Consider the following 72,089-nt stretch of genomic DNA (forward strand, 5'->3'; position numbering starts at 1 on the left):
GACTTCATCTATTCAAATGTCTTCAAATGTTAATTAAAGTCATTCCTCTTAAATGATTACTCTCTTGTATCTCTCTCTCTCTCTTTCTCTCTCTCTCTATCTATCTATTTACATAATTTATATACAAAGACAGAGAGGGACAGACAGAGAGAGAGATAGATGGAGAGAGAGAGAGAGAGATAGGTATATGTGTACACGCACTGTCCTACTTTAACTGGGGGGGGGGGCGGTGGAGGGTTCGACAAATCCCTCAAATCCGAATTATTGATGTTTTCCTTTAAAAAAACCTGTTTTTTGTGTAATGGTATAGGAAAAATGCATTAAAAAAATACATTTTTATGTATCATTCATGGAATCAGACTCGTCTGTTGTCTTGGCAGAAATGCATCAATTTTGTTGTTGTTTACTATTTTTCCTCAACATCACGAGTAAATATGGAATATATTGATCAAAGTTGGTTTGATGTCGGAAGATGTGAGGCTGTACTGCAGGTGGCCTTCAATAAGTTGTTTTTCACATAATATTGACCTGGTGAACACACTATAGCTTAACAGGTTGCCTCTTGAAATGTTTTAAAACACGTGTGCGTGGTTTCATAGGAGAGGATGATTACCAGTAGCCTTTTTCGATGTCGTCTCATGTGAAACATAGCAATGATTTTCTTCACAGATAGCGTGCCAATTATTCTGCACTTACATTCCAACCCACCTCCACCTTTAAACATCCGTCGGCCTTGTGGGGTAGAGCGGGATCTTAACATCTCTCCTGAAGCGAGACTTTCCTTTTCTTTTCTCCACCAAAAATACGCTTACCAGGAAATATGGCAAACAAAGCAATTTTTTTCTTCAAAAGATAGCGTGCCAATTAATCTGCACTTTCACGGTTGGTGCTCTATACAAGACATTCCAACCCACCTCCACGTTGAGACATCCGTAGACCTTGTGGGGTAGAGCGGGATCTTAACATCTCTCCTGAAATGAGACTTCCCATTTATTTTATTTTCTGAACTAACAAATACGTTTAGCAGGAAATATATTTGTATTCACACATGCTGTTTACATTTCTCGTCACATGCTTATTAACTTTGAAATCTTAATATAAACATTGTGCCTATGGGAAACAAAGCAATGCGTTTTTTCTTTAAAACATAGCGTGCCAATTATTCTGCATTTTTACACACGGTTTTTGCTCTACAGTGCGTATCAAGAAAAGGTAATCAAATTTCGAGGGCTACTATTTTATAATTGTCGGCTATGGAGAGCGCAATGTTGGTTGTGAGGAAAGGGAACTCTTCCCCTTTCCATTGATACCTAGTTATGTTGACAAATGTCAGGCATGACTAAGCACATGAACTTTAAAGACAACAATGACAAATTGCACATTTTCAAAGTTTGCGTGTTACTCTAAAAGAGCAATGCATATATCACTGCATGGATGAGATCTGTCAATGGAGGTGGTCGAATCATCAGGCCAGCCTGCATGACTGCAGGTTCGTGTTTAGGGTTTCTTCTTACCATTTATGGTTCACAGCTTTTAACATGCCCACGTTGTTGAAAATTTGGTCCTTCCCATAAAGGCTAAACCATTATCCATTTTTCTCTCTGCACATTTAAGGACTGTGTGGGTTAACCTCTCTGGGAGTGATTTAAGTTGTCCAACAGGTGACTATCTTAAAGTTTATAAACCATAAAAAGTTTAGGATGAACCCAAACACACAAACCCTAAACGCAAACCTGCATTCGTACAGGCTGGCCTATTTGGCCACTTTCATTGACAGATCTCATCCATGCAGTGAGACATGCATTGTTCCTTCACAATAACACGCAAACTTGTAAAAAGTGCAATTCGTCATTGTTGTCTTTAAAGTTCATGTGCCCGGTAATGTATGACATTTAATTGTCAACGTGCTTAGTTTCCAATGGAAGGAGGAAGGGTTTCCCTTTCTGCACAGCTAGCACTGTGCTCTCATAGCTGATAATTATGATATCGTTTCCTCTTCCAGCAAACCAATTCTGTTATTCTATATTCCAGCCTATCTGCCCTAGTGCACTTTCAAGCACTTGCACGCACATTCACCACCATCACACATAAGAGTTTATTTTCCCTTGTTATCTTCGCAGCAGAATTTGTATTGTATTGCATTGTATTGTTACGAATCTAATACGTCCCTACCTTCTCCTCAGGCCGGCCATCGTTTCAAGCTATGCTTACAATGGCGCGCCCTCTGCATAATCGCTTCTTAATTATAATTGTTGTTGTAATCCCCGCTGCATAGACATGCATACTGTATATTATATCATTAATTTCCTTTTATATCTTTGTGTATGCAAGTCAAACGACTCTGTTTTGAATTTACTTTGTATATTTCCGACATGTTCATGATTATGTGCCTTATGTATATATTGATTTACTGATTGATTTATTGATTTGCAGAAAATAAAGTATCTATTAAACATTAAACAAATAATAGTCCTCAAAAGTTGGATTACCTTTTTTTTCTTTTTGATACGCACTGTATACAAGACTTTACAACCCACCTCCACCTTGAGACATCCGTAGGCCTTGTGGGGTAGAGCGGGATCTTAACATCTCTCCAGAAGCGAGACTTCCCTGTTTTTTTTTCTTTTCTCTACCAACAAATAAGTTTAGCAGGAAACATAGAAGGATTCGCACGTACTGTTTACATTTGCTATCACATGCTTTTAACATTGTTATTTTCACATACACCTTATGCCTGCGAAAGAATCACCCAAAACTTTTCAACACAATACATTTTTAACAGAAGCCATTTGATTTATAAATAATTTACTCGACAAAGTGATTTATACTTATCAAAATCCACGTACTCGAAAAGGTTTCGCTAAAGTTACAAGTATGTTTCCAAGACTGCAAACAGTCAGAATTCATCTCTTGAAATATCTTGAGACGTAACTTAAAGTCATTCCTCTTGATTGAATACTAGTACACTTTTGGATATCTATATACTAAATGTATCAATCTTTCAATGTTGTTATTTTCCTCAACAACACGAATCAATGTATTGATCAAAGTAGGTGTGATGTCGGGAAATGTGAGGGTGTATTGCACGTGGCCTTCAATATGTTTTTCACATTATATTGACCTGTTGAACAGACTGTAACTCACCAGGATGCCTCTTGAAATGCTTAAAAAATTGTGCTTGATTTCACAGTAGATGATGATTGTCAGTAGCCTTTTTTATTTCGTCTCGTGTGAAACAAAGCAATGTTTTCTTCAATAGATAGCGTGCCAATTAATCTGCACTTCCGGCTGGTGCTCTATACAAGACATTCCAAACCACCTCCACCTTGAGACATACGTAGGCGTTTTGGTGTAGAGGGGGATCTTAACATCTTTGATGAAGCGAGACTACCCTTTTCTGTAATTTTCTCAAGTTTACCAGGAAACATAGGAGGATTCGCACATACTGTTTACATTTGCTATCACATGCTTTTAACATTGTTATTTTCACATACACATTTTGCCTGCGAAAAAAATAATCCAAACCATTTAAACATAATACATGTTCAAAAGAAAGCATTTGGTTGATAAATAACTCGACAGGGTGATTTATACTTGTCCCCGTCCACGTACTCGAAAAGTTTTCGGTAAAGTAACAAGTATGTTTACAAGGCTGCAAACAGAGAATGATTTGCCCTTAACAAATCAGACTTCATCTCGTGAAATATCTCTCAACGTAAATTAAAGTCATTCCTCTTAAATGAATACCAGTACACTTCTGGATATCTATAAGCCAAATGCATCAATCTTGCAATGTTGTTGTTTACTTCTTTCTTCAACATCATGAGTAAAATATAGAATGTATAATATATCAAAGTTGGTGTGATGCCGGAAAATGTGAGGGTGTATTTTAGGTGGCCTTCAATTTGTTTTTCACATTATATTGACATGTTTAACAGATTGTAACTCACCAGGATGCCTCTTGAAATACTTTGGAAAAAAAAATGTGCTTGGTTTAATATGAGAGGATAATTATCAGTAGCCTTTTCCATTTCATCTCGTGTGAAACAAAACAATGTTTTCCGTTTTTTTTTTTTCTTCAAAAGATAGGGTGCCAATTATTCTGCACTTACGGTTGGTGCTGTATACAATACATTCCGACCCACCTTCACCTTGAGACATTCGTAGGCATTGTGGTGTAGAGGGGGATCTTAACATCTTTTCAGAAGCGAGACTTCCCTGTTTTTTTTTCTTTTCTCTACCAACAAATAAGTTTAGCAGGAAACATAGAAGGATTCGCACATACTGTTTACATTTGCTATCACATGCTTTTAACATTGTTATTTTCACATACACCTTATGCCTGCGAAAGAATCACCCAAAACTTTTCAACACAATACATTTTTAACAGAAGCCATTTGATATATAAATAATTTACTCGACAAAGTGATTTATACTTATCAAAGTCCACGTACTCGAAAAGGTTTCGCTAAAGTTACAAGTATGTTTCCAAGACTGCAAACAGTCAGAATTCATCTCTTGAAATATCTTGAGACGTAACTTTAAAGTCATTCCTCTTGATTGAATACTAATACACTTTTGGATATCTATATACTAAATGTATCAATCTTTCAATGTTGTTGTTTTCCTCGACAACACGAATCAATGTATTGATCAAAGTAGGTGTGATGTCGGGAATTGTGAGGGTGTATTGCATGTGGCCTTCAATATGTTTTTCTTATTATATTGGCCTGTTGAACAGACTGTAACTCACCAGGATGCCTCTTGAAATGCTTAAACAATTGTGCTTGATTTCACAGTAGATGATGATTGTCAGTAGCCTTTTTTATTTCGTCTCGTGTGAAACAAAGCAATGTCTTCTTCAAAAGATAGCGTGCCAATTAATCTGCTCTTCCGGTTGGTTGGTGCTCTATACAAGACATTCCAAACCACCTCCACCTTGAGACATCCGTAGGCGTTGTGGTGTAGAGGGGGATCTTAACATCTTTTATGAAGCGAGACTACCCTTTTTTTGTCATTTTCTCAAGTTTACCAGGAAACATAGGAGGATTCGCACATACTGTTTACATTTGCTGTCACATGCTTTTAACATTGTTATTTTCACATACACATTTTGCCTGCGAAAAAAATAATCCAAACCATTTAAACACAATACATGTTCAAAAGAAAGCATTTGGTTGATAAGTTACTAGACATGGTGATTCATACTTGTCCCCGTCTACGTACTCGAAAAGTTTTCGGTAAAGTAACAAGTATGTTTACAAGGCTGCAAACAGAGAATGATTTGCCCTTAACAAATCAGACTTCATCTCGTGAAATATCTCTCAACGTAAATTAAAGTCATTCCTCTTAAATGAATACCAGTACACTTCTGGATATCTATAAGCCAAATGCATCAATCTTGCAATGTTGTTGTTTACTTCTTTCCTCAACATCATGAGTAAAATATAGAATGTATAGTATATCAAAGTTGGTGTGATGCCGGAATATGTGAGGTTGTATTTTAGGTGGCCTTCAATTTGTTTTTCACATTATATTGACATGTTTAACAGATTGTAACTCACCAGGATGCCTCTTGAAATACTTTGGAAAAAAATGTGCTCGGTTTAATATGAGAGGATGATTATCAGTAGCCTTTTCGATTTCATCTCGTGTGAAACAAAACAATGTTCTCCTTTTTTTTTCTTCAAAAGATAGGGTGCCAATTATTCTGCACTTGCGGTTGGTGCTGTATACAATACATTCCGACCCACCTTCACCTTGAGACATTCGTAGGCATTGTGGTGTAGAGGGGGATCTTAACATCTTTTCAGAAGCGAGACTTCCCTGGTTTTTTTTTTCTTTTCTCTACCAACAAATAAGTTTAACAGGAAACATAGAAGGATTCGCACATACTGTTTACATTTGCTATCACATGCTTTTAACATTGTTATTTTCACATACACCTTATGCCTGCGAAAGAATCACCTAAAACTTTTCAACACAATACATTTTTAACAGAAGCCATTTGATTTATAAATAATTTACTCGACAAAGTGATTTATACTTATCAAAATCCACGTACTCGAAAAGGTTTCGCTAAAGTTACAAGTATGTTTCCAAGACTGCAAACAGTCAGAATTCATCTCTTGAAATATCTTGAGACGTAACTTTAAAGTCATTCCTCTTGATTGAATACTAGTACACCTTTGGATGTCTATATGCCAAATGTATCAATCTTTCAATGTTGTTGTTTGCTTTTTTTCCTCAACAACACCAATACATATGAAATGTATTGATCAAAGTAGGTGTGATGTCGGGAAATGTGAGGGTGTATTGCACGTGGCCTTCAATATGTTTTTCACATTATTTTGACCTGTTGAACAGACTGTAACTCACCAGGATGCCTCTTGAAATGCTTAAAAAATTGTGCTTGATTTCACAGTAGATGATGATTGTCAGTAGCCTTTTTTATTTCGTCTCGTGTGAAACAAAGCAATGTTTTCTTCAAAAGATAGCGTGCCAATTAATCTGCTCTTCCGGTTGGTCGGTGCTCTATACAAGACATTCCAAACCACCTCCACCTTGAGACATCCGTAGGCGTTGTGGTGTAGAGGGGGATCTTAACATCTTTTATGAAGCGAGACTACCCTTTTCTGTCTTTTTCTCAAGTTTAGCAGGAAACATAGGAGGATTCGCACATACTGTTTACATTTGCTATCACATGCTTTTAACAATGTTATTTTCACATACACCTTATGCCTGCGAAAGAATCACCCAAAACCTTTCAACACAATACATTTTTAAAAGAAGCCATTTAATTTATAAATAATTTACTCGACAAAGTGATTTATACTTATCAAAATCCACGTACTCGAAAAGGTTTCGCTAAAGTTACAAGTATGTTTCCAAGACTGCAAACAGTCTGAATTCATCTCTTGAAATAACTTGAGACGTAACTTTAAAGTCATTCCTCTTGAGTGAATACTAGTACACTTTTGGATATCTATATACTAAATGTATCAATCTTTCAATGTTGTTGTTTTCCTCAACAACACGAATCAATGTATTGATCAAAGTAGGTGTGATGTCGGGAAATGTGAGGGTGTATTGCACGTGGCCTTCAATATGTTTTTCACATTATATTGACCTAATGAACAGACTGTAACTCACCAGGATGCCTCTTGAAATGCTTAAAAAATTGTGCTTGATTTCACAGTAGATGATGATTGTCAGTAGCCTTTTTTATTTCGTCTCGTGTGAAACAAAGCAATGTTTTCTTCAAAAGATAGCGTTCCAATTAATCTGCACTTACGCTTGGTGCTCTATACAAGACATTCCAAACCACCTCCACCTTGAGACATCCGTATGAGTTGTGGTGTAGAGGGGGGATCTTAACATCTTTTATGAAGCGAGACTACCCATTTCTGTCATTTTCTCAAGTTTACCAGGAAACATAGGAGGATTCGCACATACTGTTTACATTTGCTATCACATGCTTTTAACATTGTTATTTTCACATACACATTTTGCCTGCGAAAAAAATAATCCAAACCATTTAAACATAATACATGTTCAAAAGAAAGCATTTGGTTGATAAATTACTCGACAGGGTGATTTATACTTGTCCCCGTCCACGTACTCGAAAAGTTTTCGGTAAAGTAACAAGTATGTTTACAAGGCTGCAAACAGAGAATGATTTGCCCTTAACAAATCGGACTTCATCTCGTGAAATATCTCTCAGCGTAAATTAAAGTCATTCCTCTTAAATGAATACCAGTACACTTCTGGATATCTATAAGCCAAATGCATCAATCTTGCAATGTTGTTGTTTACTTCTTTCCTCAACATCATGAGTAAATTATAGAATGTATAGTATATCAAAGTTGGTGTGATGCCGGAATGTGTGAGGTTGTATTTTAGGTGGCCTTCAATTTGTTTTTCACATTATATTGACATGTTTAACAGATTGTAACTCACCAGGATGCCTCTTGAAATACTTTGGAAAAAAATGTGCTCGGTTTAATATGAGAGGATGATTATCAGTGGCCTTTTCGATTTCATCTCGTGTGAAACAAAACAATGTTCTCCTTTTTTTTTTCTTCAAAAGATAGGGTGCCAATTATTCTGCACTTACGGTTGGTGCTGTATACAATACATTCCGACCCACCTTCACCTTGAGACATTCGTAGGCATTGTGGTGTAGAGGGGGATCTTAACATCTTTTCAGAAGCGAGACTTCCCTGGTTTTTTTTTCTTTTCTCTACCAACAAATAAGTTTAGCAGAAAACATAGAAGGATTCGCACATACTGTTTACATTTGCTATCACATGCTTTTAACATTGTTATTTTCACATACACCTTATGCCTGCGAAAGAATCACCTAAAACTTTTCAACACAATACATTTTTAACAGAAGCCATTTGATTTGTAAATAATTTACTCGACAAAGTGATTTATACTTATCAAAATCCACGTACTCGAAAAGGTTTCGCTAAAGTTACAAGTATGTTTCCAAGACTGCAAACAGTCAGAATTCATCTCTTGAAATATCTTGAGACGTAACTTTAAAGTCATTCCTCTTGATTGAATACTAGTACACCTTTGGATGTCTATATGCCAAATGTATCAATCTTTCAATGTTGTTGTTTGCTTTTTTTCCTCAACAACACCAATACATATGAAATGTATTGATCAAAGTAGGTGTGATGTCGGGAAATGTGAGGGTGTATTGCACGTGGCCTTCAATATGTTTTTCACATTATTTTGACCTGTTGAACAGACTGTAACTCACCAGGATGCCTCTTGAAATGCTTAAAAAATTGTGCTTGATTTCACAGTAGATGATGATTGTCAGTAGCCTTTTTTATTTCGTCTCGTGTGAAACAAAGCAATGTTTTCTTCAAAAGATAGCGTGCCAATTAATCTGCTCTTCCGGTTGGTCGGTGCTCTATACAAGACATTCCAAACCACCTCCACCTTGAGACATCCGTAGGCGTTGTGGTGTAGAGGGGGATCTTAACATCTTTTATGAAGCGAGACTACCCTTTTCTGTCATTTTCTCAAGTTTGGCAGGAAACATAGGAGGATTCGCACATACTGTTTACATTTGCTATCACATGCTTTTTACATTGTTATTTTCACGTACACATTTTGCCTGCGAAAAAAATAATCCAAACCATTTAAACACAGTACATGTTCAAAAGAAACCATTTGCTTTTTATATAATTTATTCGACAGAGTGATTGATACTTATCACCGTCCACGTACTAGAATAGTTTTAACTTAAGATACATAATACATGACTACACAAGCAGTGGAATGTTTTGCCCAATAACAATTCATGCTACATCTCTTCACATGTCTTCAAACGTCAATTAAAGTCATTCCTCTTATGGTTACTCTCTTCGAAATCTATAAATTTAGATGTATCAATCTTGCAATGTTATCGTTTACTATTTTTCCTAAACATCACGAATACATATGGAATGTATTGATCAAAGTAGGTGTGATGTCGGGAAATGTGAGGCTGTACTGCTGGTGGCCTTCAATATGTTTTTCACATTATATTGACCTAATGAACAGACTGTAACTCACCAGGATGCCTCTTGAAATGCTTAAAAAATTGTGCTTGATTTCACAGTAGATGATGATTGTCAGTAGCCTTTTTTATTTCGTCTCGTGTGAAACAAAGCAATGTTTTCTTCAAAAGATAGCGTTCCAATTAATCTGCACTTACGCTTGGTGCTCTATACAAGACATTCCAAACCACCTCCACCTTGAGACATCCGTATGAGTTGTGGTGTAGAGGGGGGATCTTAACATCTTTTATGAAGCGAGACTACCCATTTCTGTCATTTTCTCAAGTTTACCAGGAAACATAGGAGGATTCGCACATACTGTTTACATTTGCTATCACATGCTTTTAACATTGTTATTTTCACATACACATTTTGCCTGCGAAAAAAATAATCCAAACCATTTAAACACAATACATGTTCAAAAGAAAGCATTTGGTTGATAAATTACTCGACAGGGTGATTTATACTTGTCCCCGTCCACGTACTCGAAAAGTTTTCGGTAAAGTAACAAGTATGTTTACAAGGCTGCAAACAGAGAATGATTTGCCCTTAACAAATCAGACTTCATCTCGTGAAATATCTCTCAACGTAAATTAAAGTCATTCCTCTTAAATGAATACCAGTACACTTCTGGATATCTATAAGCCAAATGCATCAATCTTGCAATGTTGTTGTTTACTTCTTTCCTCAACATCATGAGTAAATTATAGAATGTATAGTATATCAAAGTTGGTGTGATGCCGGAATATGTGAGGTTGTATTTTAGGTGGCCTTCAATTTGTTTTTCACATTATATTGACATGTTTAACAGATTGTAACTCACCAGGATGCCTCTTGAAATACTTTGGAAAAAAATGTGCTCGGTTTAATATGAGAGGATGATTATCAGTGGACTTTTCGATTTCATCTCGTGTGAAACAAAACAATGTTCTCCTCTTTTTTTTTTCTTCAAAAGATAGGGTGCCAATTATTCTGCACTTACGGTTGGTGCTGTATACAATACATTCCGACCCACCTTCACCTTGAGACATTCGTAGGCATTGTGGTGTAGAGGGGGATCTTAACATCTTTTCAGAAGCGAGACTTCCCTGGTTTTTTTCTTTCTTTTCTCTATCAACAAATAAGTTTAGCAGGAAACATAGAAGGATTCGCACATACTGTTTACATTTGCTATCACATGCTTTTAACCTTGTTATTTTCACATACACCTTATGCCTGCGAAAGAATCACCTAAAACTTTTCAACACAATACATTTTTAACAGAAGCCATTTGATTTATAAATAATTTACTCGACAAAGTGATTTATACTTATCAAAATCCACGTACTCGAAAAGGTTTCGCTAAAGTTACAAGTATGTTTCCAAGACTGCAAACAGTCAGAATTCATCTCTTGAAATAACTTGAGACGTAACTTTAAAGTCATTCCTCTTGATTGAATACTAGTACACCTTTGGATATCTATATACTAAATGTATCAATCTTTCAATGTTGTTGTTTTCCTCAACAACACGAATCAATGTATTGATCAAAGTAGGTGTGATGTCGGGAAATGTGAGGGTGTATTGCACGTGGCCTTCAATATGTTTTTCACATTATTTTGACCTGTTGAACAGACTGTAACTCACCAGGATGCCTCTTGAAATGCTTAAAAAATTGTGCTTGATTTCACAGTAGATGATGATTGTCAGTAGCCTTTTTTATTTCGTCTCGTGTGAAACAAAGCAATGTTTTCTTCAAAAGATAGCGTGCCAATTAATCTGCTCTTCCGGTTGGTCGGTGCTCTATACAAGACATTCCAAACCACCTCCACCTTGAGACATCCGTAGGCGTTGTGGTGTAGAGGGGGATCTTAACATCTTTTATGAAGCGAGACTACCCTTTTCTGTCATTTTCTCAAGTTTAGCAGGAAACATAGGAGGATTCGCACATACTGTTTACATTTGCTATCACATGCTTTTAACATTGTTATTTTCACGTACACATTTTGCCTGCGAAAAAAATAATCCAAACCATTTAAACACAGTACATGTTCAAAAGAAACCATTTGCTTTTTACATAATTTATTCGACAGAGTGATTGATACTTATCACCGTCCACGTACTAGAATAGTTTTAACTTAAGATACATAATACATGACTACACAAGCAGTGGAATGTTTTGCCCAATAACAATTCATGCTACATCTCTTCACATGTCTTCAAACGTCAATTAAAGTCATTCCTCTTATGGTTACTCTCTTCGAAATCTATGAATTTAGATGTATCAATCTTGCAATGTTATCGTTTACTATTTTTCCTAAACATCACGAATACATATGGAATGTATTGATCAAAGTAGGTGTGATGTCGGGAAATGTGAGGCTGTACTGCTGGTGGCCTTCAATATGTTTTTCACATTATATTGACCTGTTGAATAGACTGTAACTCATCAGTATGACTCTTGATATTTGTTTGTAAAACTTGAGGTTGAATTCACATGAGAGGGTGATTATCAGTAGCCTTTTCGATATCGGCTCGTGTGAAACAAAGCAATCTTGTTTTCTTCAAAACAGAGCGTGCCAATTAATCTGCTTTGCGGTTGGTGCTCTTTACATGTCGAACATTCAAACACATTTCCACCTTGAGCCATCCGTAGGCGTTATGGTGTAGAGCGGGATCTTACGTCCCTCATGAAGCGAGACTTCTTTTTTCTTTTCTTTTCTTTTTTTTCTTTTCTTTTCTTTTCTTTTCTTTTCTTTTCTTTTCCCCCACTAACAAATGAGTTTAGCAGGAATAGAACAAAAAGAAGGAAATACAAGGATTCGCACATACTGTTTACATTTCCCATCACATGCTTTTAACATCGTAATTTTTATGTACTCATTTTGCCTGCGAAAATAAAAATCCAGAACTTTCCAAACACGATCCACATGTTCAAAAGAAACCATTTGGTTTATTAATAATTTACTCGACAGAGTGATTGATACTTATAACCGTCCACGTATACTGGAATAGTTTTCACTTCATATGTCTTCAAACGTAATTTAAGGTCATTCCTCTTAAATGGTTACTCTCTTTGAAATCTATAAATCTTGCAATGTTCTTGTTTACTATTTTTGCTAAACATTACGAGTACATAAGGAGTGCATTGATCAAAGAAGGTGTGATGTCGGGAAATGTGAGGGTGTATTGAAGGTGGCCTTCAATATGTTTTTCTTATTATATTGGCCTGTTGAATAGATTGTAACTCACCAGCATGACTCTTGAGGGTTTTTTTTTTTTTTTTTGGGGGGGGGGGGGGGGTAAAACTTGTGGTTGAATTCACATGAGAGGATGATTATCAGTAGCCGTTTTGATATACGTATACCTGAATAGTTTTCATTTAAGATACATAAATATTCATATGACCACAAGCAGTATAATAATTTGCCCCAAACAAGCAGGCTACCTCTCTCGAAATGTCTTTAAACGTAAGTTAAAGACATTCCTCTTGAATGATTACTCTCTTGAATATATATATATATATATATATATATATATATATATATATATGTTGATAAGGTAGTCCACGTGTTGGCAAGATAAAAAGATAAGTAACATAGCTGCAACAAAGTTCATGCTGTATTCACCAACACTTGATCAACACTTGAGAAAGGGTGGCGAGACGCTCGAAAATTTGTGTGAAGAAATAAACCGTTGGTGAATACAGCATGAACTTTGTTGCAGCTTTGTTACTTATATATATATATATATATATATATATATATATATATATATACATTATATATATATATATATATATATACTATATTTTTGAAGATTTTGAACTAAGGCCTCTATTATAAAGTATACAAAATAATACCTTTTAAATGATATATTGGTCACTACATATAAAGGTAAATTTTTGAAGTTATGATCAAAAGAAGCATTTTTAAAAATCATTTTCTTTAGTTTCCTTGACCTTTAATCGCAAATATCTCCATTTGGCAAATATGAACTTATAGGTTTTTGCAAACAAACTCTTCATATGTTTGTGTGTGTGTCGTAAATATACCGTAAATATAACTGTACACGCACTGTCCTTTAAGGGGGAAGGAGGGATGGAGGGTCTGCAAGAAAATTTAACGTAATATAGGTGTTACTAATAGAGTAAAATTTTCCATTCCTCAACATTCCTTGTTTACATTGTCTTCATCTTTTATATTACCTTACTTAAATTTTTGAATTTTGGTATGGAGAAATAAGCATCAATCATTATTGGATAGGGTTCTACTGTTACAAAAGAAGGCTCTTCGCATTATTTGTAATACCATTCCATATTCTCATACAGATCCTTTGTTCTTTCATTATAAGGTTCTGAAAATTAAAGCTATATTTTTATTACAAATAGGGCAGTTTCATGTACACTTATAATAATAATTGCCTCCCGTTAATTTTTAAAGGGGATGGCTAGTAACTGATCAGTGGGAATAAGTGGGAAAGCTGGAGGATGATTGTTCCAATCCTTCTTGGATTCATTTAAGAGTACATTATATATCTATTGTCATGTGAAAATTATTTGCTTCAGAATGGTCTCACATTCAAGTAATGTGCAGTTTAATGTTTCCAGGTTAGCGTGCCTGTACAGTGACTGGGCATTAATCTGCCCATTACTTTCCCTCCCAGTTTCCCGCACTCTTTGTAGTTGTAAGCTTTTCACTCCCTTATTTCTCCCTTTCCCTCAGAAGTACCCACTTGATACAAGCATAGTCTTCTGAGTTGGTGCCTCCACTTTTTTTTCGCAGAGTGTATATAGAGTGTATGTATCTTTTTTGTACTGATCATGTAGACATGAACATGTTGTTAAACCTGTCTGGTTATGTATATTTTGTTTTAATACTCTCATGTCAAACTCATAATATTAATTCTTGTACATTCTGTTGGAAAAAAAAAGTAAACATGAAGTTTGAATTGAATTGAATTGAGGGTCCGACAGATCACTCAAATCCGAGTTATTTATGTTTTCCTGAGGACATGGTTACGTGCACTTCAAAATTCCATGTTCAATTTTCCTAGAGTACACCTAAATAGGGCGGGCGGAATTTAGGTGTTTCCCCAAATCTGCGGCCATGAAATGCTTGGACTATGGCTTGCCTGCATTATTTGTGTGTGTGTGCAAAACCAACTCAGTCATCGAGAAGGTTTTCGCAATGTCAGGAACCTTGTCTAAGTGGCTTTATTATGCATAATGTTTAGATGTGTTAGTAACTACATTATTTCGTATTAACAATTTCGTGCATACAGCGTATGATGGGAAGCCCGTCTCCTTGCCTACTTTTTGCATAATCTAAATGGGAAGTAAATTTTTCACAAGACCATGATAATACAAAACCAATTGATAAGTAGTTATATTGCACTAGTTGTGCTACAATACAGAAATCGTTTAGTAGTTGGCCTGCCAGGATTTTTCTTTTTTAACAGTGAAAGTATTTGTTTTGTTCAGTTCATAATCATTTCCGATCTACGCATTGATGCTATACGAAATTACATTTCCTTGGAAACCTTCAATTCCTATTTCTTATAGGTGTCCTTTATGTTTATCCCTTTGTTCTCTTACAGGATTAATGTCAGCATAAATGACAATTAAGAATGACCCCCCCCCCGTGACAGCTCAAGCCAGACCGTAATAGGTAGCAATAATCTGTATTTCTTATATAATCATTTTGTTATCGCAGCCTGAATAAAATTCCCTGACCTTACTATAATACTCTTAGAAAGGCATATGAACTGTACGCCTTTGTTGTCTTAACATGAAAAACAGACATTTTATTATTGTATGTAAGTCGTGGGACAGCTATAGCTCGTACTACTTGCCCTTTCCAGCCACCAGGTCCTTAAAAGGGGGAGGGGAGCCTACATCCTTTCAAAGTCATGAAGCTCCTCTATAAAAAAAAGTAATGCTTTCAGAAGAATCTGAACTAAACACTTCTGATAACACCTATAAGAGATGCCAACTGTTACTGCAACTTTATTGGTGGACAATCTTTCCCCTGAATATTCCAACAGGTTCTAGGAACAGTACCCCCTGGAAAACCACCCTCCGGATAACTACCACCCGGATAATTACCCCCCAGGACAATTCCCCCCTAGGGCAACTACCCCCCGACAACTACCCTCCAAGGGCAATTACCCTCCAGGGTAATTACCCCCTAGGACAACTACCCCCCGGACAACTACCCTCCTAGGGCAATCACCCCCCAGGGCAATTCCCCCTTAGGAAAACTACCCCCTGGATAACTACCCCCCGGAAAACTACCCCCTGGGTAACTACCCCCCGGAGAACTACCCCTGGATAACTACCCCCCGGAGAACTACCCCCTGGGTAACTACCCCCCGATAACTACCCCCCGGATAACTACCCCCGGATAATTACCCCTCGGATAATTACCCCCCGGATAATTACCCCCCGGATAATTACCCTCCGGATAACTACCCCCCCCCCCGATAATTACCACCAGGATAATTATCCCCAGGTTAATTACCCCCTCCTCTGATAACTAGACCCCAGATAACTTCCACCCGATAACTACACCCTCCGATAACTTCCCGAGGATGATTACCCCGGATAAGCAAGCCTACAACTCCCCCTCCCCTATAACTATCTAGACGAAAATTACCCCCAGGACAGTGCACCACGCCAATTACCCCCTGGGTAACTACCTCCCGGGTCATTGCCCCCCCCCCAATCTTACCTTTAATAAAAAGAATATCATTACTACAGGAAACGAAGTTCTTTGTATTATTTGCCAGGAATCACGGAGATGCCATACTGATACATCATTTTATGAAAACAACATCTTAAAGATTTACGATTTGTATCGTTTGCACTTAGGACAATTTATGTAAAAGCTTAATTTCTCCCTCTGTATTTTGACTCTATGTTCATAAAAAACGAAGCTGTCCCTTCATATCCTACCCGGTAATCCAGTAAATGTCAATGCCTTTAACCAAACTATTTTCGCTAAATCTGTATTTTCTTTTACTGTTCCGAAATTTCGGATTTCTCTTGATAGTATAGTATAAAAGAAGTTTTAAGTTTGAATGCCTTTACCATTGAACTAAAGACATTTTGAAGAAATGTTACACTTCAGAATGAGTTAAACTTTTTGCAATATTTTTTTAACCACAATTGTCTATCGTTTACCACAACTCCATGTAACACTTCTTTATTTTGAGGAGCTTATATCTCATGCCTCACGTGCCCTGGTTTTGACCCATCATCTTCCTCTTCCCTCTCGCTTTTCTCTGTCCACCGTGAAGGTAGTCTATTCCTGTCATTCATAACTCACCTTTCCTCTTTCTCTCATTACAAGGGATTTATCTCGTGTGTGTTAATGTGCAGTGCACTCCCGTTAAAACGAAATGCTCAGGACCGGCAGTTTTGTTTTGTTTTTTTTTTCGTTGTAACGAAATTTCGTTGTAACCGAACAAATATAATATGCAATGTATAACGAAAAGAAGGAAACCACGCATAAAAAAAAAAAAAAAATCTGTTTGTTGAATCCTCATCATACGCTTGAAAGCTATGTGAAATGGGAGAATACCTTTTTAATTTCGTTTAAATATTACATTTTAAAAAGAGCATAAAGTTGTTTGTGTTGTCACACATGTGTAGAAAATGACGGTGTAGGATTTGGTTACAGTTCGCTATTCCAAAGGTTCTTTTCTTACTGAAGTACGTTACTCCGAAGACTCCTTATTCCGAAGTTTCGCCATTCCGCGGGGATTCCGATGGTTTGTTTATGTGAAGGTTCGCATTTCCGCAGAATCATTATTCCGAAAGTTCATAATTTAGATCAAAATAATATATTGTTCATTTTCCGAAGGTTCGTTGATCTGAAAATGAAATGAGGTTCGTCATTCTGAAGGTTTATAAATCAAAAAAAAGAAAAAGGTTCACTAGTCAGAAAGTCCGTTGTTCCGAAGGCTTTTTCATCCGAAAATGAAATAAGGTTCGTTATTCCAAAGAAATTTTTATAATGAAAAAAAAAATGAGAAAGGATAGTTATTTCAAAAATTTATTTATCTTAAGACGATTATAAAGATTGCAATTCTTAAGTTTTGTTAGTGTACTCTCCTTTTTCCACCATGGATTAACGATACTTTTTGTAATGTTCCGATTAACGAACGTTTTGAATTCCTATCATTTTCGGACTAACGAACCGTATAAGAATAAGAATAAGGACCATATTTTATTATCGAATTAACGAACCTTTGGAATAACGCCAAAATGTGCTTAATAACAATCCCTCTTTCATTTCCGAACTAACGGACATTTAGTTGTATCAGAATCTGCGTGTTTTGTATTAAAGGACTTCGGAACAATGAAACAAACCTTATCTGAATTCAAATTATTTTATTACAACAACGCAAGTTCCCCTCGGAAACTGTGCGTGATACACGGAGTGAACATTCAATGATGCGTTCGCTCATGCAGAGACGCTTTAATAATGCTTGTTCCGCTACGCATTTTCGAATGCGATCCGCATTTCGTTATAACGGAGCGCATTTCTTTTGTTTTTCTTTGTCAGTGGCGCTCAGAAAAGACTTCGTGATAACGAAAATTTTGTTATAACCGTCTGCCTTATAAGCGAATTTTGTATCATAGACTTTAATGGCGATAATTTTGGGACCAGGAAGTTTTGCTTCGTTATAACGAAATTTCGTTATAACCGTGTTCGTTGTAACGGGAGTGCACTGTATCTTTATTTGTGTACTTCGTCTCTGTCTTAATTTGCTTTCTTTGCATCGCTTCATCAATATTGTAACTATTGTTGCGTTTCCAACAAGAGTCAATGAATCAATCACACCAACATAAAATCATTGCATTTACAGAGAGCACATTTATTGGCGTCTTGACTTCAGGAGGACCAAATTCAGACTGACTCCCAAACAGGAGTTTTAGCTTGGCATCATTGCCAGCCAAGTATACAAACAATTAACCAGATTGGCTACTTCCATCATAGAAGCTTGGGATTAAATGAGAAACTAATACAGGTACAATCGGGCAATAGGGTGGAAGTTGGAGGGAGGCGTGGCTACAACAATTGGACAAAGAGACATAAAGTTGAGACTATTACAAAGGGGTGACATCAAACGTCTAGCTACTAGGGGAGGACAAAGGATAGGTTCTTGTATGGTCAGTATAGTAGATGAGAAAAGGGCTACAATTACTGCTTTATTCTAGGCACCAACACTAAGCTTATACGTGTGTGTCTTGGTTCAATTGAAACATAGGGGCTAACTAAGCCCTCCACTTTATGACTTTAGGACGAAGGATATTCAATCTGTACAAGATATATGTGTGGGAGAATACTGATAAGAATTAGGACATTGACCCTGACTATGAAGTGTAACCAGTATGCAGGACAAGTTACTGACCTTAACACTACTCCCCCCTTTGAAAAGATGTATTGTCCTCAATACACAACCTACCACATGGTGAATGTAGCAGTACGGATACGTGACATGGAAAGACAGAGAGAGAGAAGACACTTGACAGAAAGAGAAGAGAGAAACAGAATCAGGAGGTGTAACAGAATGATAGTGAAGATTTTGTACAAGGTGTTAGAGAGGTTGTCACATTTATCCAAACTATAATTAATAAATAATCCTAATATTTTGTAACTCCCAAATAGTGAACCCATCACAAAACACTCAAAAAATATATTACAACTGACAGCGATGTATAATCATGTACATGTGCAAAAAGTAATGACACGAACAAACGGCATGTAACAGAAATAACAACCCAAATTTACAGTGTTTACATTTTTTCACTCTACGTTCATCTATCAACAAATAGCACTTACCTTTAATCTTACATTACACAATTACACTATAACATGCACATTGAAAATCAAAATAAAGACATTGGTTATTGAAGCTTCGACAATCTAAGTTTTGTAGAAAGAATGAAACATTGCAGAAGAAAAGATAACGAAGAAGTAAGACAATATGTAAGAGAAGAAAGAGAAGAACGGACAGTATCCTCATTCGAGGTAAAATATTAAACGGAAGAGATGCTACGTTGTAAACACATTGAGATCGAGAGTAAAACGACATGTACAGTGTACATACAATGGTCGGCATTGACAAGAAAATTAAAGGTTAACCACGAACAGGAGTTAAGAACAGAATACTGTAGGATATTAATTCATTTTAGAACCTTTTGCAACATAAGAGCATGGGTACTACACCAATTCCTGTTCATAATGCATGGGTGTAAACATTCTGGTCTCTGAGTGTAATGAAATAAAATAGAAAACTAGAGTGAGGAATGGAATAAACAGAGACAACAAACCCTGATGTGAAACTTGGATCCTTTGTAAATTAAATACCAGCATCAACTGAACAATTCATCACAGTGTAAAACCTAAATTGGGTGACAAGTGGTGACGCAAATTTTGATACCCTTAGTCTACTTCAACATTCTATGAAACAACTACATGCAAAACTCTACAGGAATTTCTCTGCGGCCCGGATATATCCGGCTAAGGCATCTTTGTATAGATGCAGGGCAGATCGTTCCTTAGCCTCAACACAAGTTTGTACACTCTACAAACCTTGGAGCTTAACCTCTACAACACTGGCATGTATTATTTGTACACAACTAGTCAACTCAACTAAAGGGGTACTGTAATTGCATTCACTTGACATATCCAACTAAATTCTCTCACACATGTATAAAAGTTCACCTAATCACTGGTATGCCAAGCCAGGAAAGATAACATGCTGTCATAATTTTCCATACGGTTTATTGGTACAACTGTATCTATGAAATGATATTTTTAACTACCAGCGACCCTGCGGAGAAATCCTCTTGTTATGTTTTCGATAAACTGTAGCTTTATTCACATACGTGTGCTATTACAAGTTGGATCATTGCTGCCTGAAAATTTCAGCTAAGGCAACTTTGTATAGTTGCAGGGCAATTCACCAGTAAAAACACCCATATACGAACAACAATGCACATTACTGAATTATCTCTATAATTCTTTAAATCTAGGCACCTTTACTCATTATCTATTTGACAACCCCCATCAGGGTTTCAATTTCATCTGTCGTCTTCATTTTCGTGCCAATGATAAAATTTCATCACACATTTCTCATTGGGTGTGCATTCTCTATAGAATATCGAAACAAAACACATTACTTGCAAGATTTAGTTGTGGAACTAACTGAATTTCACGAATGTCTTCTAACAATGAAATTTATTACAAGTTAAAAAACCAAAGACCATGTGTAGTTATGAAAAACGTACCGGGAAGAAGGAGAAACACTAATTTGTCAATCACTGCACTCATGTTGTGGTGTGGTCAAAGTCTCTTCGTTGTCATGGTGATATTGTATGTGCCGGGTTGATCTACCAAACGATGTGCTTCCCGTCCAGCCAAGATGTCTCAACGGTCGTGCTCTTACTCATGGAGAACAGCAATCCGCTCACGTTCCTGCCAGCGTTTGTCATGCTCATCCAGCCAGGTCCATGGTAGTTTGGCTTTAAAGTTGTCATCATCAGTCCTGTCGTCATCCGTGTCATCTTGCCTCCAGTGTCATCTCCACGAGGAAAGTCCCCGCCCTGGATCATGACGAGATGGAACTTGCTACCTTGGTATCCGCATACTTTCAAATGAATTGCAAGTGCAGCAAAGTTCTTTGTTGGCTTTGGCATCGATTTCAGAAGCAAATCAGAAACATTTTTCCTCACTTCCTTGTCGCTGCTCACGGGGTAAAAGAAACCATTTTCAGTGATCACTGTGTCTACCGATGATTCGATCCCCCTTTTGACATCTGATGATGTAACAAAGTAGACCAGAGCTACTGATGCCAACAACAGAAGAGTAAGGACCTTCATTGTCCTTGTGGTGACGGTTGTCATGCAGACTTTACAGCACACAGAAGTCGCCAGCCTTTGCCTTGTGGTCCATCTTGTTTGCAGGTTGTTGGCAGTGCATATCCAACGTCTTTAATTTTGTAGCATTTCAACGATGAAAGTGTTAGCGTTTCGATGGCATGTATAAGTCCAAATCCCACCGCTGCTCACCAGTGTTGCGTTTCCAACAAGAGTCTTGAATCAATCACACCAACATAAAATCATTGCATTTACAGAGAGCACATTTATTGGCGTCTTGACTTCAGGAGGACCAAATTCAGACTGACTCCCAAACAGGAGTTTTAGCTTGGCATCATTGCCAGCCAAGTATACAAACAATTAACCAGATTGGCTACTTCCATCATAGAAGCTTGGGATTAAATGAGAAACTAATACAGGTACAATCGGGCAATAGGGTGGAAGTTGGAGGGAGGCGTGGCTACAACAATTGGACAAAGAGACATAAAGTTGAGACTATTACAAAGGGGTGACATCAAACGTCTAGCTACTAGGGGAGGACAAAGGATAGGTTCTTGTATGGTCAGTATAGTAGATGAGAAAAGGGCTACAATTACTGCTTTATTCTAGGCACCAACACTAAGCTTATACGTGTGTGTCTTGGTTCAATTGAAACATAGGGGCTAACTAAGCCCTCCACTTTATGACTTTAGGACGAAGGATATTCAATCTGTACAAGATATATGTGTGGGAGAATACTGATAAGAATTAGGACATTGACCCTGACTATGAAGTGTAACCAGTATGCAGGACAAGTTACTGACCTTAACACTATTTTACTGTTATACCGTTAACGCTCATTTCAGAATTGCCCTACTGCATTATTGGGCATATTAACAACTAGTATATCAAGGATGTGGGAAGAGATTGTCACCTCCTTGGTATGATCACTGCAGAACATTACCTCCCTTGACAATTATTCCTTATTAAAATTAGGCTCCAAACAATCACCCCTCTTACAATAACTCTCCCCCAGAAAATTACGTCTCTCATTGTTATTTTCGAACACGTTAGCTATTTCAATTGAAAAAAAAAAGCCCAACATTTTTTCATATCGTCTGGTTTTGGTCGAGACCTAACTTCAGGTTTTAAACATCTTTTGGGTGAGATAATTAGAAACCCCTTACGAAATATTAAAGAGCATGTTATTCCAAGAAGGATTCAATTTTTTGAGAAAAAAAAATACTCTTGAAATGGCCGGGATAAAACAGAGCAGCCCTATAATGTAAAAAGGATTCTGTCAACTACAACTCTCCCTAGATCTATTCAAAAAGAGGGTGCAGGACAAACGACTTCGTTAACAACTAGGAGTGTTTTGTAAAAAAAAAAAAAAAAAAATACCGTTAAACTCGTAATATTTTACTCTTTCTAATGAGACTAACTTATATTTGAACTGGATTTCCTCTTAAAGTGTCGAGAACATTTAATTTGAAAACTAGCACAATTCTACTTGTATGTAAAACAAGCTGTAATTTTACTCTCATGACAGATTAGGGCACCTTTTGATAAAAGTTGCCAGTTATGACATCTTGTTAGTATCTAATAATTTCAATAAAACCATGGGTTCTGCTTGATTTATAAGCTCGAGTCACTGACTTGTTACCATGGACCTGCTTTGATCGACCTACAACGATTGGTAATTGTGTGGAACTGACAGCTTGTCAGGACTGATAACTTTCATAAAACCGTGCCCGGATGCTATCATAAATTATGGCTTTATATCGAAGAGTCCCTCGCTAATGTTAAGGGAATATGAATTGCAGTGAAATCAACTCTCCTTTTTTTATGTTTATCGTCTATCATGTGTTATAACGGTAGAAAATAAATGACAAGCCAAAAGAGTGATGACAGTGTAAGAGAAAGGTGCATCTTCTGATATGGTGTTATGAACTTATGGAAAATATACGACGGGTGGTAACTTTCGGGGGGGGGGGCGGGGAGGGAGGGTTGTCCAGTAGGTAAGTATCAGGAGGGGGCGGGGGGGGGGGTTCGGGGTATTGTTAATGGGGGGGGGGAGTAATCCGGGTGGTAGTTATCCTGGGGGTAGTTATCCGAGGAGTAATTATCCGGGTGGTAGTTATCCTGGGGGTACTTATCCGGGGGGTACTTATCCAGGGGGTAGTTATCCGGGGGTAGTTATCCGGGGGGTAGTTCTCCGGGGGGTAGTTACCCAGGGGGTAGTTATCCGGGGGGTAGTTATCCAGGGGGTAGTTATCCGGGTGGTAGTTATCTGGGGGGTAGTTATCCGGGGGTTAGTCATCCAGGGGGTAGTTACCCAGGGGGTAGTTATCCGGGGGGTAGATGTCCTAGGGGTAAGTGCCCTTGGGGGTAGTTGCTCTAGGAGGGTAGATGACCGGGTGGTAATTTTCCTAGGGGGTAATGGCCCTGGAGGGTGATTGCCCTAGGAGGGTAGTTGTCCGGGGGGTAGTTGCCCTAAGGGGGAATAGACCTGGGGGGTAATTATCCGGGTGGTAGTTATCCGGAGGGTAGTTGCCCAGGGGGTAAGTGCCCGGATACGCTAAAATTCATGTCTGGCGACTTTTTGTTTGTTTTGAGGTGCAGGGTCACATATAATTAATATACATATATATATATATATATATATATGTATGTATATATACATATAATATACTTATATGTTTATATAAATATGTACATATATAGATATATATATATGTGGGTGCGTGTATATCTGCAACAGGTGTATAGGTAACGATAAGGCATACTTTTGTAAATAATGATTCTGTGGACAAAGAATTGAAAGTGCTCCAAGCCCCCCCCCCCCCCCCCCCCCCCTCCAGATCTCGGCTGTCGACCGCGCGATCGCGACGACAATTGGCACACACATTGCCTATGATGTAATCTAAAATACCTTGACGTTAATTTGTCAAAAAATTAGAATTTATGCTAAATTATGCTGATTTATGCATAATGATGCATGAAATCAGACTATTCGGTATAAATCACAAAATAAAGCTCAAAACAGGCACATTTTGTGTGTAAATATTCTTTTTAGTGTCCTTAGCAAATGTAATAAAAAATTGTGACATCAGAGAAAATTCTTAAGTATGTTATTGTTTTTTTTGAATTTCTTATGTATTTCATTGTTTTTTGACTTTATGTTTTTCATTGTTTTTTCTATGAAATTTGTCCGCGACATCGGCCAAGCAAGAAAATACGTTATTTCATTGATTTTAATCAATAAAACACCAAAATAATCATGTTTTTATAAAATTTTCCTGTAAGTACAGTTTGCATTGAAATTGTACACGAATTCACGGTTTTGAGCAATTTTTGGTCTGACATGCATGTACATATTTATGCGTAACTTCGGAACCACGCGCCCGGGCGTCGCAAATTTGGTGTCAAAAGATGCGGGAGACTCGAAAGAAAAAAGTCATGAAACGTCGGGGCGATAACTTTTTGCGATTGCGATACATCGCGCGGACCGTCAAAGGGGGGGGGGGGGGGGGGGGGCTCGGAGCCCCCCCCCCCCCCCGGCCTAGTTAGGGTTAATATCACAAAAACATGCAAGTGTCTTTTGTAAAACATATCACTACTTTAGCAATGATCGACAGATGAGGTCATCTCAAGAATATTGGTGTGGAAGGATTTTTTGTGGGCGTTCCCAAGTAATCAGAAGAAAGATACAGGAAAAAATCGTTGAAAATATATGGAATGTTTCTAGATACTCGTTTAACCGCAAAAGTGATGTTTGTTTGAAAAGATTTTGTTTGAAAAGATTTTATTTTCTGCATTTCATATTTTCTTTCAGAATACAAAAATAACAAAGGCAGGTTCAATTACACAAATACAATTCTGAAAATTATTGACATATTACATAGTAAGTCATATTTTGTATATAAAGACAAATGAAACGTTAAATAACATACAAAATGTTTATATGGCCAATAATGACTTGATTCACAGTACAATATATAATATATACATATAATGCAGAGGGCCGCCGTTATAAGCCGTGCTTGAACAGACGGACAGCCAGAGTTAAATTACCATTTTTTATTGTAGTACTTGAACACTAATACGGATGGGCCATGTTAAAATGCATGTAAATCCAGTTTTATACAATTACTTGGTAAACAGGAGTGGTGCCTGTGAGTGCGTGTGCAGGTGATGAAGCGCGAAAGTGTTGATGGTCAGCACTTCTAAGAAAATGATTGAATATGTTATAATATGGGCGAAGGGTCAAGCAGCAAAGTAAAAGAAAGGGAAAAGGGGGTGGACCAAAATATTGCCTTGTTGTTGAGTATAAGAGGTACATGTTTAATGATTACTGTACCGTATGATATTGTGCCAAGAAATATTTCTTTGTATTTGCCTTAAAGGAATAGAGAGATGTGCACTGTTTTATGTGGAGAGGGAGTGAATTCCAAATATCAGGCCCGTTATGCCGAATTGATTTTTGAGCTAATAGGAGTTTAGGGTTATTCAAATGGAAATCATTACGATGGCGCGTGGGGTAAGCATGGACATCCCTGTTAAGGGAAAATGCGTTGTGGAAGAGTGGGAGTAGATTTTGCGTGTATTTGAACATAAATATTGCTGTTTGAAATTTGTGTATATCGTCAACTTTAAGAACTTTTAGTCTAAGGAATAATGGATCAGTATGTTCTAAATAATGTGAGTTAGTACATATTCTTATTGCCTTTTTCTGTAAAAGAAAAATAACATTTACTTTGGTTTTATTACAGTTTCCCCAGACAACATTACAATAATTAATATACGGTAAGATTAATGCATTGTATAACATAGTGAGTACTTTTTCCGTTACAAAATATTTTAATCTCCGAAGTATTCCAATGACTTTAGATATTAATGTGGTTATATTATCAATGTGGTTATTCCAATTTAAATTGGAGTCAAGGGTTACCCCTAAGAACTTGGTTGATTTTTTTCCAATAATGGGCATACCATCAATAATAATGTTATTAGGCATTATCGGTTGCAAATGTGAAGTATTGAAGTTTATGAAACACGTTTTATCTATATTTAGTGATAATTTATTGCATTTAAACCATGTAGAAATTTTTGCAAGCTCAGAATTAAATATATCCACTAGTGTGTTTAAACAGTTGTGAGAGTAGAAGACACTGGTATCGTCCGCGAATAATACATAGGTGAGAAGGGTTGAGGAATTTATAATATCGTTAATATATATAAGAAAAAGTAGAGGTCCTAAAATGGATCCCTGTGGTACACCGCAAGTAATATATGACTTAAACGAGGTACTTGAATGAAATGCTACGTATTGCTGACGTTGGGATAAATAATCTCGGAACCAGGAAAGAACTATTCCTCTTATGCCATAATTATGTAGCTTTTTTAATAAAATTCCATGGTCTATTGTATCAAAGGCCTTGCTCAGGTCCATAAAAACTCCTATCACGTGCTGTTTGTTCGCAATAGAATCGATAATTTTGTCACAAGTTTGAATGATTGCAAAATCTGTAGAAAAACCTTTTCGAAAACCAAATTGGTTAGGATTTAAAATGTGGTTATCAACTAGAAACTTATACAAACGTTCATGTGCAATCTTTTCAAGGATTTTGGAAATGACGGGCAATAATGAAATTGGACGATAATTCTTTATTTGGGACGCATCATCTTTTTTATGAATAGGGATTACTTTCGCAATCTTTAAAGAATTTGGGAAGATCCCAGTAGATAATGATAAGTTACAGATATGTACTATGGGGGTTACTAAAAAATATATTATTTGTTTTAGTAAGTGCATACTTAATCCATCGTGGCCACATGATCTACTCGACTTAAAAGATCGAACAATATTCAGTATTTCATTTTCATTCGTGGGAGTAAAAAATAAAGAATTATTATTACTTTCAGGAAGGTAATCTGTAAAATTTCCAGCGTTTGGAAGTATTGTTGAGGCGAGATTGGGGCCTATGTTGGTAAAGAACTTATTAAAACAATTTGCAATGATTTCAGGGTCGTTAACATCTTGGTCATTTTCGGAAATAACGGTCGGGAGTTCTTTCTTTTTATTCTTAATAAGGTCATTGATAGTTCGCCACAGTTTGGTTTTACTGTCCTTATTTGATTCTAATATGTCTGAATAATATCGCTTTCGAGATGCCCGGATTAATGTGGTTAATGTATTTCGATATGTTCTGTATTTTGCTTTGTTCTGTGGTGTTGGTTTACGTAAGGACATTTTATATAAGCGATTACGGGTGAGTATGATGTTGAGGGTATCATAAATCAACACAAATCAACATGCATTATTTTTGGATTTCAGGGCCCCTTTAAACAAGTGAGCCTATGGAGAGAACTGTCTCTTCCTCACATTTTCTTCATTTTAAAGGACATGTCCACCTTCATATACATAAGGATTGAGAGAATGCAGCAATATTAGTTGAACACACCAATGAAAGTTTGATGAAAATTGGACAATCCGTTCAAAAGTTACGAATATTTCAAGTATCTGCGCAGTCACTGCTGGAAGAGGAGACTACTACAGTGTATGACGTCACATGCGTACAACCATATAAGGAAAATAAGAAGAGAATTTCCAAAAAAAAATACTTTTTGAATAAAGTGCACATTTCTTCGACTTGCTACTGACGTATGTTAAGGGTAATATTATTCCCCCTGCCTTCTGAAAGAGAAAAATCGAGTGTTCTTTTGTTATGCGAGAAAAATGGAAATAATTATGTTGAATTTTCTTTATTCTTTCTTTATATCGTTGTACTCATGTGACATCACAAGTTATACTAGCCTTTTTATCCAGCCGTGACAGAGCAGAAACTTCAAAAATTCATAACTTTTGAACGGATTGTCCGATATTCCTCAAACTCTCACTGATGTGTTCTACTAATATTGTTGCATTCACTCAACCCACATGTCTATGAAGGTGAACTTGTCCTTTTATCACCCCATTTTAACGGGGGGGGGGGGGGGGCAAATTGACCCTTCCTCCCCCCCCCCCCAATATTTCGCGCCACGATTCCGCAACGCGCAAAGATTTTTGCCGCGTCATTTCATGACTTTTTTCATTGAAGTCTCCCGCATATTTTGAGACCAAATTTGCGACGTCTGTATGGGTACACCGTTCTGAAGTTACCCAATTTTTTTGCATATGTATGTCAACCCGAAAACAGCTCAAATTCATGATTTCGTGTGCAAATCCAATGCAAATTGTGATTTGTTTGTTTGTTTGTTTTTTATTGATATAAATTAGATTAGTTCAACTTTTGAACATTGAAATTAATCAATTCTAATGTAGATAAGCTTGAAAAGTGCCTCCAACAAATTTTAGCAAAAAAAAAAAATAGAAAGCAAAAGGTCGAAAAAACAATAAAATACGTAAGACATTAACAAAACAATAAAAAAGAAAAGAAACTGATTTTGATTGCGCTATTTTTTTACAAGAAAATTGATTGATTTGTCTTGAGGTGCTCTGACACAAAAATTTAGTAATCCTTCATTCTTTTTGATGAAGTTATAATAGGTGATTATGATTTCATGCGTAAATGTGCATGATTAATTTATTAAGAAATATAAAATCAATATTTCTCTATTGTATGACCATGTCATGTTTTAGTTGACATCCGGCGATCGCGCGATCCGCGGCCGAGATCTGAAGGGGGGGGGGGGGGGGGTGTCAAATTGACACCCCCCCCCCCCCAGTAAAAACTTGGTCTCAAATAGCCCAGTTAAAATGGGTGCACGTCACGAGACCGACACCCACGAGTCATACAGCCCACAAGTTATACAGCTCACAAGTCATACAGCCCACCAGTTATACAGCCCACGAGTTCGACATCAAGTAAAATAAGTCCAGGAGTTATACGGCTCACGAGACCGACACTACGCACAAAAGGCTCATGAGACCGACAGTAAGCAAAAAAAAAGCCCACGAGACCGACACTACACTTAAAAGGTCCACGAGACCGACGCTACGCATACAAGGCTCACGAGACCGACATTACGCAAAAGAGGTTCACCAGACCGACACTAAGCAAAGAAGGCCCACGAGACCGACAGGATGAACAGCGCCACCTATAGACCAATAAATTGTATAGGATGTCCTGATAATAACATAGGAAGATATGAAAGGTGGAAAAGAAGAGTTGCCATCTCCGGCAGGGTGTTACCCCATCAGTTGCCTCCCCCCCCCCCCCCCCCCCCCCCGAAATGATCAGGATCTTTCATTGTGTTTGCATGGGTGTGTGTTTGTGAAAAAAAATGAAGTACAGTAAAAGTGTGTAACAGATCTTTCCACAATAAACCTGCGAGGGTGTTGATTTAGTATTAATTAAAAATAAAAAATAATGTAATCGTCTATTAAGGTAGCGTTAGGAATTCGGAAAAAAACCAGATGCATCCATGAAAACAGCTATTGTATTTCACGATAAAATGTACTATTCGGAGGAGAATAACACAAGCCACAAAATTGAGGTGAATACCTGCGATATAAACGTTTTAATCAGTAGAATTACATTATAGTTACAGAGAAAATTACAAATAGATCTTACTGCTAAACGTCAAAGCAGGAGGGTAGAATATCTAAAATAGAATAAGTAACTAGTGAATCGGGAGAGAGAAGAGGTAAAATTCATATCTTGTCCATCTTCTAGCGAAAAATTGGGAAAGCCTATTAAAAATAGATGGCATTATCAAAGCTCTAGAATTAATCCATACATCGTTATTGTCCTCTTTTAAATTCATTTGTGTGTTGTTGTTTTTTTTTTTGGTCTCTTTTGTTTGGGGGATGAAGAATACTAATTCTTCTATTTTTTTCGGGGGGGGGGGGGGGGGGGGGGGGTGGGCGGGGCATGAAGAATACAATTCAATTTTTCTACTTGATGACAATGTCGCTCCATGACACACTTGCCCCCCCCCCCCCTCCCCAGAAGTATGTAGAAATACATAATTGATGACGTTCATAATTATGTAGATGGTCACCATCTTTCAATTGATAGCGTTACGAAATTACACCCGCCAGTACGTTATTTTTTCCGTTCATGGAACACCCTGTACAGGTGAATGACATATAGATGGCGCTGTTTATCCTGTCGGTCTCGTGGGCCTTCTTTGCCTACTGTCGGTCTCGTGGGCTTTCTTTACTTAGTGTCGGTCTCGTGAGCCTTTTTAGCCTGGTGTCGGTCTCGTGGGCCTTGTTTGCCTACTGTCGGTCTCGTGGGCTTTCTTTGCTTAGTGTCGGTCTCATGAGCCTTTATTGCTTAGTGTCGGTCTCGTGGGCTATGTTTGCTTAGTGTCGGTCTCATGAGCCTTTTGTGCGTAGTGTCAAACTCATCGGCTGTATGACTCCTGAGCCGTATAGCTCGTGGGCTGTATAACTCATGGACCTATTATTGATGTCGGTCTTGTGGACCGTATGACTCGTGGGTGTCGGTCTCGTGGGATGCCCCCATTAAAATAGGGTTAAGGAGGCACACAGCGATAAAATTGTGTTTCAGAGCTCACAATATCACCAGAAGCATATTTTCTGTCGATACAAAATTGAGATAATGATTTTACTTTTCTATCTCTAGTTCCTCAAAGTTTGTGTTTATGCTGACAAACGCCGTGTATCTCTTTAGAACTCTCTCGGGCTACAATAGCTGAAGGTTTGTGGGACTGCATATTGGAAAATAAAGGGCATTTCTTCAATTGCATTTCATGATTAGACAGGAATGATACTTCTGTGTGACAAAACGAGGTACATTCCCTGTATGCCCCCCTAAAAAGGGGAAAACAATGGAAGGGAGACAGAAATCACTATTATAACGACACTCTTAAAACATCCGAGTCAGAATTGACCCGGAACTGGGTCCGTTGGGGTCACACACCGTTCCGGGTCAGAAATGACAAGGAATGGGGTCAGATGTGACCCATTCTGAGTCATGAATTGGGTAAGGGCGACCCCATTTGGGGTCTTCATGACCAAATTCCAAGTCATTTTTTACCCGGAACGGTGTATGACCCCAACGGACCCAGTTCCGGGTCATTTCTGACTCGGATGTTTTAAGAGTGGACATTGCTATGATCCAGAGCCTTCTAGGCTCTGCTACATGCTATGATCTAGAGTCCCTAAATAGAGAGAGGCTGCGTTTATCAACTCCTTTTCTCGACAGAAACAGCTTATCCAAACAGCTTTCAAAGAATTTTTACGAGTTGATAAACGCAAAGCTGTTTTGAAAGCCCATTAGGAAAGCCTTTTACGAAAGGGTGCGTTTATCAACTCTCCTTTCTCTGCAGAAACAGGTTATCCAAACAGACTTTCAAGGAATTTTCACGGGTTGATAAAAGCATAAAACTGTTTTAAAAGCCCTTTAGGAATGCCTTTTCGAAAGCCCCAAATTTGTGACGATCCAAACAGGTTTCCTAAACAGGTTATCAGAAACTTGTTTGTAAAAGCCTTTCGAAGTTGATAAACGTAAAGCTGTTTTGAAAGCCCTTTAGGTCGCCCTACTGCGGTTACGCAACCATGCGTTTCCGGTTTCTGAAAAGACGCGCGCCACGTAAAGTGCACACGAGTACGTGTACACAGGTGTATACATATACAGCTGTGTGTAATGCTTGGAACAAGGAGGTGTTTCTCTCACCAACAAGGTTTGAGAAATTAGCTGTGTTCAGACGAGGGCAGTTTTGGTCGGAGTAACTTCGGAGGAAGGGTCGGAGGAAGCTTGGTCGGAGTAACTTCGGAGGAAAGGTCGGAGTAGTGCCCGTCTGAACAAGGTCGTGGTAACTTCCTCCGCTCGGAGGAACTTACCACGACCTCTTCCTCCGACCAAGATACTCCTGAGTTTTCTCAGGAGTATCTCGCTACCACGACTAGCCGGTCGGAGTAAATTGCCCGTGCGGACAAGCCCTCGGAGAATCTCTGAACTTACATACCTTACGACCTAGGTAAAACATCCGGGGTCAAATCACAATGTTGACATTTTGCGAGTACACGTGAGCATGTAGTGCAATATTCTAACCTTGTTGATCGCGACGGAGAAGCTAGCGCTCAGAATTTCCATCAACAAGAATGGAGAAAACAAATGCCGCTGGTTAAAAAACAATCGTATGGTTGACGTGCGCGGCGCTACCACTTCCGGAAGTTACACCGACCCTCCACGGTGATCCCCTCGAAGGCCGTGGTAAATTGGTCGGAGTTTCTTTCCACGACCGTCGTGTGGGCACAGGGTCGTGGTAAGATAAGTATGAATTTTAATTATAATTGCTGCGCCATAAAATTTTACTCCGACTAGAACTACGTCTGAATATGGCTACAGAGTAACAACAGTCTCATTCCCTTTGATCCCATGTCTCATGCCGCCACCCAGAAATATTTGAAGTATGTGCTAAACTGGAGCTGCCTCACAGATAGGAAGACAATTGATTCATGTGGCATTGTATCATGACTCGTCACTCTCAAAGGAAGATATGTCTTTATGATGGTAATTGCTTTTCGCCGTCCCTTCTTAGAAAACAAGTGGCACATGAATAGTAAAGGCAGTCAGGGCTTTGGAAAGGGCTCTCGAAAGGGCTATGGAAAGGGCTTTCGAAAGGGCTATCGAAAGGGCTATTGAAAGCCATTTAAACAGGGGACAGTTGATAAACGCAGCCGACGAAAACAAGCGGCACATTAATAGTACAGGGAGTGGACAGGGCTTTCGAAAGGGCTATGGAAAGGGCTATGGGTGCGTTTATCAACTCCTTTTCTCGGCAGAAACAGGTTATCCAAACAGCTTTCAAGGAATTTTTACGAGTTGATAAACGCAAAGCTGTTTTGATAGCCCTTTAGGGAAGCCTTTTACGAAAGGGTGCGTTTATCAACTCTCCTTTCTCGGCAGAAACAGGTTATCCAAACAGCTTTCAAGGAATTTTCACGAGTTGATAAACGCAAAGCTGTTTTGAAAGCCCTTTAGGAAAGCCTTTTCGAAAGCCCGAAATTTGTGACGATCCAAACAGGTTTCCTAAACAGGTTATCAGAAACCTGTTTGTAAAAGCCTTTCGAAGTTGATATCCGCAAAGCTGTTTTGAAAGCCCTTTAGGTCGCCCTATACTGCGGTTGCGCAACCATGCGTTTCCAGTTTCTGAAAAGACGCGCGCCACGTAAAGTGCACACGAGTACGTGTACACAGGTGTATACATACAGCTGTGTGTAATGCACGCATATGCTTGGAACAAGGAGATGTTTCTCTCACCAACAAGGTTTGAGAAATAAAGTAACAACAGTCTCATTCCCTTTGATCCCATGTCTCATGCCGCTACTCAGAAATATTTGAAGTATGTGCTAAACTGGAGCTGCCTCACAGATAGGAAGACAATTGATTCATGTGGCATTGTGTCATGACTCCTCACTCTCAAAGGAAGATATGTCTTTATGATGGTAATTGCTTTTCGCCGTCCCTTCTTAGAAAACAAGCGGCACATTAATAGTACAGGCAGTCAGGGCTTTGGAAAGAGCCCTCGAAAGGGCTATGGAAAGGGCTATGGAAAGGGCTATCGAAAGTTGATAAACGCAGCCGACGAAAACAAGCGGCACATTAATGGTACAGGGAGTGGACAGGGCTTTCGAAAGGGCTATGGAAAGGGCTTTCGAAAGGGGTATGGAAAGGGCTATCGAAAGGGCTATCGAAAGGGCTTTCGAAAGTCGTTTAAACTGGGGAAAGTTGATAAACGCAGCCTATGAGCTATCGAAAGGGCTTTCGAAAGTCGTTTAAACAGGCGAAAGTTGATAAACGCAGCCAGAGTTGCGACATGGGAGGTCCGAAATTGAACACATTTTGGAAACAAAATGGAGGTTCAAATTCTTTCTTTTCAAAAGAAACAGATTCTCACCGCGCGTGAATAGAAAACTTTACGTAATAGTGGATTTTCTGGAAACATGGCGGCGTTCTATGGTTGTCGCAACTCTTTCTATATAGGAACTCTACTATGATCACGTAATATACGCCCTCTATCGGAGCCCTTATGGCGCCCGTATTTAGCTTCTATACTCTTTGGTGAAAACTCAGGTGCGCGAGCTATAAATAGATCGCGTCTGATATGCGATTCTGCGCATGCTCAGACCAGGGTTTGTTTGTTTTTGTTTTTGCTGTTGTTTTTGTTAATGTTTTTTCCCCTCTGAACGTCCCCGTCGCAAAAATCTAAAGCTCCCTAATAATGGTTTGCATGTACGCGCTCTAAAGTTCCTATATGTAACTATGCTCCTTGGGCGAGGCATCGCGCAGCTGCAAGCTGATAAAGTAACAAAAGGCTTGTATATTGATAAATTGGACGATTTTCAGGATGTGTGTACTTGTGTGTATATTAGCTGCTTGACGGAGGTCTGCGCTCTCAGAGTGTTCTTCTAGTTTCTAGTCAAAAGCAGTCCATAATCAGAGATTGTTTCGAATTATCCTTGTCCAATGAAAATTTGGATATAGAGGGCTTCGAAATAAAATGTCCATGAATCAACTTCAGCAGTGTCCACTATCATTAATGTATAAAGATGAAAAATGGACGATTTGGTAAATGTTGGCCAATACAATGCATAGGCAGAGTGGATCTGGGAGAATTAAATGCTCAACATTAACTTTGGAACTGTCTAAACCCACGAGCGCAGCGAATAAGTTTTCGACTGTTTCCAAAGTTAAACGAGGGTATCAAAGATTAACTCTCACCGATCCGCGGAATATGACTCTGCATCGTTCGTTCTTTGAAATGGGCCCGTAATTCCTGGGAAAGTTAATCAACCAGTGTGTTCCCCATTGGATTTTCCCGGACGTATGGCTCATTGTGGATCGTTACTAATCAATGCACAATAGTTGACCAATCAGGTTGCAGAGATTCTAAAGCCAATTTTATAATTAACATCTTGGAATTTTAGAACTGCTAATTCCTAACACTCGATTTAGATGAGATCCATGGTGAAACGGGAGAGAGAGAGAGAGAGAGAGAGAGATCTAAGAGAATTCCTTGCAGTTATTGTTGATGTATCATTTTTATTGTCATTTTTTTTTCTAATGGGTTATAGCCCCGCCCCCATTCCTGCAGTCATGCAAACATATTTACAATGACCTGAAATCAGTTAAATGTGTGTATTATTTCTTGGAATTCCTCACTTCATCATTCAACAACATGAGAAGCAAACGTCTATTTTTAAACGCAACTTTTGGAGAGAGAGAGAGAGAGAGAGAGACAGGCCGACTTTTTTTCACCAATTAGTGTGCAAGTGTGCCTGGATATAAATGCTGCTCAGTCCCATAGTGTCACTCAAAGTCTCGGTACCGTTGCCCCTGATCACATCTGCCATCCGATAGATATTATACTACAGTAGGCTACATTTCGGCGAAGAATAACTTGCATCATGGACTTAGCTGAAAACTCCATGGGAAAGGTGATATTTTCTTAGTGTTGATTTGGTGTATTGCATAGTTTCCCCATAAAGTGCCATCCACCATATTTCTGTCATTTGTCTACGGTTTGACATGCTATGTCTTTGATTATTTTTGATTTTGTTTATGTGCGTATGTGTGCGAACGTTTTTGTGTTTTCTTAAGATACTTTATTTGGAGATAGTTAATATTGTGCTCTTCTCTTATGGTTGTTTTCATCTCCCGTTTACATATCTTTATCTCTATTAACATCGTCATTGTGTGAATTTACAATCTTCATTTGATCATCATACAACTTTCTGAATTTCATCTCATAATACTTAAATTCATTGTATTTTGTATGTGATGCATTGTCCCAGTAGGCTTGGCAGACCTGCAGTTCCGAGAGAGCTAAAAGGGCTACCCTGCTGAAAGAAAACTAAATAAGTATAGGTTTTCCCGGCCAGTTTCGCACTTTTGTCAGTCCAATTCCTTATTGCTGCATTCAACTCAGCAAATTTTAGGGTATATATATGTTCGGTAGTTCTATTTTATGATCTCTTCATTCAAATTCATTTTGGAGCATTCAAATTCATTTTGGAGCATTCAAATGACTTTCAACCTCTTTCTAATTAACACTTTTTTCAATTGAAATTCGTAAAACATGCATTAAACAGGCGTTATTCGTTCATTCAAGTTAGAATGATATAGTAAAGTGATCACGTATTATGCTGCGTGCTTTCATTTGAAATCAATTTTGAGCATGAAGTTTTACATCTTTTGCAGTCAATTTAGCACACATGTTTATGCTTTGGTTCTTTCTTTATTTCTTTAACATAGTTTTTGTTTTCTAAGCATCATTACATTTCATACTTTCGTTTTCATTTAAGAGATTTTTGCAAAATGTTCCTTTTTTTTTAAATGAAGATCGCACTATGGATTACCCGTCCAGGAAAATGTGAAATATAATCATAAGACAAATTAGTGGATTAATATCATATCATTCTTAGTTGCTGTCCAAATTTGTAATAATATCTCTTGAAAAAAAAATACAATTAACATTATAGCATTTACGGAAAAAAGAACTGCAAGGCTGAATGGATATTGAGATCATTATCAAATGGCAAACTGCTAAATTTTGTCCTCCATGATGACAGTGACTAAAATATAATCTTAATAACACGAGATGGCATCAGCTCTACGCCGTACCCTACGTCATGACGGTACCCCGAATTCCAATTCGTACATCATTCTTGTTATAACTCATGTCTTAAAAAATCATGTAAATTAAAGTCATCTTTTTTACTATGATTGTATAATCAGTAATCAATTTTGTAAGAATGAATGATGATTATTTGGAAACCCCCCTCAAAAAAAAACAACAAACAAACAAACAGAAGAATTTGAATTTAGTCTATTGTCACATTCTGATCAAGAGATTGGATTTATGAGTACCTGACAGTGGACTGCTTAATTTTTCAGTCCCCTTTATTCTGATATATTGAGCAATTCGTGTATGTTTCTTTTTTCTCCTACAATGTATGTAACAGGACACAACCACTGATTCAGTATTTTGTCGTTTCTTTCTTGTCATTCTCTTACTACATCTGCGTTTCTCATCATCATCGTTGTTATTTGTTTCTTAAGTGTCATTAATATCAATACTGTTATGTAATCATCAGTACTTTTAATATTAATCTCATAAGTGTTCTTACCTCCGGTGAATTTACTTCACTACATGTATCTTCATAAACCATCATCCTCATAATCTACGGACTATCAACAAAATTTCATAATTTCCGTTGTTACTTTGTTGTAGTAAATAATTCTTTTCACAATTTTCCGCACCAGAAGGCAACACCTTCTCACAGTGAGACGGTAGTAGTGACATCAGCTATGAAAACTCGTCGCCTAGTCGCCGTCGGTGTCATGTGCGTTCTCATCATTTCCGTGACTGGAGCGTTTGTAATTGGGACAGCGCTGATCGTTCACCGCGATAACTGTCCCGTGAAGGACTGCTCTGAGGGGTTGACCGAGGACATGACGAGCACAAAAATCATTGAGACTGATACTGTAAGTTCCTGGAGAAAGCTAAACAAAAAGTAAATAAAAAGACAAGAAACAAAAGACGTTATTATTGTCAGTGCTAATTATCACGACCTCTACAACAGCAAATCGTTGTAATGAAGGTTAAAATAAAACGGGATGATAGTAACAATATTGTAGTAGTAACGAAATAATGACAACGGTGATGATAGCTTACAATACATAAAGTCATGATAACACTGTTGCTAATGACAAAACCTCACGTATTATGCATGTGTGTGTGTGTGTGTGTGTGCGTGTACGTGTGTGTGTTTCCTTTTGGGTGCTTCATTTACTAACATTTTACACTCTTTTTTTCTTTTGTAAGTCAAAGTCACTGAGTTGCGCTTTTTTTTTTGTCCTCAGCTTTTACATGCAATAGTATTATACACATTGTTTTCCAAAACAGTGATTCGTTGTATTTGCATTCTCAAAGACTCTGTGATATTAGAAATAAGATTTGGATTAAATTGGACCTACATGAATTGAATTGAAGATGTAAAAAGGAAATCCTGGAAAAAAAGAATAGTACATAAATATCATACATAATAATGTAAAAGAATTGAATACATATAATACATGAAATCATAACCCCAAAACAATCAGGAGAGCGTGACACTTCGAAAAATACAATTGAATCAGTATGACGATGGTTCATATTATGAAGCATTGTCTTGGCATTTAAACTTTGTGAGAAAGTTTCAAAGTAAAATATCCTGTGTATGATTCACACTCATTAAGACTTCGATCTTTAGAAGGTTCTTACATGCCACCAAACAGCAAAGAGATCTTGTTATATATCATTACAATGATACATGTATCAATGCTATCAGCGCTAACAAATTGAGAAGGCTCTGCTATACTCATGTCCAGACCAAATAGCTAATGACTATGTAGATTCTGAAGAAGAAAAAGAAGAGGAAGCGCTAACAAAAATATGAAAATGAATCATCATTAGAATAATAACTTGACGTTGTTAATAACAATAACCATGAGAACATAATTGATGTTTTGATATTTTGTGATAAATGGATATTATGATAATAAATAGTGATGACATTATCGTGGTAAATTCAATAATAAGGTGGTGAATTTTTTGCGTGTATGTGTGTGTATGTGTGTGTATGTGTGCGTGTGTGTGTGTGTGTGTGCAAAATATTCATTATATATCGTTGATAAACGATTACATTGAATACATAGATTGCAGGGTCCATTGATACAGATAAGATTGACTAAAACACTAAATTAATAAGATTAGATTAGATTTGATTAGATGAGACACCGCTAGATTAGAGTAGATTAGATTTGATTAGGTTTGACTAGATTAAAGGGTGTGTACAATTCTGGGCGAGGTGAGGATTTAGCTTTTAACGTTTTGCAAGATATTCAGAAACCATTCTTCTATGAGATGTCAAAGAGTGGCCGGTGGCATGCAATTCTAAGGGGTATCAAATGTTTATTTGATGAAAATCGGTTTTGAAATGGCTGAGATATCCAAAAACAAGGTGAAACAAAGAGATCCTAATAAAAGGCGTGGCTTGCGTCTTTTATTATCAACACTTTTTTTGATATCTCAGCCATTTGACCTGTTTGAAAACCAATTTTCATCAAATAAACGTTGAATCCTTCTTAAAATGACATTCTCTTTCATATTTCATAAGAGGTTTCTCATTATCTCACTTAGGAATGTTCAAAACATGAATCCCTACCTTAACCAGTAGGCCCTACTGTACAGTCCCATTAAAGCAAACTGGTCAAATTGATGTTCTGAAGTGCAACTCTAAGCCCTAACTGATTAACCGTGAAAGGAATAGCGGAATTACGATTTAAATGACTCATGTATATGGTTAGCCTATACCAATTTATTTTCTTTGCTTCAATCCTATTTAACTGCAATCTCTAACCAGTCCATGGAGATAATGAAAATCGGAGACGACGGAGAAATGATGATGGAGACAATGGAATTCATGGCAGATTCTAACACGGCTCTCTTCGAGACTCCGGGGAACTTCACCGGCTCCTCCCCCGCAACGTTCGCTGTCGACTTCGATCGAGTGAGTTATTCCACCGCCACTGCTCTTTGTTGTGGGTTTCTTGTGTATCACGCCAATGATATAAACATGCAGATGGAGCAAGAGGGGACAGAATGTTTATGCATAAAGTGAGATAGACAATTGAGAGAGAGAGAGAGAGAGAGAGAGAGAGAGAGAGAGAATTTTTGAAAGCCATCAACATTCAATCAAAATAATTATCTTTATTTTATTTGCGAGTCACATACCAACACGAGAATAAAAAACAGCCTGAACATAATGATACAAAGAACTTTCATTAGCTCGGGATGATCACGCAATAGGAAGGTAATGATTTTGAAGGACAACCTTTAGTAGTTTTGATGTAAAAATTTGCCCGTAAAAATTCCTCGAGCTAAGTAGTTTCACCGTTTCTCTTGCCCTGTTCCTTTCCTGATCATCAGATCAGACTGAAGAGCGGGGATAAATTGTATCCTGAACGCCTAAAGGGAGGGCTTGTTTCTCTTAATCTATCTTTTTCTTTCTCTTACTGTGGCATCATTCCACCCGAGAAATAGCTTTTGAAAAAAAAAATATATTTTTTTTTAATGAAAAAAAAACTAAAAAGTCCATTTGGATTAAGAGAATCAGATTGTTTTCCTATTTTTGCTGTCGTGCGGGTATGTGTCCCACGGTTATGTGTCCCGCCAAATTACAGAACAGTTATAAATAAAGCAAGGGGGGCATGAGCTTGCAAGTATGAATAATTTGGGTGTACATGCTGCTACCTACAAACAATCATGGAAGCAGTAATCTGTTATAATTGTATTGATAGGAAAAATGAAAGTACACTGTATTGCAATGAAAATTATACATGTTATAGTGATAAAAATTACCATGAAAAAATTCATTGAAATAGAATTGTGATTAATGATACTACTCTTTACCAATGTATTAACAATATTTATTAACAAAATGATTATAATGATATTGATTAGAATGTAAGAATGGATAAAGAATTAAGTATACAACTGGTACATCGACCGAAGAAACATAATAAGACAAAAATAATGTCTCCATGGCTATGTACACCTCTCGAGATATTATAATGATTCCAAGTGAAAAAAGCTACACTTTATGATTGCGCTTACAGGAATTTCATCTTGAATTATTACAGACCCACTCAAACTGCAGTGTATGTACAAAATTTCTAAGAAATACTGCTGTTTCGTCTTTGATACATATCTGTCAATCGTCATTTTGTGTCTTTTATAGCATGGATATGCAGGGATTCGTCATTTTATTCATCATTTCATTATCATTTTCTTGATCTTTTCACAGAACGTTGTCTTCGTAAACATTCATGATGTTAACTCATGCGTTGGCTTCGCTCTGAGACAGGACTTTTCGACTTCCTTCAAATCTTTTCTTCGCGGTGACAGTAACGAGGTAATATTGGCATCATATATACTCCGGAATTTTTCCACCGTTAAATAATCTCCTTTTCGGATGCTTCGATTACTTTTTCCCCTTTCCTTTATTAATTTGGATGTTGTTACAGATTACGCTTTTATAGGAGTTTATTTTTTGGTATTAGACCTCCAACATGAGGTCAGTGCCGACAGTGACTATTCTGAGCACAGTGTTTATTAATACAGTCACTCCAACCTTTACTTCCCTTCCTTTATTACCATTTAAGATAAAATAGAAAGTGCTAACAATTCATTTATATTTCAAACATGCTCAAGTGAGTTAATCATCGAATGAATTAAACTAAAAAAAATCCTGTTAAACAACAATTGTTTGCTAGATACTTTATTTATTGCAAATCAATATGCATAAGTTACATAATCATGAACATGTGGGAAACATACAAAGTAAATTCAAAACGGAGTCGTTTGACTTGCATGAACAACGATATAAAAGAAAATTAATGATATAATCTACAGTATGTATGTCTATGCAGCAGGGATTACAATAACAATTGTAGGAAGCGATTTTGCAGAGGGCCGCCATTGTAAGCATTGCTTGAAAAGATGGCTGGCCCATTTACTAAATTACAACGAACATTATAAAAGTAGTGATTAAAACTTTCCCATGTATTCGTGCATTATTTTTGAGTCAGCCTTATTCAGACATATTTCAAATTTACAAAACTAGATTTGACTCCATTTCCATCAATCTCTTCATCTGTATTTTGTAAATTTCTGATGAAGGCCCTAATTTAAAGGGATCGGTTTTGGTTGAGACCTTATTTCTGGTTTCTAAAATTGTTTGGTGAACTAATGAGAAACCTCTTATGAAATATGAAAGAGCATTAATGTTAATTCTATGAGGACTTCAACATTTATTTGATGATAATTGGATTTGAAATGGCCGAGATATCCCCCCCCCAAAAAAAAAGACCGATTCTGATGAAGTGTGGGACCCACACTTTACTACGATCGTTTTGTTTTACTTTGTTTTTGGGTGTTTCAGTCATTTCAAACCCCATTTTCATCAAATAAACTTTGAATTCCTCTTATAATGGTAGGCTCTGTACTATATCATATTTTTTTAGTATCTCGCAAAAAGTTAAAAGCCCAATTCTCAACTTCACCAATACTGTACCATCCCTTTCAAAAGAAAGAGAAAACGAAATTAATATGTAAATTAACATGGAACATTGTTTCAGCAAGGGAGCTTCTATGCTTGAAGACACTTCCTTCATTGGATCAACCATTATTTTTTTTTGTCAATATTTACCCATTCTGCAGTGAATTCTAAAATTCCCATTATACACTGTTCTGCAGGTTTCCGTAGGGAAAGGTCTAACGTGCAAAATGATTATTCCTTTCCTCCACTCTGAACTACGGAGGTGCTTAGAAAAAAAAAAGTTAGTCTTCACATTGTTTTCCTTTTCCGAAGCTGTTATTTTTGATAAGTAATAAAATCAGTTACGCTGAGTATAACTTCTTTGTTATAGTTTCATTTTGCCATCCTGGTATACAATATTGAAAGCGAATCCCATAGTAAAGAGACACAATAGTACAAAAAGCATTTCTTTTCGCTGCTTCGGTTATATTTCACGCTTTCTCACTTATTGAGAACTTTAATCTTATTGAGAACTTTGATGTGACATTTATGAAAAAATATCCTATTTACATAGCCATGTATCCATTTTTGTAATAATTTTCTGTGCTTTAAATTGTAGTTTGACGATTTGGATACTCCATTATACTTTTGTGAGTAGTACCGGTGATGATGATGAATCATTTACATAACAACAGTGGAGAAGATGAAAGGAAGGAAGACAAGAAACGAATGGACATATAGGAACAATTACATGGTACATTTTTATCAAAGTTGCTGTACAGCATTAACACCTTAGCCACTCACTGGAATCAAATTGCCGCTCCGTGCCATCAGTTGTGCTAGGGGAATATGTTTTAATAGACTACCACATTTTACTACTATTGCCTGATCGCGTTCAAATTTTCAGTCATAAATAAATAAAATGATAATCATCATTACCATTTAACATGTAACTATGGCACACACACACACACACAAACACACGCACAAGCACACATACACACACACACATGTTAAAAAGCATTGCTGCAGTAAAAAAAAAAGAGAAAGAAGTGTCATGCGGCTCAAGGACGCATACAAATGTAGAGTCGTGACAAGGGGGAGAACCCATACCTTCTCAATGAAAGGCATGTAGACGAGACAATTTTCTTCTTACGTTATAGCTGACGATCGTCTCTTCCCAAGTTCTGACCGAGAAGTACATCCGTGCTGGCAGGATTCCATCCGGGTATTTGCAAACCTCAAATGGACCAATCATAAGTGGGCTGTGCTCCGGAAGGGACGCTGATTGGCTGGAATTTGACGTCGAAGGAACACGCCGTCTTGGGCAGCGGGCTAGCTTTATTGTGAGAGCCTGCTACTGGATAGTGTGTATCACTGTTTCAATAGAACTGTAGAAAATGTGATGCATGAGGTTTTACCTTTGTGGCGAAATTTTGTTGTTGAATAAAAAAGAAACAACAGCACAAAGTCTACTGACTTGGATAATCAGATTTTGCTTTTACCTTTAATATAGTATACGGAGTCTTGTTTCACGATTACCCTATTATGTCACCATTCATGTTCAGCTAATCGTTTGCGTGTGTTGTTGTTGTTCTTTAATTGGTGTTGGTTTGTCTGCTCAAATATCTACAATAAATTCCACTTAGCTGTACACGACACTGACCTACCGATTTATGTACTATACATGATTTGGGGCCTATTCCTAACAAGCCAGAAAGGCTTCATTTGTTCCTCCACAATGAATGTGTTTATACTATGACTTGAAAATGTAATGATTGTTGTCTTTAATGTGGAAATGAATGAAATGAAATGAAATGACGTGAAATGAAATGAAATGAAATGATTTGAAATAATATAGTTCGTCTGGCATGCCCCTATCATTCTTGCTGATACTCGTATGTTCAAGACACGCGTATTTCACACACGTGGTATAGACTGCACGGGCTACATTATGTAACCACGATACAGGTATTTGAATTAAACTGCATCGCAAAACAAACATTTGCCTCTATATTGTTATCGCACAAATACTTATGTTGCTCCTCCAGCTGTGTTTTAATAACAAGTAGGCCTACCTTGTACGAGAATCGCCAACTTGAAGTACAGCTTTACATTCTGTAAGGGATATAAACAAACAAAAAGAGCATTGAAAAAGTTTAAATCGAAAAGGGTCCAGCCCAATAGTCTTTAAGGTGAAAGACTGTGTAGTTTTTAGTAAGGTGAAGTTGCACGATCAGTGTTATTTTGTTTTTCATATAACCGGAGATTCATCCTAGTTACACAGAAACCTTAAATAAAAAGTTTGTAACATACGTATGTAGTACATATTAGTAAAATTTGGCGGACAATCTGAAAATCCCTTCGAAAGTTTTTTTGTTTCTTTTTTACAGCTACGAATGAAATAATGAGAAAGTTTATCCATTTAATCCTGTTAGCTGCCCTTGGCTTTCCGATAAACGATCAACATCGTATAACATTATCAAACCGCAGTTGACACCCCTCCGTGGGTTGACAACTCTACCGTATATAGGACTGTCCATTACGCTGGCCAGACAATTAAACCCATAAGCCAATCGCTGGCATTAATTGTTGTACTCGCTAATAAATGGAAAATAAACAGGAAACATATGAAGGGTTTGTTCGCAAAAACCGATAAGTCCATTTTTCAAGATTTTGAAGTCCGGTCTCTGTACAAAATAATACCTTTTAAATGATATGTTGGTCATTACAAAAAGGTACATTTTTGAAGTTATGGTCAAAAGAAGCAACAATTTCCTTATTATTCTCTTTATTTTTCTTGACCTTTAATCGCAAATATCTCCATTTGGCAAATGTGGACTTATCGGTTTTTGCAAACAAACTCATCGTATATAGATCCTTGTAATTACTGTTCCAAAAGTTGTGTTTTCTTGATTATGTATGTCTTGAGAGATGATAAACGAGCGAGGAATCAATGAGATTTATAATTTTGGATTTTATGATGACCTTTCCCGCTTTTAGCGATGTCAGTTCAAAGGCAAATCCAATTGGAGGTCTGCAATAACGTTTGTCTGCACATACTCGGATTTTAACTGTGAAATGTTCTCTTTGCTGCTCTTCTTTACGTTATGCTCCCCTCCCTCCCCGCCCACGCCAGACAAAAACAAAAAGAGAGACCAGATCGAGCTCTTATCCAGTCTTGGTAATGAATTTAGGCTTCACTGCTCTCAGTTATGAGATAGCTCCCTCAGACTTGTGAATCCAAGTGCGTTTGAATTGTTGACCTCTGGCGTCAACTTTTGCGCCTTCGATCTCGGACCTCTCTCTCTCTCTCTCTCTCTCTCTCTCTCTCTTTCTCTTTCTCTTTCTTTCTCTCTCTCTCTCTCTCTCTCTCTCTCTTTCTGGGGGGGGGGGGGCAGTTCTAGTTCTTGGGATCGCACCATCACTAAAAATGACGAGTACAGGTCATTGTTTGAAAAGCTATTCCATAGCTGCATGTATGAATAGAATTCAAAACGCTGGTTCCTTATTTGCATGGCATACTGCACAAGACAAAAATTAATTTCCAAGAATTTTCTCAAAAAACAAGACATGAAGATGGACTGATTTTGAAAAGTGAGGCAGATTGCATTGTTTATAATTTGTTTGTTCGTTTGTGTATGTGTGTGTGTGCGACATGTGTGCGCAAAATGATGGCATATAGGTTAGATTAACATATGAGTTGCAAATATTAATATTTACAGAAAGCTCATTCATATTTATGTATATCAATTCTTATCTAATATATGCTTTAATTAAATGTTTATCTATCTATTCAATTATTTTTACATTTATTTTTGTCATATTTAAACAACGTAACCCCAATTAGTGGTCATACGCTGTTATTCTTGGGGGCCCCATATTGCATATAGACACAACAATAACAGGACTATATAATGGAAGAATAATAACACATCACAATGTCATGTCTTGTGATTGGAAATAGACAATAGGTATGCAACAATGAGAAAGAAAAAAAATGCTCACTATAATAATTATCTACACTACAAACTTGCATCATAAATAATCCCCAAATACCCAAAATTTAATGGTATGCCTACATTTTATAACAGTGTATATGATGAGGACTGTCTTAGCTTCATGTTAACCCGTTCCTTACGGGAACCTGGTTTACTAGGTTCCCAAAATGAAGATAAGGGTGCCTGCTTCAGTGGCCTAAATTCATGTTTCTTTGTCTTAAAGTGCTCAGAAAAGTGTGTTTGATAAAAAGATCATGAGTTTATTCTATCAGGATATGTTCTGCTGTTTAAAAAAAAAAGGGGGGGGTGTTTACAGAATTATGTACCTTTTCCTGATGTAGTTTTTTGCTTGTTCTGCTGTAAACTCGTACGAACATGTACATAATGATCAAGGCTGAGATCAGTTAAAAATGCGGGTTCGCTGACCCCAGTCACCTCATTCAGGTACCTGGTTTTATGTAGAACAAAAGATTCTGAAAACTCATCAGCGCACGCTCTATTCATACCTCGCACCCGATCGATATTTCCATTGTTCACGGGCACATGTAGTTGACCGTAGATAGGGGGACACAATAGCCGGGTTCACACGTACAAATTAGCGGGATGACGATCGCGATGCTCATCCCGAGTTTTTTGGCGAGCGTCCACACGAACCAAATTAGCGGGATGGCGATCGCGATCGGTATCCCGCTAATTTGGCGAGCGTCCACACGTACCGAATTATCCCGCTAATTGCCGATAGAGACAACAACAAAGCCTGCAAACTGGGTCACACAGCGCCCTTCTCTATCACTGCTTGCTCGCACTTACCTTTGTCTATTGTCTTTTACGCGTCAGTGGTGTGGTTCGCGCGCTGTTGTTGTTGTGCTCCAAAGAGGTGAAGGACCTCTTCGCAGAGGCCTCGCTGTTGTGATGTGCGCATTGCATGATGGGATGTAAAAACTCGAGATTGTAATCCCGACCGTTCACACGTACCAGCGCGCGGCCAATTATTGATTTAATAATTGACGAACCAGCGCAAGATTTCTTGGGATTAGCATCGCGATGCTTATCCCGCTAATTTTCGGGTTTTTTCTGTCCACACGTGCAAAAAACTCGGGATGACGATCGCGATGCAAATCTCGAGATTTGTATCCCGCTAATTGGTGTACGTGTGAACCCGGCTAATGAACCGCTTGACTGCCTTCACACAGCTGGATTACCAACCTATGTGCCTCTCTGTCGACGGGCGAAAAAAAATCTCGTTTGGGGGCATTAAAGACACTCAGAGAATTGCGGAAGGAACGGGTTAAGATATACGTTCCGTTATGTTGTTCCGGTGTATAAAAGGATATTGTCCAGAAGTTTGATTTCATTTGGGGGGATTCTATAAGTGCACCCTTACATGCTCACTACTTACTTTTGGTTTGTGTGATTATCTGGTTGTGCGGGTGTGTGATTGTCGCTTTTCGTATAAAGCAGGGGCGGATCCAGGGAGGACCGCAACCGGCGCACGCCCCCCCCCCCCTTATTTTTTGTTGAAACAAAAGATATAAAAAGAAAAAAATGGGGGAGGGGTGCGTGCGCCCCGGCCCCTTTAATTTTGTAAACGCGCCCGCTCTTTACGGAATTCCTGGATCCGCCCCTGTAAAGTACTGGTTGGATAAAGAATTTTGACAGAAATGCAAAGTGTAGCCAGCATCAATTTATCATAATTTTGAAATAAAAACAAGACAACCACCTATAAATTCGATAGATATTGTAGCCTTCTCTCCTTCTGTCGCTAGTGTATATGTTTGTATACGCTGTGTGCCATCCGGCCCCGGCAACTAGCTGGAGAAGTGTCAGGATGGTCCGAGCTAGGCTGGGGTCCGTTTGGTTGAAGTATACAACCAGGCGTGGAGAACGGCGTTGAAATGTACCATATTGCTGGGTTACTTACTACCAGTCTATTCCCATTACTTGCTTACTACCCAGTCACAATTCATCCAACGAAGACACCAGTACCAGAGCAGCTCATCCAACGCAGATACCAATATCAGATACCACCAGTTCACTCGCATATTATTTGAGCAGCAACGTAATTGCATTGCACTACTCACCGATACTTATGTCATACTGCAGCAGACTTCAAAGGAAACGGTCCAGGCAGTAGTGTCCACTTCAATCAACGCTTTATTAACACTCAACAACACTAATCATCCACACTTTGGCCCGTACCCGGGCCCACCCAGCTGCTTCAATACAAATTCGACCTCTTCTTATTCTCTGACCGCTATATTTCCGAAACAGTGACGCATATTACTTACTGACCTTTTCCTCAAATACTAACGCTTATTAACCCTCCTCATCATACGGAAATGATTAGATAACAAAGCAATAATTATATAAAATATTATTACTGAACATAATCGCATTTCCAACAATTAGTACCCCTCTAAAATTTCGAACAAAACAATCCATAATCGTTAGTTTCCCTGAAACTGATTGATTCATGATCGATTGCTAAAACAATCGATCGATTATGTAATCTGTCACGGAACTTTCAATATTTGACAAATTTTCACCCGTTTTCTTACTAATACACTAATCTACCAATTCTTCATTGGTTACACGACACCCCTCCCTCGCTAAGCTCGGTCCCCGAGCTGACAAACAACAACTCGACAACTAGAACTGGTAAGTATAAAATACAACAAAATGCAACACTCGATAAAAAATCTTGAAACTATCTCAACGTCTCGATAGCATTTTCCTTAAACATCCAACCACATAACGTTTTATACCAAACATCCCTACGTTCTAACTTCCGCACGAATGGAAACCTCATGAGCACTGCTCAAATCACAAAATCCTACCAGGTCTCACGTCCTATAAACATGAACATGAACATGCTGTAATCTGTCTGCTAGCGCATTGTGCCGAATAAGCAAAACATGGCACTTCCCGTTTTAATGGGCCCTTACCGTTTGATTTTCATCCTAGCAAATCAAGTAAATGATACCAGCCTAATCAAACATCATCCAAGATTACTGCTAAACTTTCCTTAAATAGAACACGGTCTCTACCAATTTGGTCCTATTTCTTCTTGAAAGAGAGACAAAACATAATTTAGTGTGATTTCTCCAAAACAACCCGGTTTTATCTAAACCGCAGCTGGTATAAAAATCCACAACCTGCACTGTTAATCCCAATATGATAACAAAAAGGATACCTCTCTGGTAGTATGGTCTTTGCTAACATCGTTATCTTCCATCACTACCTATTAAGTGAATACCTACTTGGCATAAACTGAACTGCCTATGGTTACCTATGACACATAGTGCTGGTATAAACAACCGACCTGTTCACCTTATGCCAGCCACTGCTACCAATTACACAACATTGATACCTGACACTTGAAAGCCAAAACCCTACATCTGACATATGTGAATAATTGAAATAACAACTAGGTGCATGAAAATTGTACCATTTTCACACCATTTTATACCAACAACATATATACCATATATGAGCAAAACATAGAATCTTAGCATGAGAAACCAAGTCCAGTGCGATACTTAATGCCCAATGTTTACAGCTCATAAATCGGCAAAGCGTCCATCATGCTCATCCCGGTTTTCGTCCTTTCATTTATTTATTGTCCATAAATGTTTCAAAATTTAAACCAAATTAGAAGAACACTGATTGCTATGTTAAACTGGTTCCCTTGCTCAATCGTCGGCCACGATATCTGTCAGCATCTCCAGCCACTCCCCGGCTGCAGTGATGTATCGCTCAATACGCCTAGTCCAGACACGCCCTGGCCGCAACACCTGCCTGGTAGTGTGATCGATGCTGTCCGTCAGACTGGTAGCCTGCTCTCGCTGGCGCAGCTGCGACAGTCTGCCCCTGATGATAGCCCCGTCAAGATCTGCTGGCCTCACCTGTACCTCTGCGTCAACAGCCACCCTAATCTCCGACCCTCTAGATGTGGAGGCGACTGGGGACCTTGGAACCTCCCTCTTCCTACCACCTGTCAGGTCCAGTAACTCAAACTCGCTGCCTTGCTCCAGACACGCCTCGTCAATTAAAGGCGTCTCACTCCGTGACGGTGAAAGGCGCCGAGCGGGTGACATGCTGCGAGATGGGACCCTCTTACGTCCCACTGCCACAGGTGACAGGCTCCTGCTTCTGTCTTTGTTGGGCGTGCTTGGGGCCTTATTCTTAACCGGTGCGGTGACGGGGGTCTTGGTGTGGACCCTGGTCGGAGCGCAGCTAGATGCATGCTCCCCATAATGTCTTTCCAGTTCCCTACGGTATGTGGTCCTAAATGAACAACGGTCGCAGTAGTACTTCGGAGAATGTACGTCCTGTTCGTGTCGATCTCTTCACCGAAGCTCGCGAGGCGTAGACTCGCGAACATACCGGGCAGCGGTATGTTTTCTTGGGGTCCTTTTCGTCTCTTCTCTCCTCGGTGGGCATGGTCTTAAAGATAATGATAACAAAACACACACAAAAAAGACATCATTAAATTGTCCGATTTGGCACTGGCGTGTATGCTAAATTTATCCAGTCACTCCACATACAACGACAATCACTGTTCCGGCACTGATTATCACTTGCAGAATCCGAAACACCAACAATCTGCGCGACCAGTATCTGGCCTAGCCCATACCGGTTCCTGGACTAGACGAGGGTAACACTCGTGAGTCCCACATGGCGTATGGAGTTTATGTCGGTAACAGTCTATGACGGATCTGCTGCCACGCAAGAAGTCGAGGCCCAATATACCTTCATGGCGTATATCAGCCACAATTACATGTGCCGTGTACGATAGAAGTCCTAGTTGAAGAGCGACTGTTGCCTTCCCATCCATTGCCAATAGCGATCCGTCTGCCATCATCATTGGCTCCTCTAGTGGGCTTAACGGTGGCTTACTGCTCGAGTCAATCGTGTCGTAAATTCTCCTAGCTATGAAGGAATGGGTTGAGCCAGTGTCCACCAACGCTTCAACTCGTGCCCCATTTACTGTGGCTCTTATAAACAGTCCGTGCCAGGTCCCATCGAGAACTGTCCTTTGCTCACTTTCAGCAACATTGCTGCCCCCAGCGGACCGCTGTTCACCCCTCTGGTTCCTCGCCATGTCGAAAATGCCCTGCATGAATGCGAATACCAAAATGAAATAACATGAGATTTCAGTCCCCAAACAGTGAGAGTTCGACATGCCGATACGTGCATGCCTAGAAGTATCTGGGGGGACGTCTGTTCCGTCTCGGGTATGGGTGCGGTTCATAGCTGGAATCTCTTCCAGGCTCATCACCTTCCAACGCCAGCTCTGTTGATACAGCCTCATCAACTTGTTTGGGTGGGCATCTGAACCTCCACCAGACTCCTCGTCATCTGTAGCCGGTTCTGGTACAGCCTCCTCTACTTGTTTCGGTCTGAACTCCCACGTTGGCCTCTGCACCCCTGTATATGGTTTCAGGCGGTCCACATGAACCACCAGCGGTCTGGTCCTTGGTGAAAGCTGCAGCCGTAGCGTAACATCTGATAGTCTCGTGACGATAAAGTACGGCCCCAACCATTTCGTCTGCAACTTGGGACTGCAGCCCTTCTTCCGCATCTTTCTCCGGAGCCATGCATACTGCCCAACATTGTATGCTGCGACAGGGGCCCTCTGATCGTAAAACCGCTTCTGTTTTCTGCAGGCCAGCCCCAATCTAGCTCGTGCACACTGATGTGCTCGTCTCATCCTTGTACGCAGACCCTCTGCATAATCTGTGCAGACCTCCTCCTGGTGGTCAGCATCATCTGATTCAGCGACATCGCCTGGCATCAGCACCTCTCTCCCCAACATTAACATGTTGGGGGTCTCCCCCGTTGAATCTTGAGGGCAGCTCCTGTAAGCACTTGTAGCGAATGGAATCAGCTGGTCCCAGTCCTTCTCTCCGCTGTTCATATCCAGAAGAGCTGCAACGGTGTCTACCAGGGTGCGGTTGTATCTCTCGATGAGGCCATCCGATTTGGGGTTGTAGGCTGTGGTTTTCGTCTTGGTCGCCCCAAGCAGCTTACACACTTCACTAAAGACTTCGGAGACGAAATTTCGGCCTTGGTCCGAATGGATGAACCTTGGCACCCCGAACCTGCAGACGAACTGTACCACCAGTTTTTCTGCAATGGTTTCAGCACGCTCGTCTTTGATGGGATAAGCTTCCATCCATTTTGTAAAGTAGTCCCCTAGTACGAGGACGTACTTGTTTCCTTGTTTCGTTCTCGGGAACGGACCCAGAATGTCAAGTGCCACTCTTTCCATTGGGAAGCCGCTGATTCTCTGCTGCAGTGGAGCACGCGGTGTTCTACCAACACCCTTTCTCCTTGCACAAATGTCACATTCACGCAAAGCAGACCGGAAATCTGCTGCCATCCCAATCCAGTAGTATCGTAGCCGAGCACGAGCTAGCGACTTGCCCATACCAAAATGGCCACCAGTCATAGAAGCGTGAACCGCCCGAATCACATCTCTCACAAGGACTCTTGGTAGGATAATCTGCCTCCTCACAGTGCTACCATCTGCTGCCTCCCAGCGACGGACAAGAACCCTGTTGCTAACCTCCAGCGCTTCCCAGTGATCCAATAGCTGTCTTGCCTTGGCAGACCATGATGCTGCTTTTTCATCAGACGGTCACTCAGCTGCCAGTTTAGCGGCACGAACCGGATTGATGTCCTCGTCTTGTTCCTGTAAACTGCCGATATCAGGAGCCTCATCTACTTCTTGCTCTACCAGTACCCTGGCTTGGTCCGCTGGTATCTCCTCATCACAACCGCATTGTCTACACGGTCGGCGTGACAACCCGTCTGCATTGCCATGACTTCGCCCCTGCCTATGGCGGATCTCAAAATCATATTCCGAGATCAACTCCAACCACCTTGCCAGCTGACCCCTGGGATCCTTGAATCTGACAAGCCATTGCAGCGAGCCACGATCTGTCCGTATCACCACATGACGGCCGTATATGTACTGACGAAACTGCTTCAGAGAGACCACCACTGCTAGGAGCTCCTTCCTCGTCACGATATGCCCCAGGTACCTAACGCTGGTGTGAAATAGCGAGCACTTCGACGGCTTAAGCTTCAAGCCAGCCTCACGGAGTCGCTGGAAAACCACTCGAAGTCGTGACAGCTCATCTTCCACTGTCTTGCCAAAGACGATCACGTCGTCCAAGTAAACGAGCAACATTTCCCAGGTCAGGCCTGCCATCACTCTATCCATCAGACGCTCGAAGGTGGCTGGCGCATTGCATAGCCCAAAGGGCATAACGTGCCAGGCATACAACCTGCCATTAGCGATGAAGGCTGATTTCTGCTTAGCCTGCTCGTCAAGCTGCACTTGCCAATACCCACTGGCAAGATCGAGGGTTGAGAACCACTTTGCCCCGCTGAGTGCATCCAGCGTGTCATCTATTCTGGGCAGCGGATACGCATCTTTCAGTGTTGCAACATTCAGTTGGCGGTAGTCTATGCACATCCTCTTGCTCCCGTCTTCTTTGTGACCAGGACCACGTTGGAAGACCAAGAACTGCTTACTTGCTCAATCAGCCCCTGAGATAGTAGCTGATCTATCTGTCTATCAATCTCCGCCCTCTGCTCCGCTGGATATCGTCTTGGTGCTTGTCGCACTGGTCTCGCATCACCAGTATCAATGCTGTGCTGGACTAGGCCAGTTCTGCCCAGATCTGTTGGTCCGTGTGAGAAGACATCTGCAAAATCTTGCAGCAGCTCTGCTACTTGCGTGTGGTACTGCTCTGGGACCTCTTCAATGCTTCGCTCGTACAGCTGTGCCACATGCGATGGCATGCCATCACCACCGTTCACGTCACGTGGAATTACCTCGACCTGTTCAGCGTTTTGGAGCTGAGTCAGACAGGCCACCATAGTGCCCTGCTTCACCACTCTCTCTTCCTTTGTGGGGTTGTAAACTCTGATAGGGAGTACCTCAGCATCCGCCTCAACGACAGCCCTTGCTATCAGCAAGCCCTTACTGAGGGTCTCAGCCTGGTTGGTAGGAGCTTCCAGCAGGCCAGCTCCTGCGATTGGTTGTGGCTTTCCACCTGCCACCATGCCTTTCAATATTGCCTCGTGTCCTGGGGGTATTGAACTGGTCTCGCTTGCTATGATTCTGCAGCAGAAAGGCTGACCCCGATGATCTTTGCATTGGATCGTCTCCCATGGCAACTGCAGCTCCAGTTTGCGGCAATCCAGCACCGACTGTCTTTTCATCAAGAAGTCCAACCCGATGATACCCTCATTGTGAAGATTGGCCACCGTCACCTCAAACACGAACAGCAAATGTCCCATCTGGATTTCAGCCAGTGTTTTACCACTGGTCTCGAGTGGGGAACCGTCTGCTTGGTGCACAGTACGAGTTGCTCGCTGTAATACCGGCTTCCTTGCATCTTCAATCTTGCTGAAGATCGCATTGGACACATACGTCTGCGATGAACCGGTATCAATTAGGAATGTGATGGGCTGTGATGGAATGTGACGTCTGCCAGCTCCTGTTCTAGCTGCCACCAAATTTCCGCTGGAGTTTGCTGACGCACACCAGCAGTTCTTACTGAGTGATGCATCTTGCGCTGCCTTGTCTACTGCCAAATCCCACTCCTGACACCACGTGTAACCTTCTCTCCTTCTGTCGCTAGTGTATATGTTTGTATACGCTGTGTGCCATCCGGCCCCGGCAACTAGCTGGAGAAGGGTCAGGATGGTCCGAGCTAGGCTGGGGTCCGTTTGGTTGAAGTATACAACCAGGTGTGGAGAACGGCGTTGAAATGTACCATATTGCTGGGTTACTTACTACCAGTCTATTCCCATTACTTGCTTACTACCCAGTCACAATTCATCCAACGAAGACACCAGTACCAGAGCAGCTCATCCATCGCAGATACCAATATCAGATACCACCAGTTCACTCGCATATTATTTGAGCAGCACCGTAATTGCATTGCACTACTCACCGATACTTATGTTATACTGCAGCAGACTTCAAAGGAAACGGTCCAGGCAGTAGTGTCCACTTCAATCAACGCTTTATTAACACTCAACAACACTAATCATCCACACTTTGGCCCGTACCCGGGCCCACCCAGCTGTTTCGATACAAATTCGACCTCTTCTTATTCTCTGACCGCTATATTTCCGAAACAGTTACGCATTTTACTTACTGACCTTTTCCTCAAATACTAACGCTTATTAACCCTCCTCATCATACGGAAATGATTAGATAACAAAGCAATAATTATATAAAATATTATTACTGAACATAATCGCATTTCCAACAATTAGTACCCCTCTAAAATTTCGAACAAAACAATCCATAATCGTTAGTTTCCCTGAAACTGATTGATTCATGATCGATTGCTAAAACAATCGATCGATTATGTAATCTGTCACGGAACTTTCAATATTTGACAAATTTTCACCCGTTTTCTTACTAATACACTAATCTACCAATTCTTCATTGGTTACAATATTCAATAATTATTATTCATCTCAAGATTACAACAACATATTGAATTTAAAGACACAAAAAAATTCAATGACATGTATGAATCACTTATATTTAGCCTACTGATACACGCATAATACATGTATATTCAACAAAGTAAAACGCGTTTCTAAACTCACTGTCAAACGGAAAACTGAGTCAACGACGTAGTGTAAGGCTATGTTTTACGCGATGAACAAGTGCCGATTCTGACTATAATTATTCTTACGAAGTTCCACTTTTAAGCCTGACGTAAACATATTCGAAAAAAATCGCCTTCAACGACACGATTTCTTGGGTCCAGGTGGGGAGAATAATCTTTAAAATCGGGGGGGGGGGGGGGGGAAGCGGTGAGTTGGCTCAGTCGGTGGTAATAGCGCGTCTGCCTCACGATCACGCGGCCGGGTTCGAACCCGAGTCTGGACTGAGCAATGTTGTGTGTAAGCATACCGTCCCCTCTGGCAAGAGGCAGAACACTCTGCCCGTCGGCTAGGACATACAATGGAGGTCCCCTATGTGAGAGAGTCACAACTCATGCACGTAAAAGATCCCGCTTCATTCATTCATCACAAAGAGCAGGTTGTTCAACCCGGTGAAATGGTCCCACCTCACATCCAACCGGACCCCATGGGAGACCAGATTAACGTAGCTGAATATGGGCTATCCAGCCATCTTCTCAGAAGGAAAATGAACAAACAAACAAACAAACAAACAAACAAACAAACAAACAAAGACATGATCCCGGAGAGTGAACATCAAGCAAACGGAGAGATATTATAATATAATATATATGTGTTCAATGGGTGAGAAAATTCCAGTTTCATGCCTAAAATCATTTTTAAGGATTGAGTTTATTTTCATTTTTTTCGTACAATATTATAATCTCTTGATACTAATTATAAATCTTTGAACTATATTATCACAGCTTTTGCTCCCTTCGCAAATCTCTATTGAGGGATAATTCAACAAGAACATTATAAAAAAAAGAATTAACAAACTGGCTGTTTGCAGCTTTAATTACAAGATTTGTTCCCAGGCTGCTTATCCTCTCAGTTTCACGGATGTACATAATAGAAAAGTCCCCCTCCCCCATGTCTTTGCATCTTCAAAAGAAGAAGAAGAAGAAGAAAAAAAAAAAGAAGAAGAAGAACGAGTACAAGAACAAGAAAGAAAATGAAGAAGAAGAAGAAGAAAAAGAAAAAGAAACGTGTAATGTTGATATAGATTATGGAAAATAGATTTTGATAAGTTCTTGTTGTTTGCTTGTTTCTTTTTTATACCCTTTCCGTTGAATTAAGATGTTACTCTGAGTCACTATCTTGGCAAAATACACCAGGGTCGAACATACACACACACACACACACACACACGTTACGTGTGCAAAGATCAAACTGTTGCGATTACAGGAAGTTTCTTCTTTATTAAAGTGTAGACCTAGTAGGACCTATTTGTAGGGCGGTTAAGCCCTCAAAATTATGCCACTCGTGCAAAATTTGAATAAAGCATGAAACTTTCACTAGTGTTAGTAAGATAAATTTGAATTGACATCTGATGGTCTCCAGAGGGCAATGAACATGAAATATCAGAAAATTGATGTTTGGAGGCATTGCGAATGATTAAGCGTATTAAGTGCATCGTAGTCATTATGGGTGAGAATTTTAAACGATGTACAATTGCCAATTTCGCACTTTATGACACTCTTTCCCTTAGAACACACCAGGATCTAAGAAACCAGATCCTTTCATATCATCTCAAAGCCTGGTAAATTTCCTTTCAGAAAACGTATGGTTTGGTTGACTTTTGACTGATATTTTGCATTAAATTTTGACAAGGACTTAAAGCGTGAAAATACGGTAAAAACGCTATTTTCACAATAATTTTTGTTTTTCAAACCAATGATGTGCCTTTTTATGGTGCGAGGCATGTAATATCTGACCGTGTTCTGGATCTGAAATATATCATGGGTATATGTACCACAAAACTATAAGAACTTTATGAGCACGTATAAAATTACAGAGAACAATTGAAATATCAAAGCCCTAAAGAGACGAACGTCCGCGATGCTTTTATTTCTATCGCTGCTGCAAATCCTACTTTGTTTTCCCAACTGTAATGTATATGAAAATTTGGTGTTCCACCTAATGTACATATCCTGCAAAAATTGTACGTCTACTGGCTGTACATGGGGCGTAACATGCTTTTATACAAGATTATACTCAGTTTTCGTCACAGACGTGCGTCTGCTATTTATTAATAAAGATCGTAGCCCATTACACGTTATTGTCGATAATGTTCTGAGTCGTAAGCAACTAAGATCTAGCCACACACTCTTAAAACATCCGAGTCAGAACTGACGCGGAACTGGGTCTGTTGGGTTTACACACCGTTCCGGGTCAGAAATGACAAGGAATGGGGTCAGATATGACCCATTCAGAGTCATGAATTGGGTCAGGGTGACCCCATTCTTGACCTTCATGACCAAATTCCAAGTCATTTCTGACCCGGAACGGTGTGTGACCCCAACGGGCCCAGTTCCGGGTCAGTTTTGACTCGTTGTTTTTAGAGTGCATGATAATAATGTATGTTTTGAGTTTCTGTCCATCCTTTGTCAAATGCGAACCGAAATTACATTTTTAGACGAACCTCCGAGAAAAAAAATTAACGTCCGTAATGATTAAGACGTTATCGAGTGGGGCACCAACTTGCTTAAATGGCGAAGGTACATATTACCATTGTTTCTCTAGCCGAGGAGCTGCATGTCATGTTTGGCTCTTCTGCAGTTATTGGACCATACGATTCACCGAAAACCAAGCAAATAATCAATATTTTCTCTGAAAATTAACCTCCTAATCCCTCTCTGAGCAATACATATGTTGAAAGGGTGTCAAATTTCTTATAATTTGCATTGACAATACATTATCAGATTTTTGAAAGAGTTAGGAAGACTACGTACTTTCTGTCGATTAGTTACTCGTCCTGGAACATGACTCCAGTAGTGTAGACGAACGTCCATGACAATTTCAGCGAACGTCCGTGACGTATGCAATCTGACCGATAGGGATAACTTGTCTCGAAATTGTCCTTTATTCTTTAAAACTGTTAGCTCTAGTAGTGACAAATAAAGTTTTACAAAATGAACAATGAGCTTGGAGCAGTAGTTTCAGAATATTTAAGGCGGTATGTGATCATGATGAACAAACAGCTCAAAATTTACTCGCAATTTTACGCTTGTTTCCCTCTAATTATATAAAAACAGCTAAACACTGCTGAAAACAAAGTTAGAGGAAAATGTAATCTGTAATTTCTGGCATTTGAATATCTTTCTGAGGAGGTTTTGGAGACAATTTGCTCTGTTATAGGTTCTGTAAGTTTCGCTCACGGACGTTCGGTCGGAGAAAGGAAATTTCTGATAATTAAAAATATTTCACTGTACATCAAGTGATGTTACTTAAAAATATTACCAAATCACTGAGTCTCTCATACCCAAATGTGAATAACGTTCAGCATTTAATTTACCTGTTATAACAATAGGAACACGTTTTGCTCACGGATGTTCGTTGGATACAGGTAGAATAAGTCCATGGATTACATAGTAGGAGATAGAGGAACAGTGCCAGTGTTTAGTGACAGATGCTCCCCGTGTATGCCTTTTGAGTAAGGTAGCTGCCATCTCAAGCAGAACACATCCAGTTTTGGTCTCCATCACGGACGTTCGCTGTAATTGTGGCTTTATGGCTTAATACATTCTTATTTTTCTCTTCACACCGAGTTTTCTCTCATTCCCTAAGTAGCCTGAACATGCCACGACCAAACAGAAAAAAAAAACAAACAAAACAAATCCGAAAAGTGCTCCGGAGTAACATTCAGAATATATTGAAACAAAAAAGATGAAATAACGGATGAAGTCTGTAATGGGCATGTGTCAAGAAGAGACGGAAAAGTTTCAAAAGGACTAGGAAGCAGTTCAATGAAAATGAAAAGAAACAGAGAAGGGATCGAGCTCCAACACGCAGAGAAAAGAATTGCCAGTGCAGTCCCGTTATACCGAATTCCTCGGGAGGAGTTTTTTTTTTTTTTTTTTTTGGGGGGGGGGGGTTGTTTATTTTTATTCATCAAAATGTCGTCATAAGCGAACAAAAATAATGCAGTTATACAATTATTGTCTGATAAAAACACGCAAATCCTCCGTTTATCTTGACATGTTGTTTCTTATACTCATCAATGAAAAGTAATGTTAATTTGCAATTCTGCCCCAAATGTTTTTTTTTTTTTTTTTTTTTTACATTTAAGAGAAAGAGAGATCGTCAAGTTGTTTGTGATTTTGTGCTTACTTTGAAAACACATGTTAAAAAAATGATGATTTAGTAATAGGTTTAAGGTCGCACTTTGATACGCTCGCTCTTCCAAGGATTCGTTACTAAGGTTCGTAGTTAATTCAGGAGGTTTCTCATTAAATATGTTCTTATTCCGAAGTTGTTTGTTCTGAAAATGAAATATTAAGGTTCACTATTCTTTAGGTCCGTTCTTCTAAAATTTGAATGGGCCTGATTTTAATTTAGGTGAAAACGATTATTACGATGTTTGAAATCTGGAGGATTTGGTTGTTAATTTGTTTCTCCACATTTGGATAAACGAACCTGATTTTCCATGTTCCAATTAACAAATCTTCAGAGATTCCTATCATTTACCAAATAAAAAAGTTTTATGATTATAGGAACCTTAATCAATTTTCGGATTGATGAACCGTATGAATAGCAAGCCTTCGAAATGACCCGCTTCAAAATGTTTGATATAACGAACCACATTGTATAATATCGAAGTTGCAAACATCCATCCAAGTTATATGGACTAACTGTGTCTTGTTATGAGAAACTTCGGTATCGAACCTTATATCATTTCTGATTAATATAATAGCACAAATTCTCCTTGGTAACAGTGTGTAACATACAGGAGCAAACGCAGAGGGATTTCTTCATATACCCATTGAAACGTATTATATATAAAACTTCATATTTCGATAACGGAGCACATTTCTTTTGTTTTTCTATGTCAATTCTTTGTCATATTTAGCTGTGACCATGTTCTTAGCAAGCAAATTTTGCATTGTAGACTTTAGATAACAAATTTAGGACCTGAATCTTTACTTCGTGATTACAAAATTTTGATAAATATATTCGTTCTCAAGGATGCACTACGTCACTGAGATTACACGTGTGTTTGTACGTTCATTTACAAGAGATGGGAAAAAGTGTTTTCTTTGATTCCTAAGCATGGAAAGATAAACAAGCTCTTATAATGGAGAACTGGTAATACTTATTAAGGATTTTGCAGAGGAGTTTGTTTTCGACATGAAATTGCTGTTTGTTGTGAATAGAATGCGTTTCCAACTCAAGAGAACTGCATTGTTCGATATCTTTTTTGTTCCGAACGTCCGTGAGCTATATGCGAACGTCCATGATGAAAACTATGCTATGTTTGTTGGGTTATAGAGATTGCCTAGGTCAGATACATCTTTAAAAAGTATCTTATTGTATCTTCAGTTGCTGATCCACCTGTTCATATTTTTATTTTATAAATTTCTAATGGTGTGTTTCCTGATAAGATGAAACTGGCCAAAGTAATTCCATTATTTAAGAAGGGTGACAAATATGAAGTCAGTAATTATCGTCCAATTTCACTATCATCATCGTTGTCCAAAGTTGTAGAGAAACTCATTTATAAGAGAACTATTAATTTTTTGAAGTTGCATAATATTTTGACTAATTCTCAATTTGGTTTTCGAGAGAAGCATGATACAACTCATGCTCTTTTATATTTTGTTGATCAAGTGGCTCATGCGAGTGATAATCACTCTCATTTAATTACTATTTTCTTGGACTTCTCCAAGGCCTTCGACACAGTTGATCATGATATTCTACTCCACAAGTTATCACATTACGGAATACGTGGGAAGGCCTTGGAGTGGTTCAGGAGTTATTTAGGAAATATAAGACAATTTGTTACAATTAAAGACAATCTTTTAGTAATAAGAGAAGTGAATTTTGGCATTCCACAAGGAAGTTTATTAGGGCCACTATTATTTATTGCTTATATCAATGATTTTTGCCAGGCATCCGATGTACTGTCCTTTATCCATTTTGCTGACGATACCAGTGTATTTTCTGCCCACAATGATGTTAATTTTCTTGTTCAAAAGGTCAATACTGAATTACAAAAAGTGAATAATTGGGTAAGAGCCAATAAATCATCATTGAATACCCCAAAAACGAAGTAAATATATGATTTTTAGTAATACTGTTGACACTTTGAGTACAGCTATAGTTTGGAATGATTTTCATTTAGAACGAGTTTCACATTTTAAATTCCTTGGAATTATTGTTGACGACAAACTTTCCTGGAAGTTACATATTGATTATTATATCCAACATAATCTCACGTATCATAGGTGTTATAAATAGAATGAAATTGTATATCCCACAAAAATAATTACTTATCTTATATCCGTCATTGATATTGCTATATCTTAATTATGGTGTTTTAGTTTGGGGCAACACTCACCAGAACCTACTTGATAGAGTGTTCCTTCGACAAAGAAAAGCTCTCCGTGTCATCAGTTATCATTTCATACCCTCCCACTCAAATATGTTATTTGCCGCAAATAAGCTGCTAAAAATTAAAGATTTGTATTTATTCAATTTGGGGCAATTTATGTATACGTACAGCAACAACTCACTCCCCTCCATTTTCGATTCTATGTTTCAAAGAAATCAATCATTCCATGACTATCCCACTCGACGTTCCAATGAATTTCACTTACTGCTAAGAACACACTTATTCATACTGGCCCAACATATTGGAATTTTCTGAATAATGACATAAGAAATTCACTTTCTATATTTTCATTTAAAAGGAGATTAAAGTTGTTTTTATTGCAATGTTATGCTCCTACAGAAGTGAATCAGCCTGTTGGCTCATTTAAATTTTTTTCCGAAGAATTTTGATTACCAATAATATACTCTCACATATTTTCTCGTCCATGTTGTCCTGAGACTCTTACTGAGTAGATTCAATTCTACTTGTATTACCTCCGCATCTATTTCTCTCTATTTTCCATACTTGTGTATTCCTTCCTCGCATCCCATTATTTTTTCGATATAGTTCTGTCGAGGATCGCTGGATCTGTTTTTCCTTTCTGTCCGCTGTATTGTCTTCCTATTGTGTCAACCTTGTCTCGTTCTGTCTTGTATTTAAGTCCCCTTTCATAAGTTTTGTCGTCTCAGTCTCGTTTAATGTTCATTCGCCTGTGTATGTGTGTCTGTCCGTTACTCTGTCTTCTTATTGGGCTTCCAGACCTTTTTTTTGAAATCTGACTTTATTCCCAATCTTTTTTCCCCTTTTTGCATCAGTTCATTTTCTATTGACATTCTGTACCTGAGGGGCCCACATTCTACAAGCATTGCCTTTTTAGTGGGTCCCTCCATTTTTCGATATTTTGTGTGATGTTATATCGCCTATATCACTTCAGTCAATTTTCATTACAACATTATTTGTAACCCCAAGGTTCCACAATTATGTTCTCTTTTCAATTTTACTTTGTTTTGATTATATGTAACCTTATTCTCTGTTACCAATGAAAGTGAAATGTTTATGTTCTTTTCGAAAAATGAAATAAAGTTTGAATTGAATTGAATTATCATTTGGGAGTAAGGACAGTGGGATAGTGAAATATGAGGTCAAAAGAAGTGGACATATTGAGTTTCTGTAAAAAATGTTCCTAAATTGGAGAAAGTGTTTAGCGGAAGAGTAATATTTCAACAAAAATGACGAATTTGGTTAAATCATCAGTTGCCTACATTTACGTACATGTTGAGAGTACAAGCTTAATATTCTGCCAACTTATATACATGTCTCTTAAGATATTTCTTTACGATTTTGAACTGAATCAGATCGTTGCAAGATATGTTAAATGGTATTCAAATGTATGTGCAGTACTATGCCTCACGGACATTCGCTGCTCTGGACATGTTAAACTTCCGCGGTGAATCAAAACTTGTTCCTCTGCGAAAATCCTAGTATAATTGGGTTCATATTAAAGCTTGTATTATATTCTTTCAGGTAAGATAAATGATTTGGAGAATTTCCTACTTTTTACATTTTGCGTTGTTTTGGCTCAATTGTACATCGTTCAAAATTCTGACCCATATATTATTACGATGCACTAAATATGCATTTGTAATACAACGGCACTATCTTCCGATTCCACAGGGCAAAACCACAGGGTTTTTACCTTGACTTCTGATGACCTTTAGAGGTCAATGACCTTAAAATAACATAATATTGATTTGTGATGATGAACATGGCTAAGATGTACAAAACAAGCATATCTGTTTTCCAATGAAATCTTTGTATTTATATTCCAGAGCACAGACAAGTTTTTACATTTGACCTCAGATACTTCAAAATATATATATAAAAGAGAGCCCAGCTTGGGCAGGGTGGGAGAGGGTATGGTATTCCACTCCCATCGAGAGAGCTTTTGAATTTTTAGAATTGAGATTACATGATATGGCACATAGGACGAATATCTCGAAATCTATATCAAATATAGGTGTCGTACCTCAGCCACCTTTGGAGGGAGACCAATCGTGGGAAGGATATGGGTGGAGGTATCCCTCTAGCTTCCACACTATACGGACCTTTTGCAATCTTGTCTTTGCACTTCAATGATCTCGTGTCACTCTTGTTGGAACGTATCCGGGCACTTACCCCCTGGGCAACTACCCTCCGGATAACTACCACCCGGATAATTACCCCCCAGGTCTATTCCCCCTTAGGGCAACTACCCACCGGACAACTACCCTCCTAGGGCAATCACCCTCCAGGGCCATTACCCCCTAGGAAAATTACCACCCGGTCATCTACCCTCCTAGGGCAACTACCCCCAAGGGCAATTACCCCTAGGACATCTACCCCCCGGATAACTACCCCCTGGGTAACTACCCCCTGGATGACTAACCCCCGGATAACTACCCCCCAGATAACTACCACCCGGATAACTACCCCCTGGATAACTACCCCCCGGATAACTACCCCCTGGGTAACTACCCCCCGGAGAACTACCCCCCGGATAACTACCCCCCGGATAACTACCCCCCGGATAACTACCCCCTGGATAAGTACCCCCCGGATAAGTACCCCCAGGATAACTACCACCCGGATAATTACTCCTCGGATAACTACCCCCAGGATAACTACCACCCGGATTACTCCCCCCCCCCCATTAACAATACCCCGAACCCCCCCCCCCCGCCCCCTCCTGATACTTACCTACTGGACAACCCTCCCTCCCCGCCCCCCCCCCCCCCCGAAAGTTACCACCCGTCGTATATTTTCCATAAGTTCATAACACCATATCAGAAGATGCACCTTTCTCTTACACTGTCATCACTCTTTTGGCTTGTCATTTATTTTCTACCGTTATAACACATGATAGACGATAAACATAAAAAAAGGAGAGTTGATTTCACTGCAATTCATATTCCCTTAACATTAGCGAGGGACTCTTCGATATAAAGCCATAATTTATGATAGCATCCGGGCACGGTTTTATGAAAGTTATCAGTCCTGACAAGCTGTCAGTTCCACACAATTACCAATCGTTGTAGGTCGATCAAAGCAGGTCCATGGTAACAAGTCAGTGACTCGAGCTTATAAATCAAGCAGAACCCATGGTTTTATTGAAATTATTAGATACTAACAAGATGTCATAACTGGCAACTTTTATCAAAAGGTGCCCTAATCTGTCATGAGAGTAAAATTACAGCTTGTTTTACATACAAGTAGAATTGTGCTAGTTTTCAAATTAAATGTTCTCGACACTTTAAGAGGAAATCCAGTTCAAATATAAGTTAGTCTCATTAGAAAGAGTAAAATATTACGAGTTTAACGGTATTTTTTTTTTTTTTTTTTTTTTTACAAAACACTCCTAGTTGTTAACGAAGTCGTTTGTCCTGCACCCTCTTTTTGAATAGATCTAGGGAGAGTTGTAGTTGACAGAATCCTTTTCACATTATAGGGCTGCTCTGTTTTATCCCGGCCATTTCAAGAGTATTTTTTTTCTCAAAAAATTGAATCCTTCTTGGAATAACATGCTCTTTAATATTTCGTAAGGGGTTTCTAATTATCTCACCCAAAAGATGTTTAAAACCTGAAGTTAGGTCTCGACCAAAACCAGACGATATGAAAAAATGTTGGGCTTTTTTTTTCAATTGAAATAGCTAACGTGTTCGAAAATAACAATGAGAGACGTAATTTTCTGGGGGAGAGTTATTGTAAGAGGGGTGATTGTTTGGAGCCTAATTTTAATAAGGAGTAATTGTCAAGGGAGGTAATGTTCTGCAGTGATCATACCAAGGAGGTGACAATCTCTTCCCACATCCTTGATATACTAGTTGTTAATATGCCCAATAATGCAGTAGGGCAATTCTGAAATGAGCGTTAACGGTATAACAGTAAAATAGTTACAATATTGATGAAACAATGCAAAGAAAGCAAATTAAGACAGAGACGAAGTACACAAATAAAGATACAGTGCACTCCCGTTACAACGAACACGGTTATAACGAAATTTCGTTATAACGAAGCAAAACTTCCTGGTCCCAAAATTATCGCCATTAAAGTCTATGGTACAAAATTCGCTTATAACGCAGACGGTTATAACAAAATTTTCGTTATCACGAAGTCTTTTCTGAGCGCCACTGACAAAGAAAAACAAAAGAAATGCGCTCCGTTATAACGAAATGCGGATCGCATTCGAAAATGCGTAGCGGAACAAGCATTATTAAAGCGTCTCTGCATGAGCGAACGCATCATTGAATGTTCACTCCGTGTATCACGCACAGTTTCCGAGGGGAACTTGCGTTGTTGTAATAAAATAATTTGAATTCAGATAAGGTTTGTTTCATTGTTCCGAAGTCCTTTAATACAAAACACACAGATTCTGATACAACTAAATGTCCGTTAGTTCGGAAATGAAAGAGGGTTTGTTATTAAGCACATTTTGGCGTTATTCCAAAGGTTCGTTAATTCGATAAAATATGGTCCTTATTCTTATTCTTATACGGTTCGTTAGTCCGAAAATGATAGGAATTCAAAACGCTCGTTAATCGGAACATTACAAAAAGTATCGTTAATCCATGGTGGAAAAAGGAGAGTACACTAACAAAACTTAAGAATTGCAATCTTTATAATCGTCTTAAGATAAATAAATCTTTGAAATAACTAACCTTTCTCATTTTTTTTTTTCATTAACAAAATTTCTTTGGAATAACGAACCTTATTTCATTTTCGGATGAAAAAGCCTTCGGAACAACGGACTTTCTGACTAGTGAACCTTTTTCTTTTTTTGATTTATAAACCTTCAGAATGACGAACCTCATTTCATTTTCAGATCAACGAACCTTCGGAAAATGAACAATATATTATTTTGATCTAAATTATGAACTTTCGGAATAATGATTCTGCGGAAATGCGAACCTTCACATAAACAAACCATCGGAATCCCCGGAATGGCGAAACTTCGGAATAAGGAGTCTTCGGAGTAACGTACTTCAGTAAGAAAAGAACCTTTGGAATAGCGAACTGTAACCAAATCCTACACCGTCATTTTCTATTACACATGTGTGACAACACAAACAACTTTATGCTCTTTTTAAAATGTAATATTTAAACGAAATTAAAAAGGTATTCTCCCATTTCACATAGCTTTCAAGCGTATGATGAGGATTCAACAAACAGATATTTTTTTTTTTATGCGTGGTTTCCTTCTTTTCGTTATACATTGCATATTATATTTGTTCGGTTACAACGAAATTTCGTTAAAACGAAAAAAAAAAAACAAAAACTGCCGGTCCTGAGCATTTCGTTTTAACGGGAGTGCACTGCACATTAACACACACGAGATAAATCCCTTGTAATGAGAGAAAGAGGAAAGGTGAGTTATGAATGACAGGAATAGACTACCTTCACGGTGGACAGAGAAAAGCGAGAGGGAAGAGGAAGATGATGGGTCAAAACCAGGGCACGTGAGGCATGAGATATAAGCTCCTCAAAATAAAGAAGTGTTACATGGAGTTGTGGTAAACGATAGACAATTGTGGTTAAAAAAATATTGCAAAAAGTTTAACTCATTCTGAAGTGTAACATTTCTTCAAAATGTCTTTAGTTCAATGGTAAAGGCATTCAAACTTAAAACTTCTTTTATACTATACTATCAAGAGAAATCCGAAATTTCGGAACAGTAAAAGAAAATACAGATTTAGCGAAAATAGTTTGGTTAAAGGCATTGACATTTACTGGATTACCGGGTAGGATATGAAGGGACAGCTTCGTTTTTTTATGAACATAGAGTCAAAATACAGAGGGAGAAATTAAGCTTTTACATAAATTGTCCGAAGTGCAAACGATACAAATCGTAAATCTTTAAGATGTTGTTTTCATAAAATGATGTATCAGTATGGCATCTCCGTGATTCCTGGCAAATAATACAAAGAACTTCGTTTCCTGTAGTAATTATATTCTTTTTATTAAAGGTAAGATTGGGGGGGGGGGGGGGCAATGACCCGGGAGGTAGTTACCCAGGGGGTAATTGGCGTGGTGCACTGTCCTGGGGGTAATTTTCGTCTAGATAGTTATAGGGGAGGGGGAGTTGTAGGCTTGCTTATCCGGGGTAATCATCCTCGGGAAGTTATCGGAGGGTGTAGTTATCGGGTGGAAGTTATCTGGGGTCTAGTTATCAGAGGAGGGGGTAATTAACCTGGGGATAATTATCCTGGTGGTAATTATCGGGGGGGGGGGGGGTAGTTATCCGGAGGGTAATTATCCGGGGGGTAATTATCCGGGGGGTAATTATCCGAGGGGTAATTATCCGGGGGTAGTTATCCGGGGGGTAGTTATCGGGGGGTAGTTACCCAGGGGGTAGTTCTCCGGGGGGTAGTTATCCATTGGTAGTTCTCCGGGGGGTAGTTACCCAGGGGGTAGTTTTCCGGGGGGTAGTTATCCAGGGGGTAGTTATCCGAGGGGGTAGTTATCCAGGGGTAGTTATCCGAGGGGTAGTTATCCAGGGGGTAGTTTTCCTAAGGGGGAATTGCCCTGGGGGGTGATTGCCCTAGGAGGGTAGTTGTCCGGGGGGTAGTTGTCCTAGGGGGTAATTACCCTGGAGGGTAATTGCCCTTGGAGGGTAGTTGTCCGGGGGGTAGTTGCCCTAGGGGGGAATTGTCCTGGGGGGTAATTATCCGGGTGGTAGTTATCCGGAGGGTGGTTTTCCAGGGGGTACTGTTCCTAGAACCGAATTTTAGTTAAGACCATATTCTGAAAGAGCAGACTTTAAGCTTTAAAGTAAATGATGTATAACTCAAATCAAATGGACTCTCCTAACCTATCTGAATATTGGAAAGAAAGCAAAAACTCAGGAAAAGTGTGAACTGAGAACCCCCCCCCCCCCCCCCCCCCCCCCCCCCCCCGGCTCTATCAACTACCTAAATAGCCCGGCCTAGTTAGGGTTAAGATATGGCGAGGGAACATACATGATGAGCACGGTAAAGGCAACCGTCATGTTGTTGTTGTTGTTGTTGTTGTTTTTTTTTTTTTGGGGGGGGTTGTTTGTTTGTTTGTTTGTTTGTTTTTTGCTATGGTACTCCAAAGGAATGTCTGGTTCTGTTTTTTTTTTTAAATAACAATACACAAAAATCAGTAATTCAATACAGAATCACCCAAAATGCTATTATGTAATAGTCAAGAGCAACAAAATCACCAGTTAAGAATTAATTATTTTGAAACATAATTATACTAGCTGAGTTGATTGTAATAGAACCACTGTTTCTTTTCGTACATAGGTTGCGGCGCATGTCAATTTTAATAATCACATGTATTCTCCCCAGTTGGAACCTAGAAACTGCGTAGATAGAGGCGTTTTGTCGTTGTTGTTTTAAACGACCTGTCGAAGTCAGCTAACAGGAAGAACCTGTTCAGAGTGATCATCAGCAAAAACAAAACAAAACAAACAAACAAACAAACAAAACCCACACAAAACCGACACTTGCTCATTGCGTTAAAACAGTTTACCCAGTTCCCTTTGTTAATGAGTTGAGACACAGGGTCTAAATTCTTTGTAGAATACATGCATGTATTAGTACACATGTCATTGCATTTTGTTTGTCTGTTATTACAGTAGTAGTAGGGATAGGTTCAAAAATGTTTCTGTAATCATTGGCTGAATGAGCTCAAAGAGTTAATTGTCATTTTAACAATGCTTTAGGCCGAGTAGGTTCCCAACTCTTGATTAATGAGGGATATTTAAGAGGGAGGGTGTTACCAGTTATGTATAGGTGCTTTGCTGTTTCTATCAATCAAATTGCTTGCTATTAGTCAAGGCGCAGGGACCCAGAAAAAACGACTTCGTTCAACCCACCCCGCAGAAAAGGTTTGACTGCATGGGGTGGTCGGCTTGACCCTCTGGAACACCTCTAGGTAGTATGTGATTCCAAATTGTGGTATCAATAAAATTTTACAGGCCACTTTAGTTGCGACAAGACCTTATTCTCTGAGAAAGAGTCTGCGCACGCTAAGACTACTACACGTACCACTAAGCACTGCTACGGGCGCCACTGCGCCAATGCCAGTGGTGCATGTAGTAGTCTTAGCGCATACAGACTTTCAGAGACTCCAACCCCAAGCACCTTCTGATCGGGAGATTCTCCCGCCTGAAACCCGTAGCAAACGGGAGACTCCAATTTGATGTGCGCGAAGAGCGAAGTTCCTTGCGGCCGGGATCCAGGGCCCGCTTAAGGACCCTGGAAGCTCTAGGGTTCTAGATGCTCTCTCGTCCTATCTAAGGCTTATTTTTCAACATACAATGATATTAAGTAAGAAATCATTTCAAGCGGGAGACACAGAGCCAGGGCGGGAGAAATTAACTCTCAAGCGGGAGAACGGGAGATTTTGAAAAAATGGGCTTTCGGTGGGAGATCTCCCGTCGAAAACGGGAGAGTCGGTGTCTCTGGACTTTTTAGGCGACAAACAAGGGTCTTTGCCTGCAAACTCCAAGCTGGGGTCGGTGTAGTGTAGTTTCTAGACGTTTTTATTTCGTCTTTATTTCTCTGAGTTAAAGCAAGCCGAGTGAGAGCGCATACCCAGTGATTGCGACTCCAGAATCGTTTTTTGTCGCAATCACTGGGTATGGACCCTCACTCGGCTTAGCGCAATAGCGGGCTTCTGCACAATACACAAGCTGCAACTCAGAGAAATAAAGACGAAATAAAAACGGCTAGAAATTAAGACAAGGGTCGGTGACGCTTGTCGCTATTGGGGCACTGAAAATGACAAACTTATCACATTTTTTGCATTTATTTCATGAAGAATTTATCAAAACTGAATATGTACAGGTTGCTAGAGATGTCAGCAATACAGTGGGATTCATTATAAGTTATAATAATATTGTGCATGGTTACCATGGTAACCGGATACCTACAGGTGATTGGTAACCCCCCAAAATATCTGGAATTTAGACAGGTTTGTTTCTTTTGCCTTGCGTGCACATCACCCATTGTAGATCGGACCTTAAAGTACCTACCTCAACACTGTAAAATTAGCCTGGATAAAAGGGAAAAGACGCCTAAGAGTTTTCCCTCATTATCTGCTAAGCATTAATTCATTACTGCACGTTTTGATACAAATATACGTACCATGATTTTTCATTTTATTCTATATATATATATATATATTTTAACAAAAGCTAACGAACACAAAAGTATGCTTAATTCTTTGATAGATAATCCAGCTCACGTGTATATTCCTTTTTTAGAAAGGAATTTATCTGCATTCTTCAATAAACTTCCTTTACGAACATGAACAGTTATTGCTTTCCTCTGCTCTTTTCCAAGGTTGTTTCGAATAACCATCACTCTGTAAATATTCAAAGGAGCTAACATTAGAATATAATTGGCTTTGCTCTCTGTATTCACCTATATTTTTAAGGGAAATTTGTGTCCATACATTACTAAAAACTAAGTCAAAGTTAAATTTGTGTTGAAAGTACGACGGATGCAACTTTTTCATG

The 72,089-nt window shown here is 38.9% G+C and overlaps 1 protein-coding gene across 1 annotated transcript; it reads right to left on the reverse strand.

Moving 5' to 3' along the window:
- Positions 1-20,943: 20,943 nt before the first annotated feature.
- LOC139733845 (peptidyl-prolyl cis-trans isomerase B-like) lies at positions 20,944-21,456 on the reverse strand. Its single transcript, XM_071644650.1, has one exon. The coding sequence runs from the start codon at positions 21,454-21,456 to the stop codon at positions 20,944-20,946; it is 513 nt and encodes a 170-aa protein (XP_071500751.1).
- Positions 21,457-72,089: the final 50,633 nt, after the last annotated feature.

Source organism: Diadema antillarum, unplaced genomic scaffold, assembly GCF_040938485.1.
Source record: "Diadema antillarum isolate AM-2024a unplaced genomic scaffold, OU_Dant_1.0 seq00000498_RagTag, whole genome shotgun sequence".
Taxonomy (NCBI): Eukaryota; Metazoa; Echinodermata; class Echinoidea; order Diadematoida; family Diadematidae; genus Diadema; species Diadema antillarum.

Bases quoted from the DNA above. Each gene is read 5' to 3' on its own strand.
- LOC139733845 (XM_071644650.1), bottom strand. From the start codon at position 21,456: ATGACAACCGTCACCACAAGGACAATGAAGGTCCTTACTCTTCTGTTG.